Source organism: Saccopteryx bilineata, chromosome 3 (assembly GCF_036850765.1).
Source record: "Saccopteryx bilineata isolate mSacBil1 chromosome 3, mSacBil1_pri_phased_curated, whole genome shotgun sequence".
NCBI lineage: Eukaryota > Metazoa > Chordata > Mammalia > Chiroptera > Emballonuridae > Saccopteryx > Saccopteryx bilineata.
Window position 1 is genome coordinate 157,562,388 of NC_089492.1, and position 72,089 is coordinate 157,634,476.

The window sequence follows — 72,089 nt, forward strand, 5'->3', positions numbered from 1 at the left end:
ATAAACTAATAACATTCTTAAGCCCATTGATCAAATTATACTTATCTGAAAAAATAGGCCTGAAGATTTAGTACTTATATTTTCTCAGGTTACAGAAATCAGTCTGTCCTTGTGAGCTTTTGAATAAACAGCCCACTTCATTAAAGATGAAATACAGCATTCTTTACAGGTTTGAATATTCAAGTTGAAGACCCATGACATGCTACAATTTGTAGTTTGAAGTATCTGTTAAATTCCACCCACTCTTACTGTAACTGATGTGAAGAGATAAGATTATTTGGGGACACACAGTATGGATATTTTATGAATGTTCTCTTCATTTTGAGGATTCCACAGTGTTAGACAAATAAGTTTGTAAATATGATATATATATATTTGCTTGCTTATAGTTTACACTGGGTGTGGTAGACAGGCTGTAAGCAGGCAAGGTCCTTATATCCTAAGGCTTAGTTTTAAGACTAAGTCTTTCCTACCCTTTTAATACTAAGATCTTTTAAACACTAAACTTTTCCCCACACCTTTGACTGTTACATGATGTGAGCTGTAGCACTCTTATGAGGAATCCCATTTATGCCTCAGTTAAATGGCTTTGTATCAGAAACTTCCTTATTTGTATATTGGCTAAAAAGTTTAAATTTCTACACTATAAAATGGGGAAGACCAGGGGCTTGCTCACTCTCAGTTCCTGAAATTAGCATTGCAAAGGAGAGGCAGCCAATATGGCGGAGTGCTGAAGGAGAAACCAGTTTATGCAGAGATTGTGCAGAGAGAAGAAAATGGGGAACAGAGGTGAATAAGGCTGGTGGGGCCTTTGATTATAGGAAAATTGGATGAATCAGTGGCTTTGGGAGCCCTGAATGGAAAGGGAACTATTTTTCCACTGTGTGTATTTCTTGACGGCTGGTGCAAGCTAGGATTAAAGGTAATGGCCCACCAGTGTTTGGCTCCACTGTTTCATTACCATCTCCCCTAATCAAATGAGAACTTGTATGGGCCCGGCGGCTGTGATGGTGGCCGTGGCTACTGGCTTGACACATATTGTGTACCTTTATGTTTTAAATTGGCCCTTCAGATCACCAGCAATAGATAAGAAGACCACATAAGAAGAAAAAAAAGTTTTTTGACAAATAGAAGAGTCTAATATGGAGTTCATAGGGACTTATGTGAGATTTGAACACTTGCAAACACTACATTGAAAAAGGAGAAAAAAAGAATCATGAAGATATTTTCGTAAGAACTTCAGATAGTGAATGATCATCATTGTTGGGCAGATAAAATATATTATACTCACTTTGTTAAAGATGGTGCTGCCCACGTGGAAGCCCACAGCCTAAATGATAATATTAGTTGCTCTTCTTGCTTGGAATGCACATGATTATATTAATGTGTGTTGGGAGTGGGCTGTGGGCAGGCAGAATCCTTGTAGCCTGGGGCTTGGTTTTAGGACTAAGTCTTTCCCACTGTTTCTGATGTGGGGTGGTGCACTCTCATGAGGAATCCCATTATGCCTCAGATAAGTGACTTTTTATCAGAGACTTCCTTATTTGTATATTGAATTAAAGGTTTTGATTTCTACACTATAAAATGGAGGCAGACCGGGAGCTTGCTCTCTCTTGGTTCCTGAGATTAACATTAGAGGAGAGAGCAGAGAAAGAAGAGCAGATAAAGGCCACATGGAGGAGAGGAGAAGCAGCCAAGATGGCAGAGTGCTGAAGGATAAGCCAGTTTATGCAGAGTTTGTGCAGAGAGAAGGAGATAGAGAACAGAGGTGAATAAGGCTAGTGACCTAGAAACCTTTGATTCTAGGAAACTCAGATAAGTCAGTAGCTTTATGAGCACTGAATGGGTGACTTTTGGAGCCCAGTGCATGTTTTTACTTGCTTGCTGGGTGCAAACTAAGATTAAATGTAATGGCCCACCAGTTCTTGGTTTTATTGTTTCATTACTGTCTGTCCAAATCTAATGCAAACCTGCATGGGCCGGGCGGCTGTGATGGTGGCCATGGTTACTACCTTTAAATTTATAATGAATTGTACTAAGAAAGGCAATATAATTCTGGGTAAATCTGATTTATTTATTTATTTATTTATTTATTTATTTATTTATTTATTTTGGTAAGGATGCTAGTGCTGATATTCCTATGTCTGCTTATGTGTCTAAGTGTTTTAAATTTAGTTAATATTAAATACCAGCAGTCTGAAGATATTATTGTCTTCTCTCTATAGAATCCCATTCAAAACAGGTGATACAAAAGAAGGGCCCAGAGCTGAAGTCACAGTGCACAGATTTACATATAAGTTCCTGTGAATACAAGCTGTGTAACATTTCTAAGCTAACTGAAGAAAAAATAGTAACAGCTTCATGGGATTTACTTGAAGTTTATAGAAGATGAGTCACAGCAGACATTGTGCTGGACCCTGTCAGGCACAAACACAATCTCCGTTTCCTAAAGAAGCCTACGAATCAATGTCCCACGTTGCAAATTCTGACCAATCCAATAAAAAAGATTAAAAAATGAAACAAATAAAATCTTTTTTTTTACCCTAACAGACATTTCTGAGACACAGTGGTTCCATGTGGGTTGTGCAGAGGCATTCCCACTGAAACAGAGTAGCTAGAGTTATTTATTTAAAATAGTTAATTAAAGCACTGTATTTTTCTATTATATTAGCAAATTCATGGAAGAGCGATTTAAAACATCAATTTAAAGTGCTGGTTCTTACACCCACAAACATATATCAAAATTACTTGCAGAGGTTTTAAATATATTTAAGTTTAGGCCTCACTCTTAAAAATGGTTGCAGGAAGGTCAGGATCCGGGTATTTTGCAAAAGCTCTCCAGGCAGCTCTGAGGTTTCCTCCTGGTTGAGTCAGTGACTTGAGGTAGACAGGAGACACTTGCAGTTTTTGGATAACTGTTTGGGCGTGTAAGGAGCTTTTCTTGCAGATTTATTACTTGTAATAAAGAATTTGGCATCTGGCTTTTGGGGCATTGTCTTGAGTCTTTTATCCCCAATAAAGTTGCTTTTCTTCTCTGCCTTTTATTTGATTCCTGGCTTCTTCCCTGGGCCTTTACCTGGTGTATTTGAAAGGCAGAAACTGTGGGTCAAATCTATTATAAAGGGAAAATCTATTATAAAAGCACGTGGGGCTCAGGCGTGCTGAGACCAGCAAAGGGTATTGGCCCTGAGGGAGGGATGGGGCAGGGTCAGTATTGAGCTTTGCTGTTTTCAGAGGCTCCGGAATTGGGAAGGCCTTTCTCATTTCTCCACAAGATACATTAAGACCAGGACTCTGGGTTGGAGACTTCTTTCCTGTGGCACCTTTCGTATCTCTCTGTTTTCTTTGATAGGACTTTTTTCTGTTGAGACCAGTCATGGAAGTTCTTCTTTGAATTCACTTTCCCCTATATTTTGGGTTTTCACTCTACAGTCACTTTTGTCACAAGTATGGGGGTCACTTTCTGTTGGATCCAGGTCCTTCACTGGAGGACCACTCATAGTTACAGGTGATGTAGTCTTTCTAACCTGTTTCATAAGCCTTCTGTTTTTATTCTTCTTTTGTTTTGCATTGCATTCATTTTTTTTTTGTATTTGCTTTGCTTTTATTTTCTTCTGACTAGACATGCACACTCCTTCAGCTTCATCCTGACTGCTGACAAATGAAGAAAAGATGAGAAGGGCAACCAATCTCTCAGTTTTCACATACATGAGTTTTGAACTCTCGCATTTCTTGGCAATTTCTGTGATAGCCTTTGCATAACAGCAGCAGTGTTTTGGTGATGGGCTAAACTTACATTCCAGGGTGACCATGCATACAGTGCTGCAAGAACCACTTTTAGAGATATTTAAGATAGTTCTACCTATCCATGTGTTGATTACTCTGGAAAGTTTCTTGTCTTGAAGGTTTACAGCTGCCAGAACTTCCTTTCTATTACAAAGCTATCTTCTCAGGGTGAGGACAGGAGCTGCCTGATTCTTACATCACTAAGGAAGAAATGGGACTACTCAGAAGGCAGAGTTTGGCCTCATAGCCCTTATACTCCTTTTTTAAAGTTCAGATAATCTGAGAAATAGTTTTAGTTCCATGCTGTTCAAAAGCTTCTTATAAAATGGTTCTGTCTTTTCCAGAGGACATTGGATTTTGGATTCATCCTTATAAGTAATTAACTATCTGTTGAATCCTATTGAGTACTGTGAGGCAAAGACAAAACTACTCTCAATTCTTTACTTGAATTTTTCATCACACCAGCATTAAAATTTGTTTTAATCTTTATTAAAAAGCAATTCATTCGCATTTTTCCTAGACCTGGAATGTGTCAACAGAGCTTTCTCAGCCTTTCTATCTGCCTTTATCCACTGTTCCAGTGCATCCAGCTTTGCAGTGGTGGTTGGGGGAGAGGCTGATGTTGCAGTCTCCCATAACTGGTTTCCCTAAGCAAGCTCCAGTTCAGGCCTGTGGCTGGAGGTTAGGGGCCAGCTGGCTTTTCTTAGAAGCTGCAGACACTTTGTATTTCTTTCCCCTACTATTGATTTTCTTCTTTCCATTTCTCCTCCTACACTGTGATGAGTTGGTACTCCTAGTGAAGCCTCACACAATACCTTGTTCTTAGGTTTTATCTTTTAGGCAACTTAGACAATGACAGTCATAATAATTAGCATATAAAAATTATACTGAATTAATATTAGTTACTTTAATACTAAAATATATTAATAACAAAAATGAATATGAATAATTTCAAATACAAAATGAGGATATGTGTTGAATTTAGTGAGAATAAGCTCAAAACAAAGAAAGACTTAACATAGACACAGAAAGCCTCTGAATTTGGCCAATAAAGAGATGATGCACAAAATAATTGCCATAGTCCTGAAAGATCCAGCCAAATAACTCTTGTTCAGAGTAAGTAAATTGAGGAGAGAAAGCCACGGAAAAACTTCAAGTCCAGGCAACTAATTCCTGTTTAAAAGAAATCAATTTAGATGGGAAAGTCATGGGATAATTACAGTATATTTCTTTAAAAAAAATATTCTACCCTCTCAGAATGCCAGTGAAAGAGGAACTAATGATCAAAACCCATGAACCAACAAATTGTAACATAATAATAAACTGAAATATTAAAAACTGTATTAAGACAGAAGGGATATCATGTCCACGATAAGTATATAAGTGTTTGTGTGTGTTTATTTATATCTATGCATCTATAGCTCTGTCTATCTATCTAGAAAGAATATGAAAGAATATTAAAACAAAGCCATTATAAAATTGTAAATCACAAGAAATATTGTCTCAGACAACAGAGGAAGATTTTAGGTAACTAATGTTAGGTAAAGTATTTAATGAGAATAGGTTGTTTTAGAAATAAGTGAGCTTTCCTGCCAGAAGATTAAAAATGTTAAGATTGATTCTAGTGTTATAAAAAGAGGTAAAAAAAAATCCAACTGTTAATGAGCGCCATTCTGACTGGTGTGAGGTGATATTTCATTGTGGTTTTAATTTGCATTTCTCTAGTGATTACTGATGTTGAACATTTTTTTATCTGCATATTGACCATCTGTATGTCCTCTTTGGAGAAGTGTTTATTCATTTCTTTTGCCCATTTTCTGATTGGATTCTTTATCTTTCTGGTGCTGAGTTCTACAAGTTCTTTATAAATTTTTGTTATTAACTGCTTAACCGATATATTATCGAACATGTAATCCTACTGTGTGGTTTGTCTTTTTATTCTGTTCTTATTGTCTTTAGCCATGTAAAAAACTTTTTAGTTTGATATAGTCTCATTTGTTTATCCTGTCTTTTTTTCACTTGCCCATGGAGATAAATCAGCAAATATATTGCAGTGAGAGATGTCGGAGAGTTTACTGCCTATATTTTCTTCTAAGATGTTTATGGTTTCACAACTTACGTTCAAGTTTTCTATCCATTTTGAATTTATTTTAGTGAATGATGTAAATTGGTGGTCTAGTTTCATTTTTTTTGCAAGTACCTGTCCAATTTTTCAAACACCATTTGTTAAAGAGACTGTCTTTACTCCATTATATGCTCTTATTTCCTTTGTCAAATATCAATTGTTCATAAAGGTGTGAATATATTTCTGGGTTCTCTGTTCTGTTCCATTGATTTGTATGCCTGTTCTTATGCCAGTGTCAAGCTGTTTGAGTACAATGGCCTCGTAGTATAACTTGATATCAAGAAGTGTGATACCACCCGATTTATTCTTCTTTTTCAAAATTGCTGAGGCTAGTCATGTTCTTTTTTGTTTCCATATAAATTTTTGGAATATTTGTTCTATATCTTTGAAGTATGCCATTGGTATTTTAATAAGAATTGTATTGAATTTATATATTGCTTTGGGTAATATAGAATTTTAATGATGTTTATTCTTCCTATTCATAAACATGGCATATGCTTCCACTTGTTTGTATCTTCCTTGATTTCTTTTATCAATGTTTTATAATTTTTCGAGTATAAGTCTTTAACCTCCTTGGTTAAATTTACTCCTAGGTACTCTATTCTTTCATTTGCAATAGTGAAGGGGATTGTTTTCTTAATTTCTCTTTCAGACAGTTTACTATTGGAATTAGTGCTGACGAGGGTGTGAAGAAAAGAAAACACTCCCATCATTGCTGGTGGGAATGCAGACTGGTACAACCACTGTGGAAAACAATATGGAGATCCCTCAAAAAATTAAAAATGGAACTGCCTTTTGACCAAGCCATCCCTCTTTTAGGAATATATCACAAGAAAACCACATCACTGATTCAAAAGAAGAAATGCACCCCCATGTATATGGCACTATTGTTTACAATAGCCAAGATCTGGAAACAGCCCAAGTGCCCATCAGTAGGTGAGTAGATTAAAAAGCTATGGTACATATACACAATGGAATACTATGGGGCCATGAAGAGTAAAGAAATCTTATCCTTGCAACAACATGGATGGACCTGGAAACTATTATGTTAAGTGAAATAAGCGAGGCAGAGAAAGAAACATATCATAGGACCTTACTCATTTGGGGAATCCAATGAACAATATAAACTGAGGAACAGAATAGAGACAGAGGCAGGATCAAAGGAACCAGAGGGAAAGTGGACCGAGGGAAAAGGGATAAGAGGAGGGGATCAAAGAAGGGAAAGAGATTGCTGAAATTATATACACATAACACAGTGTTATAGAGAGCAGAAAAGCAAATCCTGGGGGAAGGGGGGAAGTCATTGGGGGGAGGTGGGCAAGGGGAATGTTGAGGGGAACACAGAGGAGGGGACAATGCATTGGGGGGACACTAGAATCTATGTAAACACAATAAATTAAAATCAATAAAAATATACAACTGGAGTACAGCATATACAAATGTGTAGAATACAAGAAAAGAAGGACACAAAGGGAAATATAAGTAATTAAATACTTATATTAAAAAAGAAGAAAGGTCTCAAATAAAAATTCTTAATAATTCCCTTAAGAAACTAAGAAAATAAACCCTGGTTGGTTGGTTCAGTGGTAGAGCATCAGCCTGGCGTGCAGGAGTCCCAGGTTCAATTCCCAGCCAGGTCACACAGGAAAAGCACCCATCTGCTTCTCCACCCCCCTCCCCCCTCTTTTTCCTCTCTGTCTCTCTGTTCCCCTCCTGCAGCCAAGGCTCCACTGAAGCAAATTTGGCCCGGGCGCTGAGGATGGTTCTGTGGCCTCTGCCTCAGGCACTAGAATGGCTCTGGTTGCAACAGAGTGATGCCCCAGATGGACAGAGCATCGCTCCCTGGTGGGCATGCTGGATGGATCCCGGTCGGGTGCATGTGGGAGTCTGTCTGACTGCCTTCCTGTTTCCAACTTCAGAAAAATACAAAAAAAAAAAAAAAAGAAAGAAAGAAACTAAGAAAATAAATGTGAATAAACTCCAAGGCTAGAAATAAGAATAATTTTTTTAAAAACTTGAAGTTTAAAGTTGTTCAACAGCTTATTTGAAATGGAAGACTTCTCTAAATAAAATAAATAAATAAATAAAACAAAGTTCAGTCAAGAAGAAATAAATACCTTGGATAGTTCCAAATCTATAAAATAAATGAAATTCATAGTTAAAATCTTTATATTAAAGAAAATATTAGGGCCAGATGGCATCACTGATAATTATAACAAAATAATCAAGGCTTCTTTATAATAATACTAGATTTCTATAGACAGTAGATGTGTCATCTAAATTCTGAGGCAAAAAATGCATCAAAAATTTTCAAACCAATATTTTTTCTGGAGAAAAAAAGAATATGACTTGAGGATAAATTTAACCACTCAAGAGATAAAATCAAATGAACTAAACAATGTAAACTCTATGGCAAAATCCAAAAGTAAATGTGGAGTTGTTTAGAAAGACTTGAACATAACAAATTGCTAAACATATTGACAATCAAGAAATAAGCCTACAACTAGCAAAAATTGGAAACTGTAACACCAGCTTGTATAGGAAAATGTAATTAAATTTATTATTTTATCTTATTAATAAGAAGATCACAAATACTGCTAAAGTTGAAGTAGTTTCTACACAAAAGCAAATGACTTTAAGTCATCCAAAGATTTTTTTTTTCAGAAGTATCCTTTAAAAATTTTTAGGTAAATAAAGATCAAATACATATTCAACAAATTTTCATTTTATTTTTACTATTTTTCTCCTATTATGCAGATACAATAAAATTTAATGTTTTATATGAAACATGATTGACTATGTTCTGCTTTTGAAGTTTTTTCATTTATGATTCCATCTGTCTCTTTATCTATTATCTTATTCATATATGTGAAGAGAGAGATATCCTAAATGATCTAGAACAATTACTGAGATTGTTCATTTCTGAATAGCAGGAAATGAGGGGCATACCTGTGTTCATTATTTGTATTATCCTATATTGCTTAGGTTTATTGGCAATGAGCATAATTTTTTTTAATAAAAGAAATAATGTGGGGAAAAATTAGGGAGTATCTCTCTCTGTATAATATGGACTTAAATTGAAAAGTTACATCATTTTAATATAAGCCATCATTATTTTGGCTTTATATTTTTGATATGTTTCTGGTTAATAGTACAATGATTATGCCAGAGAAAAGGATGAGAAAATAATACTTTGCAAAAATAGTTTTGTTTTTTACATGCTGAAAATTAGGGGTCATTAATGATGGCCTGAAGTGCACTTCTTGAAATGATGGTGAGATGGTGTTTGGGCTTAGAAATAAAAAACATCTTTATCAATTATGATATTTGTCATACCTAGAAATAGTAAGCAAAATTATTTTTCATAAAGAATATGTATGCAATATGTTAGAGCCATATTTATAAAATCATTTTCAGAAAAGGAAGATTATTTTGTGAGGTACTTATACTAGTATCAATAAATCTATGGCAGTTTTAAGTTAGTGAAGAAATAAAGAGAGAAAAACTACATCGCTTTAAGTAATACCTAAATTGTCATGATCATAGATTTCTAGTTAAAATATAGACATTTGAGGTGCTGTTGTTAAGGGCTCAGAAAAATTTGAAGAACTTGCTATTGCAAACCAAAAGAAAGAAAATCCTTGTGTCAAAAAGCTTAGTAGAAATGAGTCCTGCAGTTATATGGAAAACATAACTTGTAAAAAGGTGAACTTGAATAATTAGTTGAAGATATTTCCACAAAAAATGTTGAAAGTTATTTTGGTTTTTCATGCTGCTGATAGTGAAATGTGGGAGAATAGAAATAACTGAGTTTTAAAAAAAGTTTAACTAAAAAGGAATGAAGATTTTGTTATTTGGGAAATTCGTGGCCTTATCCAGGTGATAAAAAACAATAAAATTATGAGATTAATTTCAAAAGTGTGGCATAACATAAAAACTGAGTTTCTGGTTAAACACCATTTTACTAAAATGTGAGAGATATCAATTAATCAGTGTTACTGGACTGAAAGTGTCCATTTGTCTGTACAGTACACATCTAAGCCCAATGAATCATGAACAGGATTTTGCAGCCAAGAAAGTAAAGATTTATTAACTGAGAAGATAGCACCATGAATGTAGTCACAAGTAAGCCACTGATCAAAGACCTGGCTCCCTGATGGCTTCCAAAAGATGAATTATGTACAAAAAATAATCATTAGTTATAGTGATTAGAGGATCTGGGGTTGTGATCTCTACTCATTGGTTGATAGTAGGGTAGGGTTAATTGATCATTGTATCTGGTTCTGATGTTAGCCATGGATTAGTTCTGTCTGATTTTGCAAGGATTCACTTGGTGGCATCATTATTTGCTTTCCTGGGTTCATAGCTAAAACACAACTGAAGGCAAGATGTTGCCTTTGTTTAAAAACTATGTCTCTTGGCCCTGGCCGGTTGGCTCAGCGGTAGAGCGTCGGCCTGGCGTGCGGGGGACCCGGGTTCGATTCCGGCCAGGGCACATAGGAGAAGCGCCCATTTGCTTCTCCACCCCCCCTCCTTCCTCTCTATCTCTCTCTTCCCCTCTCGCAGCCAAGGCTCCATTGGAGCAAAGATGGCCCGGGCCCTGGGGATGGCTCCTTGGCCTCTGCCCCAGGCGCTAGAGTGGCTCTGGTTGCAAAAGAGCGACGTCCCGGAGGGGCAGAGCATCGCCCCCTGGTGGGCAGAGCGTTGCCCCTGGTGGGCGTGCCGGGTGGATCCCGGTCGGGTGCATGTGGGAGTCTGTCTGACTGTCTCTCCCCGTTTCCAGCTTCAAAAAAATACAAAAAAAAAAAAAAAAAAAAAAAAAAACCTATATCTCTTTAGTCAATAGACCCAGGATCAGTTCTAAAACTAATGGATGCTGACCAGAACTTTGTTGTCTTGAAAGCTTAATGATTGAGCAAGGGAGAAGGAGATGGTTGAGTCAGGGCACTGGCTGAGGCTAGTTTAAATAAAAAGAAAAGGCCAGACTCAAAAAAATAAGTTTTCCACATAATGATGTATACATCAGCTCCTTGAGACACACAAATGTTATTTCAAGAGATTTAAGAATCTGCCTCATAGATCTATTTTTTAAATTTTTTTAATTCATTTTAGAGAGGAGAGGGAGAGACAGAGAGAGAGAGAGAGAGAGAGAGAGAGAGGAGAGACAAAGGGAGAGAAGTGGGGGAGGAGCTGGAAGCATCAGCTCCCATATGTGCCTTGACCAGGCAAGCCCAGGGTTTTGAACCGGCGACCTCAGCATTTCCAGGTTGATGCTTTATCCACTGTGCCACCACAGGTCAGGCCTGCCTCTTAATCACAGCAGAGGACCTGTAAAAAGCTTTAGAGTGTAGAGCCTCCGTTATCTCAGTGGAAACCAAAAATAGAGAACACATTACCTCAAAAAGATTTTTAGACATGGCTTCTGTCTTATAAAGTGAATCTTTATGAAATTCACACAAAGTCCACAAGGTTTGTGAGTCTTTTACACCAGCACAAACATTGCTATCTTGAACTAAAAGGGACAGAAAAAGGACAAAATGAAAGAAAGATGCCAGACCCTCAAAATTCTACTTCAGGAAGCAGGCTAATAAAAGTGCTCATCTGCAAAGATTAAACTGATTATGAACTTTAAGACAGATTATTTTAGGTTATCTTGAGAGCCAATCTAATCATATAAGCTCATAAAAGTAGAGAAACTTCTTTGCTTGAAGTCAGAGAGATGGTATGAAGAGACAGATTAAAAAAAACTGTTATTTTAAGCCACTAATATTATGACAATATATTCTTTTACATCAGCAATATAAAATAAATATAACTCTTTATTTTTAGAATAAGATATGATTTAACAGAAACATAAAAGAAATCTCATCTGAACTGTGCAGGAAGATATACCAATATGAGGTTCAAAGAGTGACTTATAACTATTTTAATCAATTTAATTAAATAATTAAGTAACAAAATAAAAACTTTTAAAATATTTTGTTTTGCTGACAGAAAAAAAATCTTTATTTTTAAACCACTGATCTTGTTTGCTATTGCAAATTAAAATGTTAAAGTTTTTCTGCATAGAGTAGTATGAAGGTGTCAGGTGGCTGTATGCTTTAAGATGAGTGCCTGGGATTCATGCCATTGAGTAATCATCTCCCACACTGTATCTGGGCTTGTCTGTATGACCAATAATAGATGGAAAAATTGATGGTATGTCACTTTTACTGTATATTACAAAAGCACCACAGCTTTTTTTCTTGGGTTCTTACACTCTTCTAGTTCATTTGTTCTTGGATAAGCCAGCTGTTAAATCATGAGCAGTTCTGAGAAGAGCCTATGCAGTGAGGAACTGTAGTTTCTAGCCATCAGTCACGGGAGTAGACTTTGAAGTAGATCACCAGCCCAGTGAAATCATCACATAAATTTAGCCCTTGCTGACATTTGACTTCAACCTGGTGAGAGACTCTGAGGCAGAACCAACCAGCTACCATATTTCCCCATGTAAAAGACATACTCTTTTTCGAAAAATTTGGGTTCTAAAAACTGAATGCACCTTATACAGTGGTTGTGGCATTTCAAATGCCATATGGAACTGAGGACAAGGCAATATATGAAGACAGTGATTTGTCATCAGACACAGATGAGGACAAGCTAATGGATGGGAGTTTGAAAGTGATGAGGAGTTTTATGAACTTTATGATAAATAAAACTTGAGTTTAATAGTTTTATGTAATACATTTTTTTTTCAAATTTTGGGCCTCAAAATTAAGGTGCTTCTTATACATGGGGGAATGCAGTAAGTCACAACTGAATTCTTGACCTTCAGGAAATGAATTTGATAAATACTAGTTGGTTTTAGTCACTAAATTTGGGAAAATTTACTACATGGCAATAGATAGTTAATATATTCCATTAGGTCAAAAATATGATTATCCCTTTTACAAATAATTATCCATGTAAAATATGTGTTAAACTCAATAGGTTCTACCACAGAACTCTTAAAAAATAAAATCAAGAGTTAATCAATTTACTCCAAAACCAAATTTACCTTAACTACAGTTCTAACAGACTCACAGAAGTCAACACATAATTACCACCAGGCTCCACCATGTCCAAGTAGTGACCTTCATGTTCACCATCATCTCTCTATTGCCTAAATTTATGCCTACCATACACACACATATGTACAAAGAATTGAAATAAGTTTTGGACAAATGATTGATTAGATAAATGCATATATTAAAGAGAGTATATAATATAAAATTTGTTACTTATGTTGTTTTTTTAAAATGATCTAAGATAGTAATATCTTCTACTCCTTCATTAGCAAGAGTTTGAATAATTCTTGTTTTGTTTTATGTGCTTGTTGACCCTCTCATCCAGATTTGGCAGCAACTCATACCTTTTTATCACTTACTGCTAATGTTCAAAGTCATCTAAAAAAAATCACAAGTTTTAATCAAATTAGATGAAGAGTCTAAATAACCTAATGCTGGGCAGAATATTCAGGTTTTGACTTTGTGCAAAAGCAAAAAAAATCTATCTGAAAATATAATCAGATTTCTGAAATTTTTTATGGTGATCATCCATGTTGCTACCATTTGGATTAAAATAATCACTTCAAATTGCACCTGAAGAATGTACTTTGCAGGTGTGCCTAATTGACTAACAATGAGGTCAAAGTCGTATTGAGTCATTACTGACTATCACTTAAGGAGAATGAGTTTCCTAAGTCTTTTATGACTGCTGCTATAACAGAAACATACACATTAGTAGTATTTTGGGTTTTGCCTTTTAATTCTTTAAATCAAAGTTTATCAAGAAAGTCTATGTCTATGGCATCTGTGACACCTTTATCACCGCTTTACATTTTTTCACATACCACCAGTAAGAGAAGAAATAAGTATAGCTCTGACTCATTAAAACTGATTGCCAAGGCACCTGCTAAGGAAGGCTATCAATGATCTTTGATCAGAAATGTGCATTTCCTTTGATACAGCTGTTAAAGCAGAACAGGTCTGTGGCTAAGAATGATAATATTAGGAAAGAATGGTGACTGTTCACTAATACTGATGTGTGATGGTTTATAGGACTGAATTATTTTTATTCAAAAAGAAGGAAATTCATTAGGAGAAAGGCAGGGCATAAAACATGAGCAACAATATACTTAAGCTACCACATAATCTGCTATTTCTGCCGCACAAAACTCCAAAGGCAGTAGATTTATAGGGAGAAAAATCATGAAAATATGTTGTGGCAAGTGGAATTTATTCTTTAATCATTGTCTATTTCCTCTCTGCTCTATTATGATTCTTTATCTATATGTCTATGTATCTAAATATTTTGCTAAGTGGGAGGAAGTTTCAATAGAATTAAATTGCACAGCTGTGCTCTTGGGGAATGCTTCATATATAATAATGAATAAGCTCATTTTAAAGTCTTGTATTTGAATAAGACAAGTCATCAAACATTTCATTACTTAGTAGAAACCTTTTATGAACCCTATGATATAAATAACTAAGCAATAACAATTACAGAGATATATTTCTTCTTATAATTAGATTTAAAATATTGAAAAGAACTGGTTAGCTTCCATAGATGTGTGTGTCTCTGTGTGTGTGAATTCACAAAATAAAATAATGTTAGAAAGTAAAAAAATCTGGAGAAGATTGAACTAAAATTTTAAAATAAATGAAGTCATGTTCTTCACATAAAACTCAAGATTACATAGTAAGCAAATACTAGTGGCTTTAATTAAAACAAGATAATGAGCAAAGACATAGTGGTGGATAGGAATATTTGAGAAAAGGGTTCATAAAGAGGGAACTGTATAATGTAACTGAGGGATTCTGTTCCAACATTTATATCAATTAAAAGTTGAATATAGCGGTAAAAAAAGTAAAGTCAAATGTGATATGTTGGTTAGCTTACTGCATGGTGTTCATGAGAATGGAGAGATAAAGTCATGGGTTAATTTAATTACTGAAACATTTATTGTCTTCGGTGTCAAAAATACTGAAATTTCAGAAGTCTCCAATCTTAAATAAAATGTTCCCAGAAAAAAGAAAGAAGACACAACAAAATTCTAATTTTGATAAACAAAAAACTTTTTAGTGTAAGTATATCTTAAATATTACATGAGACATGTATACTAAAAAATTCATTGTATATCTGAAGTACAAATTTAAATGACTATTTTATAAATTTATTTACAAAATGTGGAAATCCTACCTTTTCTTCCTACCTTTTCTTTTAGACTGTAACTTTCTGGACTTGCATGATTACTGGTCAGTTGTTATATGTTTATTCTTTTAATTACTTTTATTTATTTAAAATTATATCATTTACAAAAAAGCTCCTTTTCATTTTTTATTATTTTTGCTTCAAAATTTTGTGCACTTAAAATGTGAACATGAGAGAACAATATAAAATAAAATGCTGAAAATATTAATTTTATGTCTGAATAAAATGTCAATATATTTATCATGATATCATTTAATATTAATAATCTATAAAAACAAAAAAAACAGTATTAGGACATGTCTAATCACAGCAAGATAAAGAGATGGAAAGCTTGAATGGATTCTCCAGTGAACATTCATATTCTTGTTTAACCTTTAGAAATCTAGGAACAATTGTCCCTGTCCAACAGCAGTACAGATTCTTGCCATCACTTAGTAGAGCTGAGAAATCAACATCCTCTGATTGACCTAGTGCTGTCTCTACAGTTTTCATTTTAGAAAACATTTTTCCTAAATCTCATAATGTTGTACTGTACTAAGTGAAAGCATAAAAGGGAGGGCAGGTTTACAGTTGTGAGTACACCAAACACAGAATTTATTCTTGTATTATTTAATAATTATATTTTTTTCTATACAAACAACAATACCTAATTTAGCTGTACTTTGTATATTATTCTTAGATACTCAAAGAATTTCTTTCTATAAAAATGAATCAGATTTCACAACTGAAATCTATAGTGTGATTTAAAACATATATCCCCTATAAATCAGGGGAGAATATTAAATAAAATACAGGAGCCATTACTTACATTCTATTCAAGAAGAGACATATAAAACTGCTCTTAATTATATACCAGGACCTTGTGCTGAAGTTCATAATAGAAAACAAGGACATATTTAAATATTTTAATTTGGTAAATTTCTAACTTTCCAACTGTTGTAAAATATTTAAATTATTGTTGTAGATGCCTAAAAACTAAGAATTTACTAAGATACTTGATTATATAGAAAGAAGCTTCAAAAAAACTCAGAATGCAAAAGTACACTTGACAGTTAAATGTAAAATTATATGATAAAACAAATAAAAATAAGAATTATAGTAATATATAAAGTTGTATTTACTGAAGTTGCAGAATTGTAGTGAAATGCTGTATTCTTTATATTTGAAGTTCTAACAATATTTTGTCATATTAGATTTTTTGTGTGAGTGTGATGGAGACACAGAGAGGGGCAGATAGGGACAGATAGACAGAAAGAGAGATGAGAAGCATCAATTTTCATTGTGGAACCTAAGTTGTTCATTGATTGCTTTCTTATATGTGCCTTGAGTGGGGGGCTACAGCAGACCAAGTGACCCCTTGCTCAAACCAGATGAGCCCATGCTCAAGCCAGTTTAGAACCTGGGTCCTCCGCATCCCAATCAGACACTCTATCCACTGCACCACTACCTGGTTAGGATCATATTAATTTTTAAAATTGTAATTAATGTTTTGATGTATAATTGCCCAAGGAGTATTTCTGGAACCATATTAATATACTAAATATTACTATAAAACAAAACAATGACTCAAATGTTCTTTGAAATTCATGTTTTTGTGCCTATTTAATGTGCCATTTAATACCAATCATGCTTCATTAGAGTCTTCATTAAATAAATCTAGAAACACTATCCTTTCATCTTGAATCTTGTAACTCAAATAAAGATACCCTGACTTTAGTTGTACCAGAAAATCAGAAACCAAGAGTTTATAACTAGACAGCAAAGGAGCAGTAGGTAGCAATTATTTTCTAAAGAATATTGCCAATCTTCCAAATAATAAAGCTATTAATACTAGACCACGGAGAACCAAAATGGCAGTGGAGTAGGCAGATGCACAGACTCCTAGTTCACACCACCAAACTGGATTACAAGTTAAATTAGCAACAATCCATGTGAAAAACCAACTTTGGATTAAAAGAACAGGTCTCAAAAACTAAGGAGCAAAGAAGAAGCTACACTGAGACTGGTAGGGAGTCCGATCTACAGTTGGTCTCTCCTGCTTCCAGGAACAAAGGTGTGGTGAGACTGAGAGCCCAGAGGGCTCTCATTACAAGGAGAAGAACAGAGAATATCACTCACAGCCAGTTGCCTGGGGACCTGGGAACGAGGTGAGCTGAGAGGACTAGTTTGTCTTCCAAAAGGAAAGTGGGGAGAGAGAGACAGACCGTGACAGGCAGAGGAATGCATAGGATGACCTGAGAAGCTGACGCATCCAGTGTGGAGGCGGCCATAGCTGGGGGGATGTTGAACCCTCAACAAAGCACAATTTTAAAGTGGTTTTGAGTGACCCACTTCCAGAAAGCTCTCCAGATCCAATCAGAGCAACAAGACAGCTGAAAACAGGAAGTGGGAAGGAGGGGCAGTAACTCAGGTTTCCATGGAGACCTGAGATACACCACCCACTACTAAAATGGAGAAAGCACCTGCCCCTGGAAAGAAGCTGGCACAGATCGGGCCTTCAGAGTCTCAGGTGACACCCACCTCATTCCTGGATGCAGCTCCAAATATGTCCCCTGCTAAGATCAGTCAACAAGACTACCACTGAGTTAAGAAAACTGAGAAGAAAACAAACAAATCAACACTCCAAAGAGGCTCTACTAGGCAAGAAGATCACAGCTAAAAGAAGCCAACAAGTCATAGAGAATAATGGGTAGGCAGAGAATCATGAGTTATATGCTTCAACAAGATAAATCCTCTGATAAAGTCTTGGGTGAATCAGAAGTAATCAAATTACTAGATGCAGAGTATAAAATAATAATTTTTAGGATGCTTAAAGATCTCAAAGCTACAATGAATGAACTTAATGAATACTTCAGTTTTAAGAAATTGAAAGCATCAAAAAGGACATGGAAATTATGAAGAGGAACTATACAGAAATGACAAGCACAATATCAGAAATGAATACTACACTGGAAGAAATTAAAAGAAGGAGGGATGAAGCAGAGGATCAAATCAGTGACTTAGAGGACAAGATAAGTGAAAGCACAGAAGCGGAGCAGCAAAAAGAAAAAAGACTGAAAAAATCTGAGGAAACTCTAAGAGAGCTCTATGACAACCGAAAGAGAAACAACATCTGCATCATAGGGCTTTCTGAAGAAGAAGAGAAAGAACAAGGGTTAGAGATCTTGTTCAATGAAATCATAACTGAAAACTTTCCTAAATTGATGCAGGGAAACGTCACACAATTTCAAGAAGCACAGAGAATTCCATTAAAGAGAAATCCAAAAAAAATCTACACTAAGACATGTCATAATTAAAATCCAAAAGCTAAGAGATAAAGAGAAAATATTAAAAGCTATTAGAGGAAAAAAGGCTATCACCTACAAAGGAGCCCCCATAAGGATGACATTCAACTTCTCAACAGAAACACATGAGCCTAGAAGGGAATGGCAAGACATATTCAAAGAAATGCAGAACAATAACCTACAACAAAGACTTCTTTATCCAGCAAGGCTATCGTTTAAAATTGAAGGAGAAACAAAAAGCTTCCCAGACAAAAAAACAAACAAACAAAAAAAAACAACAACAAAAAAAACCTCAAGGAAATTATTACAACAAAACCAATGCTGCAAGAAATGTTAAGGGGCCTGTTGTAAACAGAACAAAGGGGGAAAAGAATATAGTAAAAGAGGAATATAACTTTAAAGAATAAAATGGCAATAAACAACTAAATATTAATAATAATCTTAAATATAAATGAATTAAATGCTCCAATCAAAAGACATAGGGTAGCTGAATAGATAAGAAAACAGGACCCATACGTTTGCTGTCTACAGGAAACACACCTCAAAACAAAAGATTCACAGAGTAAAAATAAAAGGATAGAAAAAAAATATTTCATGCAAATGGAAATTTAAAAAAAGCTAGTGTAGCAATACTTCTATCTGACAAAACAGACTTTAAAACAAAAACTATACTAAGGGATATAGAAAGTAACTACATAATGATAAAGGGAGCAAACCAACAGGAAGAGATAACCATTATAAATATATATACACCTAATATAGGAGCACCTAAATATATAAAGCAGATTTTGAAGGACATAAATGGCTAGATTAACAGCAATACTATAATCATAGGGGATTTCAATACTCTACTAACATCAATAGATAGATCCTCAAGAAAGAAAATTAACAAAGAAACAACAGAATTAAAGGATCTACTAGATCAACTGGTTTTAATAGATATCTTCAGAAACTTCCATCCTAAAGCAGCAGAATATACATTCTTCTATAGTGCTCATGGTACATATAGAATAGACCACATACTAGGGTATAAAATGAATCTCAACAAATTTAAGAGACTGAAACAACATCAAGCATCTTATCTGACCACAATGGTATGAATCTAGAAATCAACTACAATAGAAAAATTGAAAAACACTCAAACACTTGGAAACTAAACAGCATGTTATTAAACAATGACAGGGTCAACAATGAGATAAAGAAAGAAATAAAAAATTTTCTTGAAACAAATGAAAATGAGCATACAACAAGTCAAAATCTGTGGGACACAGCAAAAGCAGTCCAGACAGGGAAGTTTATAGTATTACAGGCATACCTTAAGAAGCTAGAAAAAGCTCAAAAAAACAACATAATTCTGCAATTAAAAGAACTAGAAAAAGAACAGCGAGTAAAGCCTAGAGGAAGTAGAAGGAAGGATATAATAAAGTTCAGAGCCAAAATAAATGACATAGAGACTAAAAAACAATTAAGAGGATCAATGAAACTAAGAGCTGGTTCTTTGAAGAAGTAAACAAATTGATGAACCCTTAGCCAGACTCACCAAGAAATAAAAAAGAGGACTCAAATAAATAAAATTAAAAATGAGGGTGGAGAAGTAACAACAGACCCAGCAGAAATACAAAGGATTGTAAGAAAATACTATGAAGAACTGTATCCTATAAAATTAGACAACCTAGGTGAAATGGACAAATTCCCAGAAAAATATAATCTGTCAAAAATCAATCTGGAAGAATCAGAAAACATAAATAGATCAATTACAAATGAGATAGAGTTATCAATAAACAGCCAACAAACAAAAGCCCTGGGCCAGATGGCTTTACAGGAAAATTTTACCAAACATTCAAAGAAGAACTAACTCCTATCTTTCTCAAGTTAATTCAAAAACTTCAAGAAAAGAAGTCTTCTAAGGTCCTTTTATGAGGTGAGTATAATTCTGATTTCAAAACCAAGTAAAGACAACACAACAAAAGAAAATTATAGGCCAATATCCCTAATGAATTTAGGTGTTAAAATTCTCAACAAAATATTAGCAAACCAGATCCAGCAATACATAAGTAAATCATACACCATAATCAAGTGGGTTTATTTTGGGGAGGCAAGGCTGGTACAATATTTGTAAATTAATCAATGTGATTTATCACATAAACAAAAGGAAGGACAAAAACCACATGATAATATCAACAAATGCAGACAAAGCATTTGATGACATCCAGCACCCATTTATGATCAAAACTCTCAGCAAAGTGGGAATACATGGAACATATCTCAACATGATAAAAGCCATCTATGACAAGCCCACAGCCAACATCATACTCAAACGGCAAAAATTAAAAACAATCTCTTTAAGATCAGGAACAAGGCAGGGGCGTCCCCTTTCACCACTCTTCTTCAACATAGTTCTGGAAGTCCTAGCCACAGCAATTAGACAAGAAGAAGAAACAAAAAGCATCCAAATTGAAAAAGAAGAAGTAAAACTATCATTATTTGCTGATGATATGATACTGTATGTAGAAAACCCTAAAGTCGCAGTCAAAAACTACTGAACCTGATAAATGAATTCATCAAGGTTGGGCAGGATATAAAATGAATACTCAGAAATCAGTGGCATTTTTATACACCAACAATGATCTATATAAAAAAGAATTAAGAAAACAATCCCCTTCACTATTGCAACAACAAAAAAAATACCTAGGAGTAAATTTAACCAAGGAGGTTGATGACTTGTTCTCAGAAAATTATAAAACATTGAAAAAAGAAATCAAGGGAGATACAAACAAGTGGAAGCATAGACCATGTTCATAGCTAGAAAGAATAAACATAATTAAAATGTCCATATTACCCAAAGCAATTTATAAATTCAATGGAATTTCTATTAAAATACTAAGGATATACTTCAAAGATATAGAACAAATATTTCAAAAATTTACATGGAACCAAAAAAGAACACAAAAAGCCTCAGCAATTTTGAAAAAGAAAAATAAAGTGGGTGGTATCACACTTCTTGAAATCAAGTTATACTACAAGGCTGTTGTACTCACAACAGCTTGGTACTGGCATAAGAATAGGCATAAAGAGCAATGTAACAGAACAGAGAACTCAGAAATAAACCTGCACCTCTATGAACAAGTGATATTTGACAAGGGTGGTGATAGCATACAATGAAGTAAAAACCGTCTCTTTAACAAATGGTGTTGGGGAAATTGTTCAGCTACCTGCAAAAAAATGAAACTAGACCACCAACTCACACCATTCACAAAAATAAACTCAAAATGAATAAAAGACTTAAATGTAAGTCATAAAACCATAAGCATCCTAGAGGAAAACATAGGCAATAAGCTTTCCAACATTACTCGCAGCAATATATTTGCTGATTTATCTCCACACACATGGAACATAAGGACAAGATAAACAAATGGGACTATATGAAACTAAAAAGCTTTTGTACAACTAAATACAATATAAACAAAAGAAAAAGGCAAGCTACACATGGGAGAATATATTCGCCAATACTTCTGATAAGGGGTTAATACCCAAAATTTATAAAGAACTTGTGGAACTCAGTACCAGGAAGATAAAAAATCCAATCAAAACATGGGAAAAAGAAATGAAAAGACACTTCTCCAAAAAGGAAATACAGATGGTCTATAGGCATATGAAAAAATGCTCAACATCACTAATCGTTAGAGAAATGAAAATTAAAACCACAATGAGATATCACCTCACACCAGTAAGAATGGCACTTATCAACAAAAACAACACAGAGTAAGTGCTGGTGAGAATGTGGAGAAAAGGGAACCCTCCTGCACTGCTGGTGGGAATGCATACTGGTGCAGCTACTGTGGAAAACATTATGGAGATTCCTCAAAAAATTAAAAGTTGTACTACCTTTTGACCCAGCCATCCTACTTTTAGAAATATACCCCAAGAATACCATAGCACAGTTTGAAAACGAGAAATACACCCCCATGTTTATGGCAGCATTGTTTACAATAGCCAAGACCTAGAAACAGTCCAAGTGTCCATCTGTGGACAATAGAATTAAAAAGCTGTGGCACATATACACAATGGAATACCATGGGGCCATGAAAAAGAAGGAAATATTATTTTTTTGCGACAACATGGATGGAACTGGAAACTATTATGTTAAGTGAAATAAGCCAGGCAAAGAAAAAAAAACATCATATGATCTCACTCATCTGAGGAATCCAATGAACAATATGAACTGAAGAGCAGAATAGAGACAGAGATGGGATCAAAGGATCCAGAAGGAAAACGGACAGAGGCAAAGGGGATGATAGGGTGATAGGATGGGACAAGAGCAGAAAAGCAAATCCTGGAGGGAAGTGGGGAGGGTGTTATGGAGAGGGAGACAGGAGGGATGTATGGGAAACATGGGTCCCATTAGAATCTATGTAAACACAATAAATTATAAAAAATGATACTAGAGCCACAGATGAATGCAGCAAAGCAATGATTTTTGAAATCATAACATTTGCAATTTAAAATACATGTTATAATATATGTGAAACAAAATACATTATTAAACTAATAATTGTGCATGTTACACAAAAATAAAAGTGCTATAGTAAGGTTAAGTGTTCAGGAGAACTAAAAATAGTGATTTATTACACAAGACTTAGATCAGGAATTTGAATTACAGGTAGAAGTGCAAGCTTAGATCCACAGCAAATCCTACTGCAGTTCTGGGCTGATATTTATCATACAGGATCAGTTGCAGTGTCATAAGCTGTGCTCAGAGGGCCATGGTAAGTGTGGTAAATAAGGAATTTTCCAAAGTACCAGGTGGCACAAGGTTGTGTGGAGAAACAGGTGTTGGGGAGAGAAGGTCCCAGCTAGATGATATTACATGTTGGTCAGTTTCTGATTTTAGGGTTTCTATCTCACTCATTTATTATTTCCCTCTGAATGGTGACTAAAAAAATTTAGGGTTTATATGTTTGCTGTCTAAATTTCTGATGATTCTTTCAAGTATTTTGGTGCCAGAGTAGAGTTTTGCTCCACATTGTCAAATTTTACCAAATATTCAAAGAACTAACTCCTATGCTTCTCAAGCTATTTCAAAAAATTTAAGAGGAGGGAAGACTTTTAAACTTCTTTTATGAGGCAAACATAATACTGATTGCAAAACCTACAAAGAAAACTATAGACCAATATCTCTGATGAACTTAGATGCTAAAATTATTCAAAAAATATTAGCAAACCGGATTCAGCAATACATAAAAAAATCATACATCATGATCAAGTGGGACTTATTCTGGGAAGGCAAGGCTGGTACAATATCCACAAATCAATCATGTGATTCAACACATAAACAAAAGAAAAGATAAAAATTACATGATGATATCAATAGATGCAGAGAAAGCATTTGATAAAATTTAACACCCATTTATGATCAAAATTGTCAGTAAAGTGGGGATATAGGGATCATACCTCACCATAATAAAGGCCATCTTGACAAACCCATGGCCAACATCATATTCAATGAGAAAATTAAAAGCAATCCCCTTAAGATCAGAAACAAAACAGGGGTGCCCCCTTTCACCACTCTTATTCAACATAGTTCTGGAAGTCCTACCCACAGCAATCAGACAAGAAGAAGGGATAAAAGTCATCCAAATTGGAAAAGAAGAAGAAAAACAATCATTATTTGCTGATGATATGACACTGTACATAGAAAACCTTAAAGTCTCAGTCAAAAAACTACTGGACCAAATAAATGAATTCAGCAAGTTGGCAGAATATAAAATCAATATTCAAAAATCAGTGGCATTTTTATACACCAACAATGATCTGTATGAAAGAGAAATTAAGATAACAATCCCCTTCACTATTGCAACAAAAAATAAATAAATAAAGTACCTAGGAGTAAATTTAACCACAGAGGTTAAAGACTTGTACTTGGAAAATTATAAAACATTGTTAAAGGAAATCAAGGAAGATACAAACAAATGGATGCATATACTGTGTTAATGAATAGCAGGAAAAAACATCATTAAAATGTCTATATTCCCCAAAGCAATCTACAAATCCAATGCAGTTCCCATTAAAATGCCAATAACATACTTCAAAGATATAGAACAAATATTCCAAATATTTATATGGAACAAAAAAAAAACCCAAAACACAAATAGCCTCAGCAATTTTGAAAAAAAAATAAAGTGGGAGGTATCATACTTCCTGATATCAAGTTATACTACAAGGCCAACATACTCATAACAGCTTGGTACTGGCATAAAAAACAGGCATATAGATCAATGGAATGAAACAGAGAACCCAGAAATAAACCCACACCTACATGAACAATTGATATTTGACAAAGGAGGTAAGAGCATTCAATGGAATAGACAACCTCTTTAACAAATGGTGTTGAAAAAGTTGGAGAGATACTTGCAAAAAATTGAAACTGGATCACCAAGTTACACCTTTCACAAAAGTAAACTCAAAATGGATAAGAGACTTAAATGTAGGTTGTGAAACCATAAACATCTTGGAAGAAAACATAGGCAGTAAACTCTCTGATATCTCTTGTAGCAATATTTTTGCTGATTTATCACCATGGGCAAGTGAAATAAAGGACAGGATGAACAAATGGAAATATATGAAACAAAAAAGCTTTTGCATAGCAAAAGACACCATTAACAAAATAAAAAAGACAACCCACATAATGGGAGAATATATTTGCCGATATATCTGATAAGGGGTTAATAACCAAAATTTATAAAGAACTTGTAAAACTCAACACCAGGAAGATAAACAATCCAATCAAAAAATGAGCAAAAGAAATGAATAGACACTTCTCCAAAGAGGACATACAGATGGCAAATAGGCATATAAAAAAATGTTCAACATCATTAATCATTAGAGAAATGCAAATTAAAACCACAATGAGATACCACCTCACACCTGTCAGAATGGCGCTTGTTAACAAAACAACCCATAATAAGTGCTGGAAAGGGTGCGGAGAAAAGGGAACCCTCCTGCACTGCTGGTGGGAATGCAGACTGGTGCAGCCACTGTGGAATACAGTATGGAGATTCCTCAAAAAATTAAAAATAAAACTGCCCTTTGACATAGCTATCCCACTATTAGAAATATATCCTATGAATACCAAATCACTGATTCAAAAAAAGAAATGCACCCCCATGTTCATGGCAGCATTGTTTACAATAGCCAAGATCTGGAAACAGCCCAACTGTCCATCAGTGGACGAATGGATTAAAAAGTGGTAGTATATATACACAATGAAATACTACGTGGCCGTGAGGAAGAAGAAAATTTTCCCTTTCATGACAACATGGATGGACCTGGAAACTATTATGCTAAGTGAAATAAGCCAGACACTGAAAGAAAAATACCATATGACCTCACTAATTTGAGGAATCTAATGAAGATCGTGAACTGAGCAAGGGTACAGAGGCAGAGGCGGGATCAAAGAGACTAAAGGGAAAGCACTCAGAGGAAAAGTAGGAGAGAGATGAGATCAGAGAAGAAAAAGAGATTAATAAAATTAAATATACATAACACAGCATTATAGAGAACAAGACAGCAAATCCTGGAGGGAAGGGGCATGGGGGGCTGAGGGGGAATAAGAGGGTAGAAAAAATATATTTGTGGGAGACTTGATTCTATATAAACAGAAATTAAAATAATAAAAAAAAGAAAATACCAATGGCGACTTCTGGCATTCATCCTGGTATGTAAAAAGTTTGGAAGTTTTTATTGCCCATCCTTGTAATAACAAAGAGCTTAAAAACTATAAATGAATGACAGATTCTTCAGATAATTGACATAGGTTTACAGTTGTTATTACATAAAACAGAGTTTATCCTTGTTTGATTATTTATTAATTATTGTATTATCTTTTCCATATGAACAGGAAGCCTACTTTTTCCCAACCCTGTATATTTCACTGTGATTTACCAAATGTATCAAGCAAAAATAAATAAATAAATAAATGCTATTGCCTTAGTAAATGTAAAAAGTGTAGGATAAATTTCACCATATTTGGATCACAGCTCTCAAAATGTAAGAAATAAAAGAAACTATCTAAACTTGATAAAGATCATGTTTCAACATATTTTTTTTATATTTCGATGAGATAAAAATCAAAGTTACTACTATACTATTATTAAAATAGTTCTAGGTAACTTAGCAAACACAGTAAAATATTGAAAACTTAAATGATCTAACATTGAAAGGTATAGTACAACTTGAGCTATTTACAGAAACTATGATCACTTATACGGGAAATCTAAGAAACTACAGAAAAGTGTGAGAATTTATGACACAGCTCACTAATATTGTCAGACACCACCAAAAAGTCAAGTGTATCCCTACATCAGCTTTAATCACTTAGATGCTAATTACCACTATAGAACCAAAAACTGTCTAACAATTAAAAAAACACAGATGTCTAACATATTTATGAATTTTTAAAAGAATCTTATTAAAGGACATCTGAGAGTATAAAGAAAAAGTTAAAGAGGAAGGACACCCTTGATCAAATCTGAACATACTAAAAAGTCACCAACATTAAAACTAAATAAACTAAACAATTTCAAGTGGCATTATGCAAGGTAGGTTGCAATAAAGACATTAACATATGTCAACTTTCTGATTTGATTTTGTATCTAGAAAAAGTGATGCATAACAAAGAGGTTCTACAGTAACTTAATAGAGGGAGAAGATTGATGACTAGAACATCATGGGAAACTGACATGGGAAGAAAAATAAAAACATTTAAAATTATATTAAGCTTATATTTAAAAATTCAAATGAAAACAATCTGTCTTTGTAGCTTTATAACAAGCTCCCAGGTAATACAGATTCTGCTGGTCCTTAATCTACACTTTAAGTAACAAGAATATGGAAAAATATTAGTAACTTCCTGATTATCAGTAATTGTTCTGCTGTATAACCTGTATTATGTAAAGGAAGACACCGTCAGGACAAACTATAAAGAGATAAAATAGTTTCCTACAAGCAAATGTGTCAAACAAGGGTGCATTTTGTCTCCAAATTCATTCAATCTGTATATAGAACATAGCATAAAAAAACTGGCTGAGGTCAGAGAAAAGAAGAGGAAAAATTTTTGGAAGAAATATCATTAACTTAACATATGCAGATGATACTGTATACTGGAAAAAAGTAGCAATAATTGAAAATTACTTCTGATGAAGGTAAAAGAAAATACCAAAACAAGACTGTGTTTAAACATCAAAAGGACAAGTATCATGACTACGAAGAAATATACAACTTTAACTTACAACAATGGCTATATGGAAATTGTTAAGGATTTTGCTTACTTTTGCTCGGTCATCAATTCAAATAGAGAATGGATCCAAAAAATAAAGAAAAGTCTGAAACTCAGAAGAACAGCAAAGAAAGAATTAGGAAAGTCCATCAAGAACAAAAATGTGTTTTTAGTGACCAAGGCTAACATCATGCACACCCTCATAGTCCCAATTACTATCTACACATGTTAAAGTTGGACAGTGAAGAGGCTGATAGAAACAACATGGATTCATTTGAAATATTGTGTTGGAGGAGAACTCTATGGATACTGCGGGTCATCAAAACAATACACAATTAAATTCCATACCAAAGTAAGCATTAAACATTGCTGTAGGCAGAAATGACAAAACTGAAGCTGTCCTAGTCAGGCATATAACGAGAAGGAAGGATTTTTTGGAAAAGATAATAATGCTGAGAAAAATAGGAAGCAGCAGGAAAAGAAGCATACCAAACATGAGATGGATTGTCTCCATAAAAAGGTCATAAGAATAAGTGGACAGGCTGAGCATGGCTGTTGAAGACAGGACATTGTGTTGGAGCTAACTCAACAGCCTCTCTTTCTCTCTCTCTCTCTCTCTCTCTCTCTCTCTCTCTCTCTCTCTCTCACACACACACACACACACACACACACATACTACATGGTGGCTTTACCAGAATCTCATTTTCTGCTTGGTTCTGAGTTAGGGTTGATCACAAAAGAAATGATCTGGAAGGAAGAATAAAAAAATAGCTATATTGATGCTTAGAAAGTTGTTGTGAGGTCAGGTATTCTTACAGCTCACACATATTGCTGGAGACAAGCTATTTTACCTGGTTGACATAGGCTATAGTCAGGTCTGCAGCACCTGTAGCTCCTGCTGGGTTTCTTCATTCAGCTTTTCTAGTTCATGGGCCAGGTTTATGTGTGGTTGTACAGTGAATGTGTCTGCATCATTACTCACATCATCCAAGTTAGAGGTGTGGAAACAGTGAGGGACTAATTTAGATTCTAAGTCATTCACTTGGGTCATAATTTTTCCTTGCTTTTCTCCACTTTACATCCATCAGGTCTTTCTGACTGTGACCCAGTTCCAGAGGCAGTATCAACAGACTTACATAGAACACTTAACCAGGTCCCAGGACTGCATATGGTTTAATTCCTATATTAATTTTTCTATATTAATTATATAGCAATTCTGTTGCTCTCACTAAGTCCAAACTGATATACCTTGAGGCTGGCGGTGGTGGGGAGATAATTTCTTTAAAAAAATCCTTCAAGTTATAAAATGTAAGGTAAATAATAATGACAGTTTTGTTCATATTAAAATTTAGGACTACTCAGACAAAATTAACAGATAGATATTATTTAAAGAGAAGATATTATCAACTTCTAACAATAGAATATCCACATTGAAAATATTTCATTATTTTAAGGACTAATAAAACTCAACAAGAAAAAGACAGAAAACCACATAGAAAAACAGTCAAGGAATATGATGAGACAGTTCATTAGCTAACAAGGTTTAAAAGATACTTAAACTTAGTGTAATTAAATAAATTTTAAAAAGAACTTGATGTCATAGTGCCATTTATGACAACATGGATAGAACTTGAGAGCATTATACTGAGTGAAATACATAAATCAGAGAAAGCTAAGAACTGTATGATTTCACACATAGGTGGGATATAAAACTAAGACTCATGGACATAGATAAAAGTGAAGTGATTACCAGGGAGAGGGATGTGGGGATATGGGGAAGGGGTGGGAGAAGGATGTAAAGAGAGACAAATGTAAGGTGATGGAAAATGATTTGACTTTGGGTGATATGTATACAACATATCAACCATTCAAATGCTATAGAAATGTTTATCTGAAACCTATGTACTCTTATTGATCAATGTCACCCTGTTAAAGTTAATTTTCTAAATAAAATTTCAAAAAACAAAAAAAGAACAATGAAATAACTACCAGAGTGGACAAGATGGACAAAATTCAGATAATACCAAGTTGGTTTTTTCCAAGCATTGAAGGAAGTCAGGACTCTTCTGGCACCCTAGTGGAAGAACAAACTGATATAGTCATTCTAGAGGAGGATCTAACTAGTAAGTGATGAAATTAAATGTACATGACTCATGTTCTAGTAATCCTACTCCTGGGATAAGTATCACTTCCTTATTCCTGCAGAAGCAATTTACCTAGAGGCATTAAAGGGGATTCTAGGAGGATACTCAGAAAAGCATGATGAAAAAAAAAAGTAGAAAGCCACCTCACAGCCTATTTGATGAGAGAGGATAAGGAAAATGCACTGGATACAGGCCATACAACATTATGCAAATTTTAGGAGCAGTTAACTCACTGCACGAGAAACATAAATAAATCTTAAAATAAAGTTAAAAAGTTGTGTTGAGTGTAAGGTCTGTATTTCAATTATGCTTATTTGAATTAAAATATAGAAAGTCATACTTATATATTTATCCTCAAAAATATATGCCCTGCATGCTTAGATTAAATATTTTATAGTGGTTTGCTTATGATGGATAAAAAATAAAAATATACTTGGGTTAAAGGAGAAAATCAAATAAGACTATACTTACTTAAGTACCTGTACCTGAATCTCAAATTAAGTAGAACACGGGAAGAAAAGAAGAGAGATGAATAGAAGACTTTAAAGCCATGTGAAAAATAATCTCAGAGCCAAATTCTTCTAGAGTTTTTGAATTTTCCCCAATATTTTAAAATTGCCTTATCCACATCAAATTTACTCAGTAGAGTTTTTTATGAATGGCTTTTGTTGAGTCTTTTGACAAAATTTAACTTAATTTTCATAACAACCACCCACTTTATTTTTAAAGAAAACTTTGATTTTTAAAAAATTATAGTTAACATACAAAATATTAGTTTGTTTTAGATGTACAACAAAATAATAGACATTTATATACCTTAGAAAATGATCACCATATGTCTAGTAACCACTGACATTGTATTCACATTTTATTTAATTATATAATGAAGTGACAATAACAAACACAACTAGTCTAGAAAGACTGTTGTGTCATTCTAGGTGATCTGGTTTTTATTTTGCAATTTTGGGGGTTCTGTTGTTATTATTGTGCACTTAATTGGGATTTCTTTTCAGTTTATATGGTGTATATAATTCTTAATTTAAAATTTTATTTAGAAAATTAAATTTAATCAGGTGACATTGATCAGTAGGAGTACATAATTTTAGGTAAATATTTCTATAGCATTTGAACTGTTGATTGTGTTGTGTGCCCATCACCCAAAGTCAAATCATTTTCTGGCCCAGTATATTGTCCCTCTCTACTTCCCTTCCAGTCCCCCAAAACAACTTCATAAAATGTTCTTTATGGCCAATGTCCAGGAGTTTAGTACCTATGTTTTCTTCTATGTATTTATTATTTCAGATCTTATATTTAGGTCTTTGATACATTTTAAATTAATTTTGGTAAAAGGGACAGACTGTAGTCAAGTTTCATTCCTTTGCACGTGGCTCTCTAATTTTCCCAGCACCATTTATTGAAGAGCTTTCTTTTCTCCATTGTGTGTTCCTGGTTCCTTTATCAAAGATTATTTGACCATATATATGTGGTTTTATTTCTGGGCTCTCTATTCTGTTCCATTGGTCTGAGAATCTCTTTTACTGCCAATACCATGCTGTTTGATTATACAGTCTCTATAATGTAATTTGAAGTCAGGCACTGTAGTGTCCCCAGCTTCATTCTTTTTCTTTAGGATTATTTTGGCTATTTGGAGTTTTTTATAGTTCCATATAAACCTGATGATTTTTTGTTCCATTTTCTTTACAAAAATGACATTAAAATTTTGATGGGATTTGCATGAAATTTGTATATTCCTTTGGGTAATATGGCCATTTTGACTATATTTATTCTTCCTATCCAAGAACAAGAAATATCTTTCCATTTCATTGTATCCTTTTTGATTTCCCTTAACAATGCTTTGTAGTTTTCATTATATAGGTTCTTTACATTCCTTATTATTATTTCTAGGTATTTTATTTCTTTGTTGCAACTTTAAAAGAGATTATTTTTTTTAGTTCATTTTCTGAAGTTTCATTGTTGGTATACAGTAAAGCAGTAGACTTTTGTATATTAATTTTGTATCCTGCGACTCTACTGCATTGGTTTATTGTTTCTGTTAGTCTTTTTGTGGAGTCTTTGGGGTTTTTGATGTATAGGATCATATCATCTGCAAAAAGTAAAACCTTTACTTCTTCTTTACCAATATTTTATTTCTTTCTCTTGTCCGATTGCTCTAGCTAGAACTTCCAGCACTACATTGAATAAGAGTAGAGAGAGTGGACAACCTTATCTTATTTCTGGTTTTAGAGAAAAAGTTCTCAGTTTTATGCCACTTAATATGATGTTAGATGATGGTTTGTCATAGATGGCCTTTATTATGTTGACATATTTTCCTTCTATACCCATTTTGTTGAGTGTTTTAAACATAAAATGGTGTTGTATTTTATTGAGTGTCTTTTCTGCATCTATTTATAGGACCATATGGTTTTTTTTTGTTTGTTTTGTTTTGTTAATATGGTGTATTACGAGTGACGTCACGGAAATGGCGCCGTGAGAAGCGCGTCCGACAGCTCTCCCCTAAATCACAACAAATTTATCAATTAGAAACAGAAAAATTTATCCTCGGATCATTCCGGAGTTCCACACAAACTGAAAGCAAAAGGACTGTTATCACTTGAATCTGAGAGACGAGGGTGTGGAGGAAGCTACCGCAGTGACGCTCATTCAAGCCGCGAGGGAGTGCGCCTACATGCTATCAATAAGACCACCCTCAGATGCCGATAAGAAAGAGGAAATTGAATATTATGGATAGAAAAGAAAGAGAAGTAACATAAATAGATGTGGAAAAATCTATGGAGAAAAGACTTAACATATTGGAAGACTTGGAGCTAAATGACAGAGAATTAAAAATAGAAATCTTAAAAATACTCAGAGATATACAAGAAAACACAGAAAGGCAATATAGGGAGATCAGAAAACAACTCAATGAACACAAAGAATATATTACCAAGGAAATTGAAACTATAAAAACAAATCAAACAGAAATGAAAAACTCAATTCACGAGCTAAAAAACGAGGTAACAAGCTTAGCTAACAGAACAGCCCAGATTGAAGATAGGATTAGTGAAATAGAAGACAAACAACTTGAGGCACAACAGAGAGAAGAAGAAAGAGACTCAAAATAATAAAAAAATGAGAAAGCCCTACAGGAATTGTCTGACTCCATCAGAAAGAATAACATAAGAATAATAGGTATATCAGAGGGAGAAGAGAAAAAAAATGGAATGGAGAATATACTCAAACAAATAATAGACAAGAACTTCCCAAGCCTGTGGAAGGAACTAAAGCCTCAAATTCAAGAAGCAAACAGAACACCAAGTTTTCTTAACCCCAACAAACCCACTCCAAGGCACATCATAATAAAGATGACACAAACCAATGACAAAGAAAAAATTCTCAAGGCAGCCAGGGAAAAGAAGAGTACAACATATAAAGAAAGGCCTATTAGATTATCATCAGATTTCTCAGCAGAAACTCTACAAGCTAGAAGAGAGTGGACCCCAATATTTAAAGCCCTGAAAGAGAGGAACTTTCAGCCAAGAATACCATACCCATCAAAGCTATCCTTCAAGTATGAAGGAGATATAAAAACATTCACAAATACAGAAAAGATGAGAGAATTTATCAACAGAAAGCCCCCACTCCAGGAAATACTAAGGGGGGTTTTCCAACCAGATTCAAAGAACAAAAGAAAACAAAACCACAAGTAACAGCTCCACCAAGAACACAATAAAACCAAACTTAAACTGTGACAACAAAGGAAAAAAAGGGGGGAGAGGATGGAGATTAACAGTAGCAAAGGACGATGAAGTGCAGAAATACTTATAAGATAGGGTACTACAATGAATATGGTAGGTACCCTCTTCATTACTTAATGGTAACCACCCTTAAAAAAACCACCACAAAAACACTTGACTTAAAAAAGGTAGCAACAGAGGAAAGAAGTATGGAACACAAACAAACAAAAACAAATGATAGAAAAACAAAAGAGAAGAATCAAACTAGATACAAAACTAACAGAAAGCAATTTATAAAATGGCAGTAGGGAACCCACAAGTGTCAATAATTACACTAAATGTAAATGGATTAAACTTACCAATAAAAAGACACAGAGTAGCAGAATGGATTAAAAAAGAAAATCCAACTATATGCTGCCTACAAGAAACACATCTAAGCAACAAGGATAAAAACAAATTCAAAGTGAAAGGCTGGAAAACAATACTCCAAGCAAACAACACCCAAAAAAAAGCAGGCGTAGCAATACTCATATCTAATAATGCTGACTACAAGATAGAAAAAGTACTCAGAGATAAAAATGGTCATTTCATAATGATTAAGGGAAAGTTGAATCAAGAAGACATAACAATCCTTAATATATATGCACCAAACCAAGGAGCACCAAAATATATAAGACAGCTACTTATTGACCTTAAAACAAAAACTAACAAAAATACAATCATACTTGGAGACCTCAATACACCGCTGACGGCTCTAGATCGGTCATCCAAACAGAGAATCAATAAAGATATAGTGGCCTTAAACGAAATACTAGAACACCTGGGTATGATAGACATCTACATGACACTTCATCCCAAAGCGACAGAGTATACATTTTTCTCTAGTGTACATGGAACATTCTTAAGAATTGACCATATGTTGGGCCACAAAGACAATATCAGCAAATTTAGAAAAATTGAAATTGTACCAAGCATATTTTCTGATCATAAAGCCTTGAAACTAGAATTCAACTGCAAAAAAGAGGGGGAAAAACCCACAAAAATGTGGAAACTAAACAACATACTTCTAAAAAATGAATGGGTCAAAGAAGAAATAAGCGCAGAGATCAAAAGATATATACAGACAAATGAAAATGAAAATACGACATATCAGAATCTCTGGGATGCAGCAAAAGCAGTAATAAGAGGAAAGTTCATATCACTTCAGGCCTATATGAACAAACAAGAGAGAGCCGAAGGAAACCACTTAACTTCACACCTTAAGGAACTAGAAAAAGAAGAACAAAGACAACCCAAAACCAGCCGAAGAAAGGAGATAATAAAAATCAGAGCAGAAATAAATGAAATAGAGAACAGAAAAACTATAGAAAAAATCAATAAAACAAGGAGCTGGTTCTTTGAAAAGATCAACAAAATTGACAAACCCTTGGCAAGACTCACCAAGGAAAAAAGACACAGGACTCAAATAAATAAAATCCAAAATGAAAGAGGAGAGATCACCACAGACATCATAGAAATACAAAGAATTATTGTAGACTACTATGAAAAATTATATGCCACCAAATACAACAATCTAGAAGAAATGGATAAATTCCTAGAACAATACAACCTTCCTAGACTGAGTCATGAAGAAGCAGAAAGCCTAAACAGACCAATCAGCAGGGAGGAAATAGAAAAAACTATTAAAAACCTCCCCAAAAATAAAAGTCCAGGCCCAGACGGTTATACTAGTGAATTCTATCAAACATTCAAAGAAGACTTGGTTCCTATTCTACTCAAAGTCTTCCAAAAAATTGAAGAAGAAGCAATACTTCCAAACACATTTTATGAGGCCAACATAACCCTCATACCAAAACCTGGCAAGGATGGCACAAAGAAAGAAAACTACAGACCAGTATCTCTAATGAATACAGATGCTAAAATACTAAACAAAATACTGGCAAACCGAATACAACAACATATTAAAAAAATAATACATCATGATCAAGTGGGATTCATCCCAGAATCTCAAGGATGGTTCAACATACGCAAAACGGTTAACGTAATACACCATATCAACAAAACAAAGAACAAAAACCACATGATCTTATCAATAGATGCAGAAAAGGCTTTCGATAAAATACAACACAATTTTATGTTTAAGACTCTCAACAAAATGGGTATAGAAGGAAAATATCTCAACATGATAAAGGCCATATATGATAAACCATCAGCCAACATCCTATTAAACGGCATAAAACTGAGGACTTTCTACCTTAAATCAGGAACAAGACAGGGTTGTCCACTCTCTCCTCTCTTATTCAACGTGGTGCTAGAAGTTCTGGCCAGAGCAATCAGACAAGACAAAGAAATAAAAGGCATCCATATCGGAAAAGAAGAAGTAAAGCTATCACATTTCGCTGATGATATGATCCTATACATCGAAAACCCAAAGGACTCCACAAAAAGATTATTAGAAACAATAAACCAATACAGTAAGGTCGCAGGATACAAAATTAACATACAAAACTCCATAGCCTTTCTATATGCCAACAATGAAATATTAGAAAACGAACTCAAAAAAATAATCCCCTTCACGATTGCAACAAAAATAAAATAAAATACCTAGGAATAAACATAACAAAGAACGTAAAGGACCTATATAATGAAAATTACAAAGCATGGTTAAGGGAAATCGAAAAAGATACAATGAGATGGAAAAATATTCCTTGTTCTTGGATAGGAAGAATAAATATAATCAAAATGGCCATATTACCCAAAGCAATATACAAATTTAATGCAATTCCCATCAAAATCCCTATGAGATTTTTTAAAGAAATGGAACAAAAAATCATCAGATTTATATGGAACTATAAAAAACCCCGAATAGCCAAAACAATCCTAAGGAAAAAGAATGAAGCTGGGGGCATTACAATACCTGACTTTAAACTATATTATAGGGCCACGATAATCAAAACAGCATGGTATTGGCAAAAAAATAGACACTCAGACCAATGGAACAGAATAGAGAGCCCAGAAATAAAACCACATATATATGGTCAAATAATCTTTGATAAAGGGGCCAACAACACACAATGGAGAAAAGAAAGCCTCTTCAACAAATGGTGTTGGGAAAACTGGAAAACCACATGCAAAAGAATGAAACTCGACTACAGCCTGTCCCCGTGTACTAAAATTAATTCAAAATGGATCAAAGACCTAAATATAAGACCTGAAACAATAAAGTACATAGAAGAAGACATAGGTACTAAAATCATGGACCTGGGTTTTAAAGAACATTTTATGAACTTGACTCCAATGGCAAGAGAAGTGAAGGCAAAGATAAATGAATGGGACTACATCAGAATTAAAAGTTTTTGCTCAGCAAGAGAAACTGATATCAAAATAAACAGACAGCCAACTATATGGGAACTGATATTTTCAAACGACAGCTCAGATAAGGGCCTAATATCCAAAATTTACAAAGAACTCATAAAACTCAACAACAAACAAACAAGCAATCCAATAAAAAAATGGGAAGAGGACATGAACAGACACTTCTCCCAGGAAGAGATACAAATGGCCAACAGATATATGAAAAGATGCTCAGCTTCATTAGTTATTAGAGAAATGCAAATCAAAACTACAATGAGATACCACCTCACTCCTGTTAGATTAGCTATTATCAACAAGACGGGTAATAGCAAATGTTGGAGAGGCTGTGGAGAAAAAGGAACCCTCATTCACTGTTGGTGGGACTGTAAAGTAGTACAACCATTATGGAGGAAAGTATGGTGGTTCCTCAAAAAACTGCAAATAGAACTACCTTATGACCCAGCAATCCCTCTACTGGGTATATACCCCAAAACCTCAGAAACATTGATACGTGAAGACACATGTATCCCCATGTTCATTGCAGCACTGTTCACAGTGGCCAAGACATGGAAACAACCAAAAAGCCCTTCAATAGAAGACTGGATAAAGAAGATGTGGCACATATACACTATGGAATACTACTCAGCCATAAGAAATGATGACATCAGATCATTTACAGCAAAATGGTGGGATCTTGATAACATTATAAGGAGTGAAATAAGTAAATCAGAACAAAACAAGAACTACATGATTCCATACATTGGTGGAACATAAAAATGAGACTAAGAGACATGGACAAGAGTGTGGTGGTTACCAAGGGTGGGGGGGGAGGAAGGACATTGGAGGGAGGGAGGGAGAGAGTTAGGGGGAGGGGGAGGGACACAGAGAACTAGATAGAGGGTGGTGGAGGACAATCTGACTTTGGGCGAGGGGTTTGCAACATAATTTGATGACAAAATAACCTAGACATGTTTTCTTTGAATATATGTACCCTGATTTATTAATGTCATCCCATTACCATTAATAAAAATTTATTAAAAAAATATGGGGTATTACATTAACCGTTTTACTATTGTTGAACCATCCTTGTGACTCTGGAATGAATCTCACTTGATCATGATTAATTATTTTTAATACATTGTTGTATTTGATTTGCTAGCATTTTATTTAGGATTTTAGCATCTATATTCATTAGAGATATTGGTCTGTAGTTTTCTTTTTTTAAATTTAAAAAAATTTTTTTTTATTATTATTCATTTTAGAGAGGAGAGGGAGAGAGAGAGGAGAGACAGAGAGAGAGAAGAGGGGAGGAGCTGGAAGCATCAACTCCCATATGTGCCTTGACCAGGCAAGCCCAGGGTTTCAAACCGGCGACCTCAGCATTTCCAGGTCGACGCTTTATCCATTGTGCCACCACAGGTCAGGCCCTGTAGTTTTCTTTTTAAGTGTTGTCCTTGCCAGGTTTTGGTATAAAGGTTATGTTGGCCTTATAAAATGTGTTTGAAAGTATTGTTTCTTCCTCAATTTTTTAGAAGACTTTGAGTAGAATAGAAACTAAATCTTTGAATGTTTGATAGAACTCACTAGTATAGCCATCTGACCTTGGACTTTTATTTTTTGGGGAGATTTTTGATAGTTGTTTCTATTTCCTCCTTGCATTTGGGTCTTTTTATGCTATCTACTTATTCTTGACTTATTTGGGTCTTTTATGCTATCTACTTATTCTCTACTTATTTTGGGGAGATTTTTGATAGTTGTTTCTATTTCCTCCTTGCATTTGGGTCTTTTTATGCTATCTACTTATTCTTTCTATATCTTTCAGTATAGAAAGATTCTTTTGTTCTGGGAATTTATCCATTTCTTCTAGATTGTTAAATTTGGTATCATATGGTTTCTCATAGTATGATAATTCTTTGTATATCTATGGTATCTGTTGTGATTTCTCCTCTTTCATTTTGGATTTTGTTTATATGAGTCCTTTCTCTTTTTTTTCTTAGTGAGTCTTACCAAGGGTTTATCAATTTTGTTGATCTTTTCAAAGAACCAGCTACTTGTTTTATTGATTTTTTTCGATAGTTTTTCTGTTCTCTAATTTATTTATTTGTTCTAATTTTTATTAATTTTTTTCTTCTGCTGCTTTTGGGTTGCCTTTGTTCTTCTTTTTCTAGTTCCTTAAGATGTGATGTTAAGTTGTTGACTTGGGCTTTTCTTTTTTGTTCATATAATCCTATAGTGATATGAACTTCCCTTTTATTACTGCTTTGGCTGCAGCCAAGAGTTCCAATATGTCATATTGTCATTTTTGTTTGTTTGTATGTATCTTTTGATCTCTACTTTTATTTCTTCTTTGATCCACTAAATTTTTAGAAGTATGTTGTTTAATTTTTACATTTCTGTGGGGTTTTTTTCCTTCTCTTTTGCAGTTGAATTCTAATTTCAAAGCTTTATGGTCAGAGAATAGGTTTGGTATAATTTTAATCTTTCTGAATTTGTTGCTGTTAGTTTTGTGGCCCCACATACAGTCAGTTCTTCAGAAGGTTCCATGTACACTGGAGAAAAATGTATACTCTGGCATTTTGGGATGGTATGTCCTATAGATGTATATCATATCCAATTATTCTAGTGTTTTCTTTAAGGTCAATATTTCTTTATTAATTTCCTGTTTGGATGAATGCTCGAGCCATCAGCAGTGTATTGAAGTCTCCAAGTATAATTGCATTTCTCATTTTTTATTTTTAGATCAGTTAGTAGATGTCTTATATACTTGCTGCACTTTGGTTTGGTGCATGTACTTTAAGAAGTGTTATGTCTTTTTGATTCAGTGTCCCTTTTATTATTATGAAAGGATCATCATTGTCTCTGATTACCTTTGTTGTCTTGTAGTCAGCATTGTTAGATATGAGTATGGATACTCACATCTTTGGATGTTATTGTTTTCCAACATTTCACTTTGAATTTCTTTTTATCCTTTGTAACTTAGATGTGTTTCTTTAAGGCAGCATATAGTTGGAGTTTCTTTTATGATCCACTCTGCTATTCTGTGTCCTTTTATTAGTGACTTTATTTATAGTTAATGTTATTATTGGCACTTGAGGATTTCCTATTACCATTTTATATATTGCTTTCTGATACTTGTGTATCTTGTCTTGTTCTTCTCTTTTGTTTTTCTGTGATTTGTTTTGTTTGGTTGTATGCCACACTTCTTTTTTCTGTTTCTTCATTTTTTAAGTCATGTGTTTCTGTAGTGGTTTTTTCAGGCATGGTTACCATTAGGTAATAAAAAAGATATATGTCATAATCTTTGTAGTACATTATCTCATGAGTGTTTCTGCACTTCATCCTCCTTTACTACTGTTAATCTTTTTGTTATTGTTGTCACAGATTAATCATGTTTTTATTGTGATCTTTTTTTTTTGGTATTTTTCTGAAGCTGGAAACGGGGAGAGACAGTCAGACAGACTCCCGCATGCACCCGACCAGGATCCACCCGGCACTCCCACCAGGGGCAATGCTCTGCCCACCAGGAGGCGATTCTCTGCCCCTCCGGGGCATCGCTGTGCCGCGACCAGAGCCACTCTAGCGCCTGGGGCAGAGGCCAAGGAGCCATCCCCAGTGCCCGGGCCATCTTTTCTCCAATGGAGCCTTGGCTGTGGGAGGGGAAGAGAGAGACAGAGAGGAAGGAGGGGGGGTGGGGAAGCAAATGGGCGCTTCTCTTATGTGCCCTGGCCGGGAATCAAACCCGGGTCCCCCACACGCCAGGCCAATGCTCTAGCACTGAGCTAACTGGCCAGGGCCTATTGTGATCTTATTGGGGCTTTTACTTGTAATTTTGTTTTATTTTCTTCTTTGTATCTGGTTGGATAACACCTTTTAGTATTTCCTGATTTAGAGGTTTTCTGGTGATAAATTTTTTCATCTTTTCCATATCTGTTTTTATTTTCCCTTCATATTTAAAGGATAGCTTTGATGTATACAGTATTCTTGGCTGGAAGTTTCTCTCTTTCAGTACTTTAAATATTGGGATCTACACTCTTCTGGCTTGTAAAGTCTCTGCTGAGAAATCTGATGTTAGCTTAATGGGCCTTTCCTTTATATGTTTATTCTTCTTTTTCCTGGCTGCCTTGAGGATCTTTTTCTTTGTCATTGATTGGTTTATGATAATTTCATTACTAAGTGTCTTGGAGTAGCTCTGTTTAGGTTAAGATAACTCAGTGTTCTTTTTCCTTTCTTTTTTTCTGTCTGGCTTTTTGGATTTGAGGAGTTAATTCTTTCCACATGCTTGGGAAGTTCTCATCAATTATTGATTTGAATATTTTCTTCATTTCATTTTTTTCTCTCTTCTCCTTCTGATATACCCATTATTCTTATGTTGCTCTTTCTGATGGAGTCAGACAATTCTTATAGGGCTTTCTCATTTTCTTAAATTCATGAGTCTCTCTCCTCCTTTCTGTGGTATTTCAAGTTTCCTGTCTTCTATATCACTAATTCTCTCCTCTTTCTGGCCTGTTCTATTAGGTAAGTTTGTTAACTCTTTTTTCAGTTCTTGTATTGAGCTTTTCATCTCTGTTTGGTTTCTTTTTATAGTTTCAATTTTTTTGAAGTAATCTTTTTATTTATTGAATTGTTTTTTGAGCTCTCTAAATTGTCTTTCTGTGCTTTCTTGTATTTCCCTGAGTATTTTTAGGACTTTAATTTTCAATTTTCTGTCATTTAACTCCAAGGTTTCCAAGCATTTAAATTTTTTTTCTAGAGATTTTTCATCATCAATCTGATCTACATCTCTGTCTTTTGTATCCATGATATTTGATTTCTTTTTTCTTAATGACATTTGAGAGTGCTATTGTTAATAACACAAATAAAAGATAATTAAAAAGATACAAAATAGAAATTGAAAAAATACAGTGGAAAAATAAAAATTCTGTAATGATAAATGGAACAAAAACTGCAAAGAACCAGGAGAAGGAACTGAAGAAAAATGACAAAAGATATAAAAAATAAAGTAAAAAACTTGCAAAATCCACAAAGAAAAATATGAATCCAAAATATAATAATTTGCTGATAAATGATGATCGAATGAGAGAAAAAGAAAAACAGGAGAAAAAAATACAGTGTTTTGAAATGAAACCCTCATAAAAAAATTGAAAATGTAACAACTATAAATCATGAAATTCATAAGAAAAAGAAAGAATAAAAAGGAAAGAAGATAAAATTACTGAAATGAAATAAAAGTTTATAAAAGTGAAATTTATATATTTTTTCCTTGTTTTGAGAGGTGGAGTCTTCTTTTTTTTCAGAAGCTGGCGCTGTTCTACAGGTTTTGAACTTGTAGGGCTTTTAAGAAGAGGTTTCTTGTTGTGTCAGTATGGCAAGGAGGTAGGGTGGGCCTCAGTCCCATTGGTATATGGGGCTTGTTAGAGCTTGGAGACTGGCAATTGAAGCCTCAGTTTTCCAGGTGCCTCTCCTCACATCTCTCCCACCTGTGCTATCACCTTGGGGACTTAGCTGTGAGGTTGCCCCAGCTACTGCTTGCAGAGAAATAGGCTTTAAAAGCAGCCAGTTCCTTCCTCCAATACCTTTCAAAACACAGGTCTGGGTAAGGCTGTGCCAACCAGAGCCAACAGCAAAAGCAGGCAGGGCTGGGAGCCAATTGCAGATCTAGAGCCTTTCTAAGGGCTGGCAGATAAGTTTAGCAAGTCTCAGCGTGCCAAAGGAAGGGAGCCGATTGTAGACCAAGCATCTTTCTAAGGGACCCCAGGTATGTCTAGTATATGTCAGCATTCCATGGGTCTAATCTCTACAGGCTTCTCTCTTGTGCACTGTTTGGTAGCACACAGCAAGCCACATGCGTGCCCAACCCCCATGACCTCAGCAGTGTACTCAGAGGTCTGCACCCACCCACTTAGGCACACAGAGCCTATGATCTCATTCAGAGCTGGGAATGCAGGAATGTGCTTTAAAGTCTGTATTTGATTACAGAGGCATTCCTTCCCAGCAGTCCCAGGCCTAGAGATCCTGGCCCTTTTGTACTTCCCGTGCTAGTGATAGTGGATCTGGGAGTGCACAAAGACCCTGGAAACAGCCCACACAGATATCTATTGCTGATAATCTTGGGCTAAGCCCTCTAGACCATGAACGCACATGCCCTTGCCAGTGGTACCAGGTGGAGCCACTTACACACCACCCATGATTGTGGAGCCAGGAGTACACAGAGCTGCTAGTGCTGGCTCCAGCTCCCATGGCATAATGCACTGGTAAACTTTGTCAGAGCCTGCCACCTATATTGGCCCCACATCCGCAATTTCAGGCAGATCTGGCATGTGCTTCCTTCTGCTTGATCATTTATTCTAACCCAGCTTCTTCTCTCTGCCTCAGACCCTCTGCTTTATTCAGCTCCAGAGGAAAGCACCCTTTCTTCAGATCAGTGAGAAAAGTGAAATACCCTGTTCTCCATCTTATTTCCTTCACAGTGGATTACAGTCACCTTTTTGCCCAATCATACTTTTGTCTGGTGTGTGTATATTTCAGGTGTTCCTGAGATATTTTCTCTGTCTTTAGTTCTTGAATTTGTTAAAATTTCAAGGGGACATATCAGGAGCACCCTGCATGGCACCAATCCCTGACATCATTCTTTTTTTAAATATCATTCAGTATAGGGAATTCTAATTTTAGCATTTACCTTTATTTTCTATTCCTATTTTTTCTCATACCAACTCCAAAGTTTTCCAACCCCAATTGCAATTGTTTTTGCCTTTTTCTACATAATAACAATTTGAAAATTTCTCACTTCTGCTGGCATTTATATGTCCAGTTTCACATCATAACAATTTAATTACACAATATATTCTGAAATATTGAAAAGTGTCTAATATGATACACAGCTAGTACTGGCAGATTGGAATGTTATGCTTCCAGCTCATTATAGCCAGTCAACTTTCCAAATAAATTATTTAGAAAATGCCATTTTGACCCGGGTTTGATTCCTGGCCAGGGCACATAGGAAAAGCGGCCATTTGCTTCTCCACCCCTCCGCCACACCTTCCTCTCTGTCTCTCTCTTCCCCTCCCGCAGCCAAGGCTCCATTGGAGCAAAAGATGGCCCGGGCGCTGGGGATGGCTCTGTGGCCTCTGCCCCAGGCGCTAGAGTGGCTCTGGTCGCAATATGGCGACACCCAGGAGGGTCGCAACATGGCGACGCCCAGGATGGGCAGAGCATCGCCCCCTGGTGGGCAGAGCGTCGCCCCCTGGTGGGCGTGCCAGGTGGATCCCTGTCGGGCGCATGCGGGAGTCTGTCTGACTGTCTCTCCCTGTTTCCAGCTTCAGAAAAATGAAAAAAGAAAAAAAAAAAAAAAGAAAATGCCATTTCTTTTCTTGCTGGAAGCACAAGGTAGAAAGAAAAATGAAATCGGCATCTTTTACTGCTCACTCGGCATACATCATTATTTATTTTGGGCTACTGACCATTTGCAATTCTGTATTTGAGTCTATTGTTTCTCTGTGTTATAGTAGAGTTTTAACTTTGAAAGAACCATGGCTATTCCTCCCAAGAGATTTTGATTATTATACCAAGGCATAAAAAGTAGTTTTAGTATTTACATATATTTTGTCTTTGCTCTAGTCTAAGGATAGATGAGTCATGAGAAAGGAGTAAAAATGCAGAAGAAATAAAAGAATCAATGGTTTGTGAACATTAAAAACAATCATTGCTCACTCCTTTAATGCTAGAGACCCATTTGTGTTTATCTCTGAGAGATACTCATGCTGTTTTTTACTTCCTGACAAATTACATGTTGTCATCATATTGTAAGTAATAGTTGAAGAATATGTAATGAAAAGTCTCATGGTCCTAGGAAAGGTTTTCATTATTAATTCATCAGAAATGCTGTTACCTAGAGAACCAATTTTAAAACCATAGCATTTGTAACATGGCATTAGAGAGACTCACACCAAGCAGCATTTAACAACACCACAAAATGTATGAGAAAAGTATGATTAATTTTTTCCCAGTAATTCCAATAATATCTTAATTTTGTGGTGTTTTTCTCAAAGGTGGAAGGGTGCTGAAAATTAAAAAATTCCAAAATAGGCACTGGCCAGTTGGCTCAGTGGTAGAGCATTGGCCTGGCATGTGGAAGTCCCAGGTTTGATTCCCAGCCAGAGCACACAGGAGAAGCACCCATCTGCTTCTTCATCCTTCCCCCTCTTCCTTTTCTCTGTCTCTTTCTTCCCTTTACACAGTCATGGCTCCACTGGAACAAAGTTGGCCAGGATGCTGAGGATAGCTCCATATCCTCCACCTTAGGCACTAGAATGGCTCCAGAGCAACACTCCAGATGGGCAGAGCATTGTCCCCAAGTGGGCATGCTGGGTGGATCCCTGTCAGGTGCATGAAGGAGTCTTTCTCTTTGCCTTTCTGCTTCTCACTCCAGAAAAATAAAAAATAAAATTCTAAAATATGCTTAGAAAAAGTTTGGTTCTAAATCCACTTTTCTTATTCATGTTCCTAGTTGTAACTTGCTTGATTATAAGGAATTGTGATAACTGACAACCAAAAAAAATGTAAAGAAGTAATTCTATGATCCTGGCCACCCTCACTTGGATAAAATTACATTTGCCTACTTTTCATGATATATATTATTAGTCAACAAAAGAAAAAATTATGCTGAGAGTTAACAGAAATATATGACTAGATAAGGGCTGACATTAAAGAAGTCTCTGGAATTTAGTAATACATTACATGGTCCTCTCAGCTCTTAGGAAACACTTTATTTATGCTCACCACAAATATATGGGCAGTAGTTCTCCTAAAACTGCACATGATTTCAAGAAGATCATAACCTGACTTTTTTCAATGGTTGTTCCATGGAGATTTTATATGATAAAGCTCAGTGAGGACAAGAAAAGCAAAGTGAATAAGAAAGAATTTATCCTAGGATATTAAAATACTCTTAGAGTAAAGATTTATGATACCCTGAGAATTAGCTATCTAAACGTCCTCTTTTTTTCAAGTGAGAGGTAGGGAGATAGAGAAGTAGACTCTTGCATATACCCTGACCAGGGTACACCAGGAAACGTTCATTTGGTTGAAGATCTCTGAGAACACCAAGCATAATAAGTTCAAAAAAAAAGTACAAATAAGTATATCATATTTAAACTGTAGAAAACCAAAATCAAAAAGAAAATATGGAAAAATTGTAGATTGGCGGCAAGATAACAATGGAGTAGGTAGATGTAACAACTTTCACCTCCCAGAACCAAAGTGGATTAAAACTTAATTTTAAAACAATCATCTGGAAAAACAAACTTTTGACTAAACTAAGAGGACACTTTAATCAAGGAACACTGAAGAAGCCACACTGAGACTGGGAGGAAAAGTAGAAATGCAGAGAGGGCTGCCCAGCTCCCAGGAGTTAGCAGCAGCCCAGGGGGATTTGCAGGGTGGGAAATGAGTTTAGCAGATAGGTGAGGGTCCTGGGCCCCAGAAATAAAGCCACAGACTGCAGCCCCAGAGCCTAGAAGAAGCTTACAAACAGTATTTAGCTGCAAAACAAGCCAGGATACTGTTTGCAAGAAAGAGATAGATTTCTCAGACACAGGATTCATCTTAAAGGATCTGTGTAGAAAACATCTTTCACAACCACTCACCCAGGGGACAGAGGGAGCTAAGAGGACAAGAGTATTGGGAAGACAGTCTGTCTATAAGACACAGGGAGAAACACTTTGATGGAGAGCCACCCTAACCCCTGGGCTGAGGCACTCCTTAAATCTAAAATAAATATTTTTCATGGAACCAGCAGCACTAGCAAAGGGAAGCAGGTCACCAGCCAAACAGAATCTCTCCTTCTACAATCAGAGCAAAGAATTGCTTAGAAGCAGGAAGCCATCAGGAATACAGCATTGCATACTAAGGTCTGAGCTGCATCACCACCCCCACACAGGTGAGTGCTCACTGGAGGGCAGGCAGCAGTGGGATGCAGAAGCACAGTCCTGTTGGCAAGAGCAAAAACCAGGGGCTGGCCATGGCTGAAGACAATGTAAGAGTGCCATCTGCCCAGTGTGGGTGGAGGCTGAGGGCAGCCATAGCCACAGAAGGGGTGCACAAAAATGATCCGACCCATAGCTGCAGGCCGGGTGACCAAGAGTGGTCCTGACAGCAGTCCCAGCCGCAGGATTAAGGTGAAAGCCAGAGAACCAACTGAGACCTACAGCTGGGAGCAGAAGTGCAGTCCCACCTGCTGGGGGCAGGGCAAAGGCCAAGGGCCAGCCAAAGCTTGCAGCCCAAAAGCAGAAATGCAGTCCTGCCTGGGGGGGGGTAGGGTGAAAGCTGGAGTGTCAGGGCTTGCAGCCCAGGCACACAAACACAGTCCCACCCTTGGGGTAGGTGCAGAGCCCAGGTCAGCCAAGGCTTACAGCCTGAGCACATGAACACACCCATTGAACTCCTGTGGCCACACTCTTCTTATACACAGACAAAATGTGAAGACAGAGTAATGCCACCCAAATGAATCAAGAGAAATCCCCAGAAAAAGATTTCATTGAGATGGAAATAACCAAATTACCAGATGCAGAGTTTAAAATAATAATAGTTAAGATGCTCAAAGACCTTAGAACAACAATAGAAGGAAATAATAAGCACCTAAAGAAAGAGATAGCAAGTATAAAAAGGACATTGAAATAATAAAAAAGAATCAATCAGAAATGACAAATACAATATCAGAAATGAGGACCATACTGGAAGGAACTAAAAGCAGAATGGATGAAGCTAAGGATTGAATCAGCAAGTTAGAGGACAAGATGAACAAAGGCATGAAAGCAGAGCAGCAAAAAGAAAAGAGACTCAAAAAGTCTGAGGAAACTCTGAGAGCTCTGTGATAACATGAAGAGAAATAACATTCACATCATAAGTGTTCTTTTTTTTAATTTCATTTTATTTATTCATTTTTAGAGAGGAGAGAGACAGAGAGAGAGAAAGGGGGAGGAGCTGGAAGCATCAACTCCCATACGTGCCTTGACCAGGCAGGCCTAGGGTTTCGAACCGGCGACCTCAGAATTTCCAGGTCGACGCTTTATCCACTACGCCACCACAGGTCAGGCCATAAGTGTTCTTGAAGAAGAGAAAGATCAAGGGATAAGAGAATCTGATTGAAGAAATCATAGTTGAAAACTTCTCTAAATTGATGAAAAAAAGTCACACAAGTTCAAGAAGCACAGAGAGTTCCGTAAAGAATGAACCCAAAAAGGCCAACACCAAAATACATCATAAGTATAATACAAAAATTAAGAGATAAAGAAAGAATACTAAAAGCAGTAAGAGAAATGCAGTCTATTACCTACAGAGGAGCCCCCATAAGGATGACATGTGCCTTCTCAGCACAAACATTAGAAACCAGAAAGAAATGGCAAGAAATATTTTAAATAATGCAAAACAGGAGCCTACAACCAAGACTTCACTATCCAGCAAGGCTATCATTTAAAACTGAAGGAGAAATAAAATGTTTCCCAGATTAAAAAAAAAAAAAACCCTCAAGGAATTCATTACAACCAAACCAAGGCTACAAGAAATGTTTAGGGGCCTGTTGTAAACAGAACAAAGGTGGAAAAAAATCTTGTAAAATAAGAATGTAGATATAAAGAATAGAATGGCAATAAACAACTACACATTAATAATAATTTTAAATGTAAATGGATTAAAAGTTCCAATCAAAAGACATAAGATAGCTGTATGGATAACAAAACAGGACCTGTACATATGCTGTCTACAAGAGACACACTTGAAAACAAAAGATACACATAAACTGAAAGTAAAGAGATGGAAAAAAAAATTTCATGCAAATGGAAATGAAAAGAAAAGCTGGGGTACCAACACTTATATCAGACAACATAGACTTTAAAACAAAAGCTATAGTAAGGGGTAAAGAAGGTCAATAGATAATAATAAAGGGAGAAATCCAACAGGAAGTTATAACCATTAAAAATATCTATAACTTAATATAGGAGAACCTAAATATATAACAAAGATTTTGATGGGCATAAAGGATGAGATCAACAGCAATACTATAATAGTAAGGGATTTTGATACCCCATGAACATCACTGGATAAATCCTCAAGAAAAAACATTAACATAGAAACAGCAGACTTAAAGAACACACAAGATCAACTGGATTTAAAAGATATCTTCAGAACCTTTCACACTAAAGAAGCAGAATATACATTCTTTTCAAGTTCTCATGGTACATTCTCTAGGATAGACCACATACTGGGACACAAAACGAGTCTCAGCAAATTTAAGAAGATTGAAATCATATCAAGCATCTTCTCAGATTACAATGGCATGAAAGTAGAAATCAACTAAAAGAGAAAACCTGAAAAACACTCCAAAACTTAATAGCATATTATTAAATAATGAATGGGTTAACAAAGAGATCAAGGAAGAAATAAATAATTTCCTTGAAACAAATAAAAATGAGCATACAACAACTCAATATTTCTGGGAAACAACAAAAGCTGCTCAGAGAGGGAAGTTCATAGTACTACAAGCTACCTTAGGAAGCTAGAAAAAGCTCAAATAATTTAACTTTGCATCTAAAAGAACTAGAAAAAGTACAGCAAGTAAAACACAGAGGAAGTAAAAGGAAGAAAATAATAAAAATCAGAGTGGAAATAAATAACAAAGAGGCTAAAAAAACAATATAGAGGATCAATGAAACCAAGAGCTGGTTCTCTGAAAAAGTAAGCAAAATTGATAAACCTTTAACCAGACTCACCAAGAAAAAAAAGAGAGAAGACTTAAATAAATAAAACTATAAATGAGAGAGGAAAAGTAACAATTGACACAGAAGAAATACAAAGGATAGTAAGAAAATACTATGAAGAAATGTATGCCATAAAATTAGACAACCTAGGCAAAATGGACAAATTCCTTGAAATATATAATCTTTCAAAACGCAATATAAAAGAATCAGAAAACCGAAACAGATCATTTTATCAAATGAGATTGAAACAGTTATCAAAAAACTCCTAACAGGCCTGACCTATGGTGGCGCAGTGGATAAAGCGTTGACCTAGAAATGCTGAGGTTGCCGGTTTGAAACCCTGGGCTTGCCTGGTCAAGGCACATATGGGAGTTGATGCTTCCAGCTCCTCCCCCCTTTTCTCTCTCTGTCTCTCCTTTCTCTCTTTGTCTCTCCCTCTCCTCTCTAAAATGAATAAATTTAAAAAAACTAAAAAAAAAGCCTCCTAACAAACAAAAGTCCTGGGCCAGATGGCTTCACAGGTGAATTCTACCAAATATTCAAAGAAGAACTAACTTCTATCCTTCTCAAGCTATTTCAAAAAAATTCAAGAAAAGGGAAGACTTTTAAACTCCTTTTATGAGACAAGCATAATACTGATTCCAAATCCAGGCAAAGACACTACAAAGAAAGAAAACTATAGATCAATATTCCTAATGAACTTAGATGCTAAAATTCTCAAAAAAATATTAGCAAACCGGATCCAGCAATACATGAAAAAAAATTATACATCATGATCAAGTAGAATTTATTTGAGGGAGGCAAGGCTGGTACAATATCTGCAAATCAAACAATGTAATTCAACACATAAAGAAAAGAAAGGATAAAAATCACATGATAATATCAATACATGCAAAAAATATTTGATAATATTCAGCACACATTTATGATCAAAACTCTCAGCAAACTGGGGATAGAGGGATCATACATCAACATGATAAAGACCATCTGTGGCAAACCCAAAGCCAACATCATAATCAATGGAAAAAAATTAAAAGCAATCTCCTTAAGATCAGGAACAAGGCAGGGGTGCCCCTTTTTACCACTCTATTTAACATAGTTCTGGAAATCCTAGCCACAGCAATCAGACAAGAAGAAGGGATAAAAGGCATTGAAATTGGAAAAGAAGTAAAACTATCATTATTTGCTGATGGTATCATACTGTATATAGAAAACCCTAAAGTCTCAGTCAAAAAACTACTGGACGTAATAAATGAATTCAGCAAGGTGGCAGGATATAAAATCAATACTCAGAAATCAGTGGCATTTTTATAAACCAATAATGGACTGCCTGAAAAAGAAATTAAGAAAACAATCCCCTTCACTATTGCAACAAAAACAAAAAAAATAAAGTACCTAGAAGTAAATTTAACCAAAGAAGTTAAAGACTTATACTTGGAAAATTACAAAACATTGTTAAAGGAAATCAAGGAAGATATAAATGAATAGAAGCATATATCATGTTTATGGATAGAAAGAATAAACATCATTAAAATGTTTATATTACTCAAAGCAATCTATAAGCTCAATGCAATTCCTATTAAAATACCAATGACATACTTCAAAGATATAGAACAAATATTCTAAAAATTTATATGGAACAACAACAAAAAAACCCACAAATAGCCTCAGCAATTTTGAAAAAGAATAAAGCGAGTGGTATCACACTTCCTGATACCAAGTTATACTAAAAGGCCATCATACTCAAAACACCTTGGTACTGGCATAAAAACAGGCATACAGATCAATGGAACAGAACAGAAAACCCAGAAATAAACCCACACGTATATATGGACAATTGATATTTGACAAAGGAGGTAAGAGCATACAATGGAGTAAAGACAGTCTCTTTAACAAATGGTGTTGGGAAAATTGGAGAGGTACTTGCAGAGAAATGAATTGTATCATCAACTTAAACCATTCACAAAAGTAAACTCAAAGTGGATAAAAGACTTAAATGTAAGTTGTGAAACTATAAACATCTAGAAAGAAAACATAGGCAGTAAACTCTGCAATATCTTTCATAGCAATATTTTTGCTAATTTATTTCCACAGAAAAGTGAAATAAAGGACTGAATGAACAAATGACACTATATAAAACTAAAAAGCTTTTGCACAGCGAAAGACATCATTAACAAAATAAACAGACAACCCACACAATGGAGAATATATTCACCAATACATCTGATAAGGGGTTAATAACTAAAATTTATAAAGAAATTGTAACTCAGCTCCAGGAAGATAAACAATCCAATCAAAAAATGGGCAAAATAAATTAATAGACACTTCTCCAAAGAGGACATACAGATCGCTAATAGTCATATGAAAAATGTTTAAAATCATTAATCATTAGAGAAATGCAAATTAAAACCACAATGAGATACAACCTCACACCTGTCAGAATGGCAGAGAATAAGTGCTGGAGAAGGTGCAGAGAAAAGGAACCCTCCTGCACTGCTGGTGGGAATGCAAACTGGTAAAAGCACTATGGAAAACAGTATGGAGATTCCTCAAAAAATTAAAAATGGAACTGCCCTTTGACATAGCTATCCCACTATTAGGAATATATCCTATAAATACCATATCACTGATTCAAAAGAAGAAATGCACCCCCATGTTTATGGCAGCATTGTTTACAATTGCCAAGATCTGGAAACAGCCTAAGTGTTCGTCAGTGGACGAATGGGTTAAAAAGCAGTGGTACATATATACCATGGAATACTACTATGCCGGTATGAAGAGGAAAATCTTACCTTTCAAGACAAAATGGATGGACCTGGAAACTAATATGGTATGTGAAATAAGCCAGGCAGAGAAAGAAAAATACCATATGACCTCACTCATATGAAGACTCCAATGAGCATTGTAAACTGAGCAATGGAACAGAGGCAAAGGCAGGATCAAAGGGACCAGAGGAAAGTGGTCAGAGGGAAAGTAGAAGCAGAGATGGGATCAGAGAAGGGAAAGAGATTAATGAAATTATATACACATAACACATTGTTATAGAGAAAAGGACAGCAAATCATGGAGGTAAGTGGGGGAAGGCATTAGGAGAAGTGGACATGAGGGGCTGAGGGGTAATGAGGGGGTGGGGGAGATATATTTTGTGGGACACTTGAATCTATGTAAGCACAAGTAAAATCATAAATTGAAAATAAAAATGGGCTGTAGGAGAAGAGAGACACTTATACAGAAGGAAGAATAAGAATTATATTAAACTTCTTGATAGGAGAACTCAAGGGCTAGAAATGTAGCTTTAACAATAGTAACTTTTAGTTATAAACAATAGGATTAATAATTAATGCAGATAAAAAACTTTGTTCCAAGAGCTGTATACATGAATGGGCCTATGTGACTTAATGAGGCTGCAGGCAATCCACCTTTGTGGCCCAGGCCCAGGAGATCTACAAATAAAATGACATCTAAACCCTGAAGCTTCAAGGACAAAATGCCCACTGACAAGAATGCAGATAAAGACTAACTGGGCAACAAATGAAAAAACACTGGAAAAATTCCTGGACTGCAACTTTTATCTAATTACCATTTCTCTAAATTTGAAACTCTGGAACTCCCCCCTTGTTTCCCTTATAAAAAATATTGGTAGAGATGAAGTGCTAAGATGATTTGGGGGTAGAGAACCTCCATCTTCTCAGATTGCCAGCCATGTGAATGAAATGACCACAAAGATTCAAGCCTTGTCTCTATTTATATTGCTGAGTGATGACAGACAGCACAAGCACAGATATTTTTCTGGTTTTATTCTCAGCAGTAGCCATACATGCAAGAATTGAGTGTAGTGAAATATTAAATTGTAGGAAGAAAAATACACCATCCTTTAATTCTATATCCAATGACATATCCTTCAAAAGTAAAGAAAAAAATAAAGACTCTCAGTTCGACAAAAATTGAGGGCTTTATTTCTAGCAGATGGTCCAACAGAAAAAATTTTAAAAGTTATTAATGGAGTAGAAAAGGGATTTGTTCAGAAACTTGAATCTACATAATTAAAAGAAAGCATTGAAGAAGGAATAATTGAGGGTAAATAAAATATTGAACTTTCTTAAAGTTAAGTGATATAATAGACATGATTAAAGTAATCACAGTAACAATGTTTTGGGAGATTATAACATGTGAACAAAAGCAATACCATAGGGAATGAGAAGGAAAAATTCAGTATATTCTAATTTATCTGCACTATACAGGAAGAAGAATGGTATCAATGGTAAAGTTACATTAGTTAAAATGTATACAAGTAGAAGACAAGATGGCGATGGAGTAGGTGGACATACCAACTTCCACCTCCTAGAACCAGAGTGGACTACAAACTAATTTTAAGAACCATCATCTGGAAAAACCCACTTTGGACTAAACTAAGAGGACTCTTCAACCAAAGAACATTAAAGAAGACACACTGAGACTGATAGGAAAAGCAGAAATGCAGAGAGGGCTGCCCAGCTCCCCAGAGTGAACGGCAGCTGGGAGAGACTTGCATGGTGGGAAGTGAATTTAACAGAGAGAGGAGGGTCCTGAGTCCCAGGAACAAAGCCTAAGCCTGCAGCCCAAGAGCCTAGAAGAGGTGTATGGACAGTATTTAGCTGGAAACAAGTCAGGATACTGTTTGTGAGAAAGAGACTGATTTCTTAGACCCAGTGTTCTTCTTAAAGGGATCACACAGAAAACCTCTCTCACAACCACTCACCCGAGGCTCCAGGGAATGGGGAGAGAGGAGAGGACTGGAGTAGCAGGAAGAGAGTGTAATCTATGAAGCACAGGGAAAAATATTTTTAAGGGACAGCCACCCTAACCTCTGGGACAAGTCACTCCCCAGATCTGAAATGAATATTTCCCCTGGAAACAGCAATACCAGCAAAAGGAAGCAGGACAACAGCCAAACAAGCTCTCCCACAGCACTCAGAGCAGAATCGCTTAGAAGGAGGGAGCTTTTGGGACTACAGTAGTGAGTCTTGGGTCTGAGCTGCAGCACCCCCAGCCACACAGCTGAAGGCTCACCCGAGGGCGGGCCGTGGTGGGACACAGAAGCGTGGTTATGTTGGCAAGGGTGGAAGCCGGCTGGCCACAATTGAGGCCCAAGTGTGAGCTCAGTCTTGTCTGACTGGGAAGGAGGAGACATGCAAAAGTGGTCAAGCCCAGCTGTGGGCTGCCTGCAATCCAGCCTGTAGGGGGGGGGAGGGGGGAACCCTGGAAGGGATGGAGACCTTCCATTGAGCAAGGGCACGGGAGCACAGCCTTGCCCTGCCTGCAGAACTGAGGTTTGTGGCCTGACTTGGGAGACGTCTCCACCCATGGGGGTGGAGCCAAAAGCCCAGAACAGGCAGAGTCCCACTACTGAGCATGGGCATGCAGTCTGGCCTGGCCTGTGAAGCCAAAGCTTGCACTTGTCCCACAAGTGGGATCCTCCTGCAAGGGTGGGGCAAAAGCCCGGGATCAGGTGGAGTCCTGCAGCTGAGCAAAGGTGCTCACCCCTGCCCTCAGGGCTGAGAATAATGCCACACATGGGGGTGGGGAAAAGGCCAAGGCCACGAGGTTTGTACATCCAAGCACATAATCACAGCTACTCCCATGAAGGAGAGGAGAAAACCATAGCAACAGCCCCTGTGGACAGGTACCAGCAACACCCATAACCAAACGCCCTAGGCAGCAACAGTAGAGGGGGTGGTGTGCCTGAAGACAGAACACACCTAGGGAACACAGAGGCCACACCCAGTGAATTCCAGTGGCCAAAACCTTCTTTTACACAGACAAAATGAGAAGGCAGAGAAATGCAACAAAAATGAATCAAGAGAAATCCTCAGAAAAGGATGAGAATGAGTCACATATAACCAAATTACCAGATGCAGAGATTAAATAACAATTGTTAGGATGCTCAAAGATATTAGAACAATAATAGATGGTCATTATGAACACCAAAATAAAGAGATAGCAAATATAAAAAAGAACATTGAAATAATAAAAAAGAATCAGTCAGAAATGACAAATACAATATCAGAAATGAAGAACACAATGGAAGAAATTAAAAGCAGGATGGATGAAACTGAGAATCGAATCAGTGAGTTTGAGGACAAGATAAATAAAGGCACGAAAGCAGAGCAGAAAAAAGAAAAGAGACTCAAAAAGTCTGAGGAAACTCTAAGAGAGCTCTGTGACAACATGAAGAGAAATAACATCCACATCATAGAGGTTCCTGAAGAAGAAGAGAAAGAGCCAGGAATAGAGACTTTGTTCAAATATATCATAGCTGAAAACTTTCCTCAATTAAAGCAGGAAAACACCTCAGAAGTTCAAGAAGCACAGAGAACTCCATTAAAGAGAAACCCAAAGAAATATACACTGACACATCATAATTAAAATACCAAAGCTAAGTGATAAAGAGAAAATATTAAAAGCTGCTAGAGAAAAAAAGACAATCACCTACAAAGGAGCCCCCATAAGAATGATTCCCAACTTCTCAACAGGAAAACTTGAGACCAGAGGGGAATGGCAAAAAATATTCAACATAATGGAGAACAAGAGCCTACAACCAAGACTACTTTAGCCAGCAAGGCTATTGTTTAAAATTAAAGGAGAAATAAAAAGCTTTCCAGACAAAAAAAAGCTTAAGAAATTCACTACAACCAAACCAAGGCTGCAAGAAATGCTAAGGGGCCTGTTTTAAACAGATCAGAGGAGAAAAAGAATATAGCAAAAGAGAAATATAGTTTTAAAGAATAAAATGGCAATAAATAACTACATATCAATAATAACCTCAAATGTAAATGAATTAAATGATCCAGTCAAAAGACATAGGGTAGCTGTGTGGATAAGAAAATAGGACCCATACATATGCTATCTACAAAAGACACACCTTAAAACAAAAGCTTCACATAGACTGAATATAAAAGGATGGAAAAAAATATTTCATGCAAATGGAAATGAAATAAAAGCAGGGGTAGCAATACTTATATCAGACAAAATGGACTTTAAAACAAAGTCCAATACTATAGTAAGAGATAAAGAAGGTCACTACATAATGATAAAGAGAACAATCCAACAGGAAGATATAACTGTTATAAATATCTACACATCTAATGTAGGAGCACATAAATATATATAAAGCAGACTTTGATGGATTTAAAGGTCAAGATCAACAGCAGTACTATAATAGTAGGGGATTTTAATACCCCACTAACATCACTAGATAGATCCTCAACAAAGAAAAGTAACAAAGAAACAGCAGACTTAAAGGACATACTATATCAACTCAATTTAATAGATTTCTTCAGAACCTTTTACCGTAAAGCAGCAGAATATACATTCTTTTAAAGTGATCATGGTACATTCTCTAGGATAGACCACATGTTAGGGCACAAAAGTGGTCTAAATAAATTTGAGAAGATTGAAATTATATTGAGCACTTTTTCTGATCACAATGGCATAAAACTGGAAATCAACCACAACAGAAAAACTGAAAAATACTCAAACACTTGGAAACTTAATAGCATGTTATTACATAACAAGTGGGTTAACAATGAGATCAAAGAAGAAATTAAAAAGTTCCTAGAAATGAATGGTAATGAGCATACATAAACTCAAAATTTATGGGACACAGCAAAAGCAGTACTGAGAGGAAAGTTCATAGCATTACAAGCATACCTCTAGAAGCTAGAAAAAGCTCAAATATACAACTTGAACCTGCATCTAAAAGAACTAGAAAAAGAACAGCAAGTAAAGCCCAGAGCTAGTAGAAGGAAGGAAATAATAAAGATCAAAGCAGAAATAAATGAAATAGAGGCTAAAGAAACAATACAGAGGATCAATGAAACCAGGAGTTGGTTCTTTAAAATGGTATACAAGATCGATGAATCTTTAACCAGACTCATCAAGAAAAAAAGAGAGAGGACTGAAATAAATTAAATTAGAAATGAGAGTGGAGAAGTAACAACTGACACAAGAGAAATACAAAATATTGTAGGAAAACATTACGAAGAACTGTAAGCCAAAAACCAAGAAAACCTAGATGAAATAAACAAATTTCTTGAAACATATAATCCTCCAAAAATTAATCTGGAAAAATCAGAAAACCTAAACAGACCAATTACAACAAATGAGATTAAAACAGTTATCAAAAAACTCCCAACAAAGAAAAGTCCTGAGCCTAATGGCTTCACAAGTGAATTTTACCAAATATTCAAAGAAGAACTAACTCCTATCTTTCTCAAGCTATTTCAAAAAATTGAAGAGAAAGGAAGACTTCCAAGCTTCTTTTATGAGGTGAGCATAATTCTGATTCCAAAAGCAGGCAAAGACAACACAAAGAAAGAAAATTATAGGCCAATATCCTGATGAATTTAGATGCTAAAATCCTCAACAAAATATTAGCAAACCGGATCCAGCAATATATGAAAAAAATCATAAACCAGGATGAAGTGGGATTTATTCTGGGGAGGCAAGGCTGGTACAATATTTGCAAATCAATCAATGTGTTTCATCACATAAACAAAAAAAGGAGAAATACCACATGCTAATTTCAATAGATGCAGAAAAAGCATTTGATAAAATCCAGCACCCATTCATAATCAAAACTCTCAGCAAAGTGGGAATACAGGGAACATATCTCAACATGATAAAGGCCATCTATGACAAACCCACAGCCAACATCATACTCAATGGGCAAAAATTAAAAGCAATCCCCTTAAGATCAGGAACAAGGCAGGGGCGTCCCCTTTCACCACTCTTCTTCAACATAGTTCGGGAAGTCCTAGACACAGCAATCAGACAAAAAAATAAATAAATAAATAAAAGGCATCCAAATTGGAAAAGAAGAAGTAAAACTATCATTATTTGCAGATGATATGATATTGTATATAGAAAACCCTAAAGTCTTAGTAAAAAAACTACTAGACCTGATATATGAATTCAGCAAGATAGCAAGATATAAAATTAATACTCAGAAATCAAACGCATTTTTATACACTAACAAAGAACTGTCAGAAAGAGAAATTAAGGAAGAAATTCCCTGTACCATTGCAACCAAAAAAATAAGGTACCTAGGAATAAATTTAACCAGGGAGATTAAAGACTTGTACTCGGAAAATTATAAAACATTGATAAAAGAAATCAGGGAACATACAAACAAGTGGAAGCATATACCGTGCTCATGGTTAGGAAGGATAAACGTCATTAAAATGTCTATATTACTTAAAGCAATTTATAAATTCAATGCAATATCGATTAAAATACCAATGACTTACTTCAAAGATATAGAACACATATTCCAAAAATTTATATTGAACCAAAAGAGAACACAAATAGCCTCAGCAATCTTGAAAAGGAAGAATAAAGTGGGAGGTATCACACTTCTGTATATCTAGTTATACTATAAGGCCATCATACTCAAAACAGCCTGATACTGGCATAAGAACAGGCATATAGATCAATGGAACAGAACTGAGAACCCCAAAAGAAACCCACACTTTTATGGACAACTGATATTTGACAAAAGAGGTAAGAGCAGGGGTCCCCAAACTATGGCCCGCGGGCCACATGCGGCCCCCTGAGGCCATTTATCCAGCCCTCACTGCACTTCCGGAAGGGGCACCTCTTTCATTGGTGGTCAGTGAGTGGAGCATAGTTCCCATTGAAATACTGGTCAGTTTGTTGATTGAAATTTACTTGTTCTTTACTTTAAATGTTATATTTGTTCCCATTTTGTTTTTTTACTTTAAAATAAGATATGTGCAGTGTGCATAGGAATTTGTTCATAATTTTTTTTTATAGTCCGGCCCTCCAATGGTCTGAGGGACAGTGAGCTGGCCCCCTGTGTAAAAAGTTTGGGGACCTCTGGGTAAGAGCATACAATGGAGGAAAGACAGCCTTTTCAACAAATGGTGTTGGAAAAGTTGGACAGCTACCTGCAAAAAAATGAAACTAGATCACCAACTTATATCATTCACAAAAATAAACTCAAAATAGATAAAAACTTAAATGTAAGCCATAAAACCATAAGCATCTTAGAAGAAACATAGGCAATAAGCACTCTGACATCTCTCACAGCAATATATTTGCTGATTTATCTCACAGGCAAGTGAAATAAAAGACAGGATAAACAAATGGGACTATATCAAACTAAAAAGGTTCTACACAGCTAAAGACAATAAGAACAGAATAAAAAGACAAACTACAGAATGGGAGAACATATTTGACAATATGTCTGATAAGGGGTTAATAACCAAAATTTATAAAGAACTTGTAAAACTCAATACCAGGAAGATAAACAATCCAATCAAAAAATGGGCAAAAGAAATGAATAAACACTTCTCCAAAGAGGACATACTGACCGCCAATAGGTATATGAAAAAATGCTCAACATCACTAATCATTAGAGAAATGCAAATTAAAACCACAATGAGATATCACCTCACACCAGTCAGAATGGCACTCATCATCAAAAAAAACACAGAATAAGTTCTGGCGAGGTGTGGAGAAAAGAGAACCCTTCTGCACTGCTGGTGGGAATGCAGTTTGGTGCAGCCACTGTTGAAAACACTATGGAGATTCCTCAAGTAATTAAAAATCAAACTGCCTTTTGACCCAGCTATTCCACTTTTAGGAATATACCCTAAGAACACCATAGCACTGTTTCAAAAGGAGAAATGTACCCCCATTTTTATGGCAGCATTGTTCACAATAGTGAAGATCTGGAAACAGCCCAAGTGTTCGTCAGTGGATGAGTGGATTAAAAAGCTTTGGTACATATATACTATGGAATACTACTCAGCCATAAGAAATGATGGCATTGGATCATTTACAACAACATGGATGGACAATAACATTATACTGAGCGAAATAAGTAAATTAGAAAAAACTAAGAACTATATGATTCCATACATAGGTGGGACATAAAAATGAGACTCAGAGACATGGACAAGAGTGTGGGGGTTACGGGGTGGGTGGAGGAGAGGGAGGGAGTTGAGGTAGGGGATGGGCACAAAGTAAACTAGTTAGAAGGTGATGGAAGATAATTGGACTTTGGGTGATGGGAATGCAGCATAATCAAATGTCAAAATAACCTAGAGATGTTTTCTCTGAACATATGTACCCTGATTTATCAATGTCACCCCATTAAAATTAATTTAAAAATAAATAAAACATCCTCTCCCAAACTTGAAAAAAAAAAAGAATGTATACAGGCAGTTCCTGGGTTACAAATAAGGTAGAGTCTGTAGGTTTGTTCTAAGTTGAATTTATTTGAAAATTGGAACAGGCACATTTATTTATTAAATGCAGCTTAGACAGATGTCTATCTTGACATAGTATTCATTTTTACCTTTCTGGGCATATAAAAATAAATATTTTTAAACCTACAGAAACTATCTTATTTGTAACTTAGGAACTGCCTTTATTTCAAAGTTAGTGTAGCTACTAAAACTTTTTAAAAAGATGAATAATTGGTATGGCAAAATAAGATGTTGATTTATATAAAGTGTTCAATTAAACAGAGAAGACAGAAAAATGGAAAGTTAGAAAGATACAAAAAATAAGTTAAACAAATAGAGAACAGTTATAAATATGGCAGTTATAAGTCCAACTGTATTTAAAATCACTTTAAATGTGAATGTTCTAAATCAACCAATTAAAAGATAAAGAGACTGACAGAGTGGATTAAAAAATAACTTACTATATATATATATTACCTATAAAAAACTCACCTTTAAAATAAAGGCATAGTTTGATTAAAGATATAAGGATAAAAAATTTTCATGATAACACTAATCAAAATATTATAGCTATACTACTTTCAAACAAAGCAGACTTCAAAACCAGGAAGATTGTCAGGGAGAAAGAGGGTTATTACAGAGTGATAAAAGAGTCAATTCTCCAAGAAGATATAGCAATTTTAACTTTGTGTGCACTTAACAACAGAACATCAAAATATGTGAAACAAAATCTGATAGAATTGATGAGAGAAGTTAGCCAAACCCTTATGATAGTTGGAGACTTCATTATTCCTCTTTCAATAATTGATAAATCGAGCAAACAGATAAACAGTAAAGCTAGAGTTGACTTAAACACTACCATCAATCGTCTTGATCTAATTGGAATTTATGGAATACTTTGTTCAACAGAAAAATAATTTTATCTCATGTGGAACTTTTACAAACATAGACTACATTCTGCACCATAACACACAAGTTATATCATTCAAAACAAGAGAAATCCTACAAATTATGTTCTCAGACTACAGTGGAATTAAACTACAAGTAAAAAAAAAAAAAAGAATGATAGTTCAACTATACCTAAATATTTTGAGATTAAACAACACAATTTTAAGAAGAAGTTTCCAGACTAAATTAAATTTTTTATTATTATTTTTTATTTTAAGTGAAAGGAAGGGGAGATAGACTTTGCATGCTTCCTAACCAGGATCTAACCTGCAACCCCTGTCTTGGGCCGATGCTTTGCCCATCTGGGGCCATACTCGCAACTGAACCTAGCTATTTTTAACACCTGGGTTGGGGGGAGTTCCATGGGGCCATTTTCAGAGCCAGGAGCCAATGTGCTTGAATCAATTGGGCCATGGTTGCGAGAAGCAAAGAGAAAGAAAGACAGAGAAAGGAAGGGGAGGAGAGGAGAAGCAAATGGTTGCTTCTCATGTGTGCCCTGACTGGAAATCAAACACAGGATTTCCACACACCGGGTAGGCTCTACCACTGAGCCAACTATCCAGGGCCAAAAATAAATTTAAATTTAATAAAAATACTTTTATCAGAATACTTAGGATGTTACAAAAGTAGTGTTTATAGGGAACTTTAAAAGACTAACATGCATATTTTACAAATGTAAAAGACCTAAAATTAATATTCAAAGTTCTCACTTTAGGAAATTAGAGAAAGTAAAGCAAACTAAATCTGAAGTAAGTAGCAGACAATAAATAACAAAATTAAAGCAAATATTAACTAAATTGAATACAGAAGACAGTGGAAAAATAATCAAAAGCAAACCTGATTCTTTGATAAGTATCTAGCCAGGCTAAGTAAAAAAAATTTTAAAAAGCATCAATATCAGAAATGAAAGAGGTTATTATTGATTCCAAGAACATTAAAAGTATAATAAAGAAATATTATCAACATTTTTATCTCTACAAATTTTATAATTTAGATGAAATTGACCAATTTCCCGAAAGATAGAAACTACCACACTCACACAAGGAAAAAGTGACACACACACACATCTGAATAGATTAACATGTACTAAAGTAATTAAGTAGTAACTAATAACCATCCAAAAAAAAAGACAAGATTAAATGATTTAACTAGTAGATACAGTCAAATATGTAATGGTGAGATACTAAATATTTATTTCCTAATATCAGAAACAAAGCAAAAATGACCTTTTTCACCATCTTTTTCAACAAAATACTATAATCCCTAATTAATGTAATAACACAACTAAATGAAAAAAACACAAATATATAAGTTGAGAAAGAAAAAAACTCCCTGTGTTCATACATGGCATTATTGTTTATGTAAACCCAAGGAATTGACAAAGAAAACTATTAGAGAAAGTAAATAAATAACATAGTATTGGATTTAACCAAAGATATATGTTTCTTGAATAACAAGATTTCCTTACATGTTTGAATAACAAGAGTTCCTGTGAAAAACTCCAAATAATTTAGGTAGATAAGTAGATACTGTGCCTACATAACCCCTGACTCTTGAAATGAGTTACATACAGGGACTTCGTTTCAAAGGGTCATATATGGAAAGAGAAAAACAGTAACTTCACAGTAGGGCTATGTGACAAACAGTACTTTAGCTGGGTGACCAAGATTAGCACCAACAGTAATATGTCAGGTTGATAGAGTGTACGCATGAAATATATAATGAGAATGACAGTTAATCTTTATGGTCTTCCTACTAACAATTCAGACCTATAGACTACCCATGAAAAAAATATCAGACAGTTCTAATTGGGCAACATTCTAAAAACACCCTACTACCAGTATTCTTCAAACTTCTCAAGATCCTCAAAGCACAACAAGTCTGAAAAACTGAAACAATAAAGAGTAGTCTAATGAAACAAACAAGTAAACATGATGTGGTACTCTGGATGGTATCCTGAAACAGAAAATGAACATTCATGAAAATTGAGAAAACCTAAATAACATGTGAACTGTAGTTAATAACAATGTATGTATATCAGGTCATTAATTGTAACAAATGTACTATACTAATATGTTATGTTAAAAACACAGGAACTGGGTATGAGGTATATGGGAATCTCTGTACTATCACTGAAATTTACTTTAAATCTATAATCTTCCAAAATAAAAAAAAAACTTAAAAATATCAAAATAAGATTACAAGAAATACTGTTCTGGAAACTTTGTGCTCCTTTCTTCAATCAGATATGAAGTAGTAAAAGCTAATGATAAGGCCTTTATGATAGTAGATGACAATGGTAATTTGAAACTCATGTGTTAGAATTTTACTTCTGAAGATCCTTTAGAATCTGTATATTCTATTCAAAGTCAATAACTGGGTTTATTTTCAATAATCTAATTATTCAAACTATATCATTGGAAACTTACCAGTAGTATGTTGAAAACACTTTGGTAGAACTACAGAAATTTTAAAAAATAATTCAGACTTGTATTTTATCCTCAAGGTACCTATTTAAACAATTTTTTTTTGTAAACCAACAAATGTTTGGTTTGGTTTTTTTTTTCAGAAGCTATGGATTGGATTTTGGTTATGGCAGTGTTATTTATTATCAGAGAAATTCTGACTCTTCATTGTAATAAGCATTCCAACATGCCCAAGATGATGTATAATAAGGATCGTCACTGTTCTAGGAATTACAAGGTATTTTTTCCAAGGTCAAATAAAAGTAAAAAAGAAAACTAAATTTCTATGAATTCACTTATCCACTCATGCCTATCTTAGAGTTATTTCATGTGAAATATATTATAATGTAATTAAAAGTCCAGTGGGATAGAACAATTCTATAAAGAATACATCATTTTTGAAAATAATTCTAACAAGTTACATTTCCTTTAAGTTGAAGGCATTGAATAAACAAAAATCTCTAGCAAAAGCACTTATTTTTAATACATTTTAAAAAATAGTCAACTTACAATAAAACACTAATAACATTTTTCTCTTGAAATAAAGCTCTAACAAGGTAGAGGTATACATCGGCTGACATTTTAGAGTTAAAGAAAACCATCAACTTTTCTGATTGTCTTTGTAGATTTGTATAATTTAAATGTTTAATTCAATTTTCTAATTGCATTATAATCACACATTTTCCATCCACCTATTCTAAAAGAAAACTATGGAACTACAGAAAATTTGTCAACTTTATTGAAATATTCATTCTTTTCCAAAATTCTCACACACATGAGGCAACTTTCAAGCAAATATTCTTACTCTGTATATTTTAACATTTCTATCCTTTTAAATCCTCTGGTGTGATCATAATTTTTTAATGAATATAATATGGAAGTTTTACTTTTTAGTCTTCCTTCACTACTCTTACAACCCCACAGAACTTATTTCTTTTATAAAACACAAAATGAAGGAATATGAACATCTGTAGAGAAATATTTGTTTCTTAAAGTCTAAAACTGCTCTCTGAACAGAATTGTATGGCTCTCACAACACAATTCTTTTCTAGCTTTCCTCCCTTCACTTGTCTGCATTCATTTACATGTTCTTTTTCTTAGTCTCCCTATATCCTACCCCCAAAGCTCAGAGCTGCAAAAGCAAGTGATAAGGGAGTTAAAAAAGATAAACCACCTAAGGGAAAATATATTTATAAGACACATATTTAATAAAGTACCTGTATTCTAAATATACAAAGAACTTAAAAGTGAACCATTTAGAAAACAACCCAATTTATAAATGGAAAAAATTATTAGCACTATTATTCTGAGAAGACCCTTTGACATTTCTTGTAATACTGGTTTTATGGCAACAAATTCCTTTAATTTTTTTCTTTTCTGGAAAGTTATTTTTTCTTTAATGTTAAATAATAGCCTTGCTAGGTAAAGTAGTTTTGATTGTAGGTCCTTGCTTTTCATCACTTAGAATATTTCATGCCAATCCCATCTGGCCTGAAATATTTTTGTTGAGAAATCAGCTGACAGTCTTACTAGAGCTCCCTTATAGGTAACTAACTGCTTTTCTTTTGCTGCTTTAAGATGCTCTTCTTATCTTTAACCTTTGTCATTTTAATTATGATGAGTCTTGTGGGCTTCTTTGATTCTATCTTGTTTGGGACTCTCTCTGCATGTCCTGGACTTGCGTGTCTTTTTCCTTCACCAGGTTAGGGAAATTTTTGGTATTATTTCTGAAGACATATTCTCAATTCCTTGCTCTCTGTTTTCTCTTTCTAGTACCCCTATGATACAAATGTCATTACATTTCATGTTATCCCAAAGATACCTCAAACTATTTTTATTATTTTAAGTTATTTTTTTTTATTTTTGCTGCTGTGATTGAGTGTTCTATTCTACCTTGTTTTACAATTAGTAGATTCAGTCTTCTGCCTCATTCAACCTGCTGTTTGTTCCATCCAGTGTATTCTTGACATCAGATATTATATTCTTTATTTCTGACTATTCCTTTTTCTATGGCTTATATGTCTTTGCTCATGCTATTGATCATTCTTATAATCATTACTTTGAACTCTATATCTGAAAAATTTCTTATTTCATTTTATATATGTTTTTTTTTTCCTGGATATTTCTCCCATTAGTCATTTGAAGTATCTTTATTTGCCTCCCCATTTTGGCTATCTTTTTGTGTTTTTGTTTTTGTTTTTTTTTTCAATATATTACATAGATCTGCTATGATTCCTAATCTTCATGGGGAGACCTTTTATAATAGGTGACCTGTGGGACCCAGTGCTGCTGTCTCCTTGTTCCCTGAGCTGTGTGCTCTAGGAATGTACCTTGTGTGTGTTATAGGAAGCCTCCTATTGTAATTGGGTTTTGATTGTTTTGGGCCCATTCATGCATGGGATTGAACCTCAGATTAACTAACTATGAGGCTTAATCCTCACCAATATGTGTGAAATGCTATGCAGGTGCTGACCTCAGGAAGCAGAACTCACCTCAGCAGGGTTTGGTGCCTGCTGATATCACCTTTCAGATATGATACATGTAAACTTATTGTATCCTGCTCTGATGTTTTCTGAATCTATCTACTGGGTGTGTTAGTTCATTTACATAATGGAATACTATTTGGCTAAATATAAAAAAAAGGAAATCCTACCTTATGTGACAGAATGAATGGACCTGAAGAGTATTTTGCAAAGTGGAATAGCCATTCAGAGAAAGACAAGTACCAAATGATTTCTCTTGTATGTGGAATCTAATGAACAAAACCAAACAACAATGAAAATAGAAACAGATTCATATATATGGAGAACAGACTGACAGCTGTCAGAGAGATTGGGAGTTACAGATACAGTGTGAAAAAGATGAAGGGATTGAGCAAAGATAAAAATTCATAGACACAGACAAGATGGACAAGGGTTTAGGAGGAAGTAGGAGATGGTAAAGAGGGGATAAATAATGATGTAAGGAGATTTCATGTGGGGGATAAACACACAATAAAATTTATAGATGATGTATTATAGAATTGTATACCTGGAACTTATATAACTTTATTAACCAAGGTCACCAAAAAAATTCAATAATTTAAAAAAAATTTAGTATTTATTTTTATAATACTTTATTTACATATAGTTAATATATAATAAAATCTACCATTTTAAAATTATATACAAAAGTGGGAAAAATTTGGGCACATCATCAAGAATATACAGATGGCGAATATGTATATAAAATGATGCTCAACTTCACATGTCATTTGAGAATTACAAAATAAATAATAAAATAACCACTATACAACTATTGTTGTGATACCAAATGGGGGTGAGGATGTGAAGCAACAGAACTTGTATTTATTGCTGATGGGAATAAAAAATGGTACCGATATTTTGAAATACAGTTCAGCAGTTTCTTAAAAAGCTAATTATACTCAACATAAAATTCAGTAACTATAGATACCTTGATATTTGTTCAGATGAGTGAAAAACATGTCTATACACAAACCTGCATATTAATGTTTATAATATCCTTATTCAGAAATGTCAAGATATAAAGCAACCAAGATATCTTCCAGATTGGGTAAGCAAACTAAGGTATATCCATACAAGAGAATATTACTTAGAAATAAAATATCAAATCATAAAAAGACGTGAAGAAACTTTAAATGTATATTGCTAAGCTTAAGAAGCCAATCCACATGAATCTAACTATATGACTTTCTGGGGAAAAGACAAGTATAATCACAGTAAAAAGATCTTATATTCACCCTTTCTGTATATTTAAGGCTGAGTTTTCATATGCAAATATAGAATATGTTCTATTCTTTTTGGTGTTATCATATATGGATTCACTGTTAAGGTAAAAAAATTGATTCACCTTTCATGCTGTTTATATTATAATATATATATATACACACACACAGTGGTACCTTGAGATACAAACAGACCAACATATATATATATTTTTAAGATATGATGAGCTGTGACTCGGTCCATATTTTTGTTTGAAATCCGAGAGAAATTCTGAGATATGAGTCATGGGTCATGATTTGGGAAGCTGTCGCTAGTTGGTGCGTTGGCACACAGGTCCAGTATCAAGCAGTTTGATATACAAGTTGACTGACTTTTGAGCTCGGTTACAGAATGAATTAAATTTGTATCTCAAGGTGCCACTGTATATATATACAGATACACATACTCTACATAAATTGATGCTGAAACATCTGTGACATGCCTTAAATGCCTCTCATGTCCCCAAGGGAGAAAGTATAAATGATATGTAAACAGATTTTTTTTTGATATTTGAAATCTTTACCAGTTTTATGGCAACTATAAATAACCATTAATGTACACAGCCCTAAAACTAATTTCTTTGATTATGCTTCATATAATTATATAAATTTAAAAAGCAAATATTTGCTCATAAATATTATTCAAAGAACTAATAAGCACTTTTAAATACTAAAATATCTCACTTTATTAATTATGATAATTTTATAGCTGGATAAATTGCATATCAGACTATTTGCTCCTACTTTACCCATTGTGGAACATTTAAACAGGAAATCTAAAAAATAAAGTCTATGACAGATTTTCCAACTGGCTTCTGGTTTTGAACATTAAATGCTAAGAAATATGTTTTACTATGCAGTTATCATATATAAAATCATTTAAAATACAAGATGCATTATTTTAAATTGTGAATGATATTTATGAAGCCTTGGTGTGTTGACTAAATGTAGAGTGTCAGCCCACTGTGTGGATATCCCAGGTTTGATCCCCAGTCAGGAGACACATGAGAAGTGACTGTCTGCTTCTCTTCCATTCCTTCTTCTCTTTCTCTCTCTCTTCTACTCCCTCATCCAGTGGCTCAAGTGGTTTAAATGTTGGCCCTGGGTACTGAGGATTGCTTGGATGATTCCAGATAGGGGTTGCCAGGTAGATCCTGGTCAGGGAGTATGTAGAAGTCTTTCTTACTCCTTTCATTTAAAAAATAAAAAAGGATAAAAAGTTATTTATGATGGTACTGTGTTTATAGTTTTCTTATTGAAGTTATAGCACTAAGGTTATTAGTTACTAACTAGAGCAGTATATTACATTTACACATTAGAACCTACCCTTGCTGTGGTAGATAAGCCTGCTCTATTTAAAAATCTTATTCTGCTTTCATTAGCCACCACCTTTTCTATAGAAACTATTAATTTTAAGGTCACCACATAGTTTATTTTCTAACACCCTTTTATACATGCCCTGCCGTTATAGCGTTGTCTTTCAAAGTTGGGCAAACTACACATTTAAAAAAAACAATATTTTTTATACATCTCTAGAACAATCTTTTTGCACTTCTCTGTCTTTCTACCTTTCTCTCTCACTCACACCCACACTCACAAATACACACACTTCTATGTAACACCAATATTTCCCAAAGCATTATGTAAACTTAGAATTTGCAAATGTTATGGTAAAGTAATTAAAAGAAAATTAGATTAACTAAGGTACAGCATGTAAATTATAGTCCATGATGTAGTCATTCTCAGTAAATCTTTTTTTATATATTTATCTTTTTAAATAAATAAAATTTGATTAATGTTAATGGGGTGACATCAATAAATCAGGATACATATATTCAAAAAAAATGTGTCCAGGTTATCTTGTCATTCAATTATGTTGCATAACCATCACCCAGAGTCAGATTGTCCTCCATCACCCTCTATCTAGTTTTCTTTCTGCCCCTCCCCCTTCCTCCTCCCCTCTCCCTCCTTCCCTCCCACACCCCCTCCCGCCCACCTCCCGGTAACCACCACACTCTTGTCCATGTCTCTTAGTCTCGATTTTATGTCCCACCAATGTATGGAATCATGTAGTTCTTGTTTTTTTCTGATTTACTTATTTCACTCTGTATAATGTTATCAAGATCCCACCATTTTGTTGTAAACGATCTGATGTCATCATTTCTTATGGCTAAGTAGTATTCTGTAGTGTATATGTGCCACATCTTCTTTATTCAGTCTTCTACTGAAGGGCTTTTTGGTTGTTTCCATGTCTTGGCCACTGTGAACAATACTGCAATGAACATGGGGCTACATGTGTCTTTACGTATCAATGTTTCTGAGCTTTGGGGGTATATACCCAGTAGAGGGATTGCTGGGTCATAAGGTAGATCTATTTTCAGTTTTTTGAGGAACCACCATACTTTCTTCCATAATGATTGTACTACTTTACAGTCCCACCAACAGTGAATGAGGGTTCCTTTTTCTCCACAGCCTCCCCAGCATTTGCTATTACCTGTCTTGTTGATAATAGCTAATCTAACAGGTGTGAGGTGGTATCTCATTGTAGTTTTGATTTGCATTTCTTGAATAACTAATAAAATGAGCATATTTTCATATAACTGTTGGACATTTGTATTTCTTCCTGGGAGAAGTGTCTGTTCATGTCCTCTTCCCATTTTTTTATTGGATTGTTAGTTTGTTTGTTGTTGAGTTTTATGAGTTCTTTGTAAATTTTGGATATTAGGTAGGCCCTTATCCGAGCTGTTGTTTGAAAATATCATTTCCCATTTAGGTGGCTGTCTGGTTATTTTGTTGGCAGTTTCTCTTGCTGAGCAAAAACTTCTTAGTCTGATGTAATCCCATTCATTTATCTTTGCCTTCACTTCTCTTGCTTTTGGAGTCAAATTCATAAAATGCTCTTTAAAACTCAGGTCCATGAGTTTAGTACCTATGTCTTCTTCTATGTACTTTGTTGTTTCAGGTCTTATATTTAGGTCTTTGATCCATTTTGAATTAATTTTAGTACAAGGGGACAAGCTGTAGTTGAGTTTCATTCTTTTGCATGTGGCTTTCCAGTTTTCTCAGCACCATTTGTTGAAGAGGCTTTCTTTTCTCTATTGTGTGTTGTTGGCCCCTTTATCGAAAATTTTTTGACCATATATACGTGGTTTTATTTCTGGGCTTTCTATTCTGTTCCATTGGTCTCAGTGTCTATTTTTATGCGAATACCATGTTGTTTTGATTGTCGTGACCCTATAATATAGTTTGAAGTCAGGTATTGTAATGCCCCCAGCTTCATTCTTTTTCCTTAGGATTGCTTTGGCTACTTGGGGTTTTTTAAATTTTTATTTTATTTATTCATTTTAGAGAGGAGAGAGAGAGAGAGAGAGAGAGAGGAGAGAGAGACAAGGGGGAGAGGAGCTGGAAGCATCAACTCCCATATGTGCCTTGACCAGGCAAGCCCAGGGTTTTGAACCGGCGACCTCAGCATTTCCGGGTCGATGCTTTATCCACTGTGCCACCACAGGCCAGGCTACTTAGGTTTTTTTATAGTTCTATATAAATCTGATGATTTTTTGTTCCATTTCTTTAAAAAATGTCATAGGAATTTTGATGGAAATTGCACTAAATTTATAAATTGCTTTGGGTAATTTGGCCATTTTGATTATATTTATTCTTCCTATCCAAGAACAAGGAATATTTTCCCATCTCATTGTATCTTTTTCAAATTCCCTTAACAATGTTTTGTAGTTTTTGTTATATAGGTCCTTAACATTCTTTGTTATGTTTATTCCTAGGAATTTTGTTTTTATTGCAATCGTGAAGGGGATTATTTTTTTGAGTTTGTTTTCTAATATTTCATTGTTGGCATATAGAAAGGCTATGGACTTTTGTATGTTAATTTTGTATCCTGCGACCTTACTGTATTGATATATTGTTTCTAATAATCTTTTTGTGGAGTCTTTGGGGTTTTCGAT